Genomic DNA, 72,089 nt, shown 5'->3' with positions numbered 1-72,089 from the left:
AATACTAGGTCTGATAAAGCCCTTATCTAGAAGGTGTTTGCACTACTCTTTCGATTCCTTAAGCTCAACTGGAGCCATTCTTTAAGGAGGTATATAAATAGGCTTGGTATCTGGTAGGAGATCAATTCCAAAGTCGATTTCCCTTTCGGGAGGAACTCCAGGAAGATCTTTTGGAAACACTTTTGGGAACTCATTAACTACTAGAACTAACTCAAGAGTTGGGGTCTCGGAGCTTGAATGCTTATCCCGAACTAGATGATAGAGATACCCCTTACATGAACTTGTTTATTTGAGCCCTGAAATCAGCAACCATGTGAGGAGCATACCTATAGAGTTGGGTGAACTTGAGTCCATACTCTTGGACTATCATAAAACCCTACCTCAAATTCATAAACTCTTGAGCTTTTTCCTCCCTCAACTCTCTTGGGAAGAACCTTTGCAAAAAGGTCTCACTAAAGCATTCCCAAGTGATTGGAGCTGCATCTGCACCCATATTCTCTTTCCACTGAGTATACCAGATATGAGCTACATCCTTAGCTGGTAAGATGCCAACTCAACCCGATCATTCCCAGTTACCTGCATCACCCCAAATATCTTCTTGACCTCATCAATGAAGTTTTGGGGATCCTCACTAATTTACGATCCTAGGAACTCAGGAGGATTTATCCTAAAAAAATCCCGAACTCTAGCTGCAGCTGACCCAATATTAGCATTTGCTAGAATTGGAACCTGTTGATTGTTCTGGTTGGTCACACTCTGAGCCAATAACTGGATAGCGTTCCAAAGTTCAACATTCGAAACTTCCTGATCTAGGACTTGAGGAGCTTCGTTTGCATTCCTGGCATTCACATTCCTTATATAAGCTCTACGAGGAGGCATGATCTGAAAGAGCATAACGAAGGATTAGCACGAGGAATTAGATCATACCTTACAACGATAAGAGTAACAAAGAAATTGAAATTTCCTAAAACACTTTGCAGCCCCCTTCTCATTAGATGTGGTGCACTGCACACCCATGAAAAAGACTCTAATTAGTGCAGGTTTTCAGACAGCCTAGGACTCTTAAACCTAATGCTCTGATACCAAGTTTGTCACACCCGAGGCTACCCCCCAGACGCGGACACGGTACCTAGGATCACAAGTGACCCCAAGTTAACCCTGCTGGCATATCATAACCATGCTAAAAAAAACTGAATCAATAAATACTGTGTGGAAGCTAAATCAAATAAATAATCTGAAATGATGGGGAATACCCATTTACTAAATCTGAATATATGAAAACTTAGAGTTTGAATACAAATGAAAAGTCAAACTCTAACACTATAGTTGAATCTAACTATGTCTGAAGTAAGCCTCTAAACTGACTAGAAGTGCTGGGACATTCCCCAACTAAATCTAGCAAAAGTGAAACTAAGACTAAAATGGAAAGATAACATGTCAGCTTTCCTCGAAGAATGAGGACTTACCACTGTTGATGCTGAACTGAAGATCAAAACCAATAAATGCGTGATCTGATTGCTGAGGATCTGAACCTACATCACGAGAAGAGGTAGCACAGAGTATGCGTCAGTAGTTGAAAGGTACTGAGCATGCAGGATTGAATAAAAGCTGAACAATAACATAACTGAACAAGCAATAAAGCAATGATATAATCTAAACATGATAAGGATACTGAAAATACTAAACATGACTAAACTTAATGCAATGACCAAGTTTATAACATGTTGAGACTTAATACTGGACTGTACTGATAAAATGGTCAATGCAATAGGATATGACTTAACTGTGGGAGCTACTAATAACTGACATAAAACCACATGAGCTAAATGTGGAGTCGGATGTATACTCCCCATCGAGATGACCCAATATACCCTGCCAGAGGTATAGAGACATGCTGGCGTGATCACTAAAATGATGCCTAAGGAGGGGACTTAGAACCTACGGGGCACGTAGTTCTGGGACTTAAGGGTAACTGACCCTAGTCCACTCGGTATTAAGCTTCTCCTAGTTGATTAAGTAATTAACAAGTTATGACTGAACTTCTATAATACTTGATAGCTCAAAATACTGACATGCTAACTGAAAATTCAACATTTATATACTGATAATGAAACATTTAATTCTGAAGCATGTATAACTGAAATATCTGAGCTAGTATGTGTAATTCATGAACTAGAAGAACTACATAACTACGGTTCTGAATAGAAAAAATGATCAAAATGGTCCTTGATATATTGGGGTTGCTTTATTTTGGTCCTTAATATCTTCTGGGTGATTGAAATAGTCCTTCATGTATGACAAAATATGTTCAATTTAGTCTTTTATTCTAAACTTAGCAATATACCCCCAAAAACTGTTAAATATAACGGTGGGGCCCACATAACTTACAAAATCCACCATTTTTACCATCTTTATTAGCTCAAAGAATGAGTTTCATGAATTCGAAAACACTATTTTCCCTAACATCTAACCACACAATTACAAAATAATTATTGTAAAAAGGTTGAATAATTATAGTACTTGGGAGATATGATGAATGAATTGGTTCGTGTTTCTGATAACACCTTTCTGTTTTACTATACTGATCTCCCATTATTATTATTTTATATTTTTATGTTTTATTGCCAGATTTGTGGAAAATAGCTGAATGATTACATGCATTTTGGTAATATACGCTGTACCGATCTAAAGCATGGATAGATGATTTTTTTCAAGTATGAGAGCTATCTGTATTTTCTGCTAAGGCTTTATGATCAATTTGAAACTGTTCTATTGTGAAATTTTTAAAAATTATTTGTGTCTTTTGCTGTGATGAATTCATGAAATTTCATATGTCAAACTTCAGAGAGAATTATTTTGTAATTGTGTGGTTAGATGTTACAGAAAATGGTAGAATTCATGAAACTCTTTCTTTGAGCTAATAAAGATGGTAAAAATGATGGATTTTGTAAGTTATGTGGACCCCACCATTATATTTAACAGTTTTTTGGGGGTAAATTGTCAAGTTTAGGGTAAAAGACTAAATTGAACACATTTTGTCATACATGAAGGACTATTTCAATCACTTAGAAAATATTAAGGACCAAAGTAAAGCAACCCCAATACATCAAGGACCATTTTGACCTTTTTCTCATTTTGAATATACGAAGGTATCTACAAGAAACCATACTAAAATGATGACAATCAGATTAGGAACATTAAACCAACTAATTCATAATGATCTACTGAAATTCTAGAAACCCTAAGTCTAGAAAATATTAAGGGAATCAAGAATTTGACTAAATTCTAGGGACCTAATGGGCGAAAGGAACCCATAGGTGAAATCCCACATACCTGGTGATGAAATTCACGGAGAAATTTTTCAATTTCGGGACTGGAACCGAAGGAAACTTGCTGCGTTCTTGGGAAGGGTTTGGTCGACTCTTTCTCCTTTTTGCGTTCTAAAAGTCTTAACGTTTTGGTGAATGATCTGACTTGGGTAAGTTCTAATTATGTTTCTAGGCTAAAACTGACCAAACCTACATAGTTTAGGGGGTTAAACGACGTAGTTTAGTGGTCCAACGCATAAGAAAAATACCAAAAGACCCTTGACTTAACTGCTCTCGGGGTCATGATGGACCATCGATCGAATGACGGTCCGTACTGGTCAATCTTCAGAGAGCTAAGTTTTGGGGTCCGACCTACGACCCTGGACCATGGAACGTGGTTTGACCTATGATCCATAGGTCCTGGCGTCGGGCAGGACTTAGAAAGATTTCCGGGGGGTTTCTGGGGATGGGCTGTAGTCGCGAACCACGAACCAGCAGAATGGACCGTGGGTCGCACCTGCAACTTCTGAAAAATCTGCATCTAGGTCTGTTTCGAATACGGGATGTTACAATAGGTACGATCGTAATGGGACGAGACTGATGGATTATGGGTAGCTAAAAGTCAAAGAAATGCAGTAAACTGAATAAAAATATTTGATATGGGCTCTTTCGAGGAAGCATTCAGTGTTATTTCACCTCGGTTCCATACATTCTTATGTGACCACCTATTTCGTTATGTACATGGTTTGGATATGATTCACTAGCTATGCTCACACGTGTTTTCACTTTTGTGGGTGGATCCCTAGTGGTGGATAGAGTGATCTGATCCTGCGATGTCCTCTTAGTTGAGTAGGATGCTTGTGATGACTTGGTTATCTCAAATGACATATTTGGTGTCGTCTTGGAGTTGTTGAAGTATTGTAGTGTTCTACATGTACCACATTACTTTAGATAATTTATAGAAGAGCTACCATAGGTATTTACAGTTATTCAACAATCTTAATATTAATCAAGTCCTCGTGGTCATATTTCGATTATGTATGGTTGAATGTGGGGACCATTGGGTCTACTTCTACCGTTCTTAAGAGTATTCTACAATCACAACTACTAATCTAGCATTTTGAAAGTGTTGTTAGAGGTTTTGTATGCTTAGGTGTAACTCTCGATGGTGATTACTTGATCATTTCCTTCTTTATGTTAGATAAGTTTGATTCTCCCTTGATGAGTACCTAATGTCTAAAGATCAATTTTTTATAACTTAAGTTCGTGAAAAGTTTATGTGATGAGAAGAAAATTTTAATAAGATTTATAATGGGTTGCGCATTATGAGTGTGTGGTGGTTGGTTCAAGTTCACTCCTGGTTGTAGCAAATATTGATTCTGGATTTTATCATGGTTTTGTTAGAAAATATTTGTCCTAATGGTTGTGTCAAGGTCTAGTGGAAGAATCGGTCAGTTGAAGAGTCCACTCGGGAATAGTTTTGTTATTAGTTGAGTTTACATAAAACAATAGTTATCATGAGAATATTGAAAGGGCCCCATTTGAAGCATTGTATAGGAGGATGTGTAGATCTCCAATTCGTTGGTTTGATACTTTTGAGATGATACCTTGGGTACTAAATTTTTAAGAAATCGTTGAGCCAACTACCCTTTCTTATCCTCACCCTTTTTCGACCATTTGGGACGAACAGTGGGTAAATTTGTATCTAATGTAACGACCCGTTAGGTCATTTTGAGTACTAGAACAATTTTGACTCTTTTCATAAATTTTAAAGGGTGATTTTGAACTATTTATTTAATTACGGTGATTTAGTGGAAGAGTATTTATTAAATAATTAATTTTTTTAATTGATTGTAAATGGATCAAGTCATAATTATATTTAATTTTCTATGTCACTTGGCCCATAAGTAGAAATATAATTAATAAAATTCAGTAATTTTGGTTCATAATTAATATAGGGAAAATAAATTAGGATGAGTCTATCACTCAAGATCCTACCTTACATTTAAACTTAATCTCACACTGCAAAGGACTAATTTTACGAATCTATAAGTACTCCCAATCTTGTATTTTATTCTCCTATTTCACTTTCCTTCCTTCCTTTTTTTTTGTAAAACAAAAAGAGAGCATTCTTTTGTGAACTTGTCCACTTCACACTAACACTATCTTTTTTTGAACTTGTCCATATACCAAAACTATTCATTTCTAAACAGTAATTTTTTTTTATTAATATGTACATAATAAATAACTTGAAAAAGATGTAGCTTTTTATAAATTCATGTCTCAAAATATGTGTTCCCTTAATAAATAAAGCGTTCGAATATTATTAAAACACCACTTTAAGTGAGAAATATCATGTGAAAACGATATCACATTTAAAAGACTTCTGAATGTGAAAACATCCGAGTATGGCAAATGTAGTCGCAAATGCTCTCAGCGAGCTATCTATGGGTAGTGTAGGACATGTTGAGGAAGAAAGGAAAGAGCTAGCCAAAGATGCATACCGGCTTGCTCGCTTATGAGTTCTCCTTATAAACACATCAGGTGGGGTGATAGTTCAGAATGGATTAGAATCTTCATTGGTAACGGAGGTTAAGGAAAATCAAGATAGTGATCCCATATTACTTGAGCTGAAAGATGCAGTTCATCAACATAAAGTTGAGGTTTTCTCCCAAGGGGGAGATGGTGCGCTTCGTTACTAGGGTCGCTTATGTGTTCCTAATGTGGGTGAGTTGAGGAAGTAGATCCTTACAAAACTCATAACTCCAGGTATTCCATTTATCCAGGTGTCACCAAGATGTACCGTGATCTACGGGATGCCTTTTGGTGGAACGCCATGAAGAGGGACATAACTATCAACATGTTAAGGTAGAACATCAAAAGCAATGAGGTATGAATCAAGAGATTAACATTCCTACATGGAAGTGGGAACCGATAAACATGGACTTCATTACGGGTTTACCTCGTACTCGCAGACAACATGACTTTATTTGGGTGATAGTGGACAGAGTTACTAAGTCCGCTCACTTCATGGTTGTCAAGACTACAGATTCAGTGGAGGACTACACAAAACTCTACATTAATGAGATAGTCAGGTTGCAAGGGATTCCCTTGTCTATCATCTCAGATAGAGGTCCTCAGTTTACATCTCATTTCTAGAAATTGTTCCATAAAGGTCTTGGTACTCAAATAAATCTTAGTACAACATTTCATCCACAAAAGGATGGTCAAGCAGAGCGTACCATTCAGACCTTAGAGGACATGTTGAGAGCTTGCGTGATCGATTTCAAGGGTACTTGGGATGATCACCTAACTTTCATAGAGTTCGCCTATAATAATAGCTTTCATTACAGCATTCACATGGCCCCGTATGAGTCACTATATGTGCGTAGATGTAGGTCCCAATTGGTCGGTTTAAAGTAGATGAAGTAGCCTTGATTGGGCTAGATTCAGTTCGTGAGGCTATGGAGAAATTTCAATTCATCAGAGATAGACTAAAGACAGCCCAGAGTCGTCAGAAGTCCTATGCAGATGTGAGGAAAAGGGACTTAGATTTTGAAATCGATGATTGGGTTTTTCCTGAAGGTGTCACCTATGAAGTGGGTGATGAGATTTGGCATGAAAGGGAAGCTCAGTCCTAGATATGTAGGTCCGTACATAATCTTGGAAAGGGTTGGTAATGTGTCTTATGAGTTAGAGTTGTCAACAGAACTAGCAGCGGTTCATCCAGTCTTTCACATTTCCTTGTTGAAGAAGTGTGTGGGAGATCTGACATCAATAGTACCTTTAGAGAGTGTGGCTGTGAAGGATAGTCTTACTTATGAAGAGTTTCCAGTTGAAATTCTTGATCGTCAAGTTCGTAGGTTGAGAAATAAGGAAGTCACTTCAGTGAAGGTTTTGTTGAGGAGTCAGTCCGTAAAGGGAGCTACTTGGGAAGCAGAAGCAGCCATGATGGCCAAGTATCCTCAGTTCCTTCCTTCCGATTTCGTTTCAGCTTGAGGTAATAGTTCCTCTCTAGTCTCTACGTTTACTCTTGTGTAATTCAGTCTCAGTATCGTGTTCCCTCAGTTATTCTTGCATTTCCACATATTTACATGTTCTTGGAACTCAGTTCATTTAGATATCAATTTCTAGTACTTAGTGGTAGGGATTGCAGCTTCTTCCCTCTATACTCAACTTTTTTAGACTTCATTCAAGGACGAATGTTCCCAAGAGGGAGATAATGTAACACCTCGAATCTCAAAATGAAGAAAATTTGAGTTTTCAGAAAACTAGTGCTGGTACCAACGGAACCACCTACACACCGTAGGTAGAACCACAAACCGTAGGTGGGGTTCTTTCGTAAAGGTCCAAATTTGATGGTCTCTGATCCCACCTACGGTCGACCAGTACAGTTCGTATTTGGACATACAGACCGTAGGTGAGGGTCATCAGATATTTAGAGGAAAATTATTGTTGGGTAAACTTCAAATGGTCATATCTTTTACCACAAAATGAATAAGGTGGCGCATGACCTCAAATTAAAGATAATTTAATCATCTTTCCAACGCCACCGAGTTTTCTAAAATCCAAGCTCGGAGTAAAATGTTATGCTAATTTTAGTAAAGCCATGTCGGGAAAAACATGAACGATGACCCCAAATGACGGCAAGTTAGTCCTGTAGTAGATGGCAGTCATCAGTATTAAGTCAGGGTCGTTTTGGTCCTTTTCCCTATGCATTAGGCACTTCAACTATGTCTTTTGAGGCCTAAACTATGTTGTTTTACTTAGTCTAAGCCTAATAACCTAGTCAGACATACCTAGAACACTCATTCTCCAAAAATCATCCAAACTTGGAGAAAAAAGAAGAGGAAAAGTTGACCAAACCTCCCAAGAACAAGCAGAAGTGTTCTTCAAAGTTCAACCCCTAAATCCAAGGGTTTTCTCCATAGATTTTGTCACTAGGTATGTGTGATTTCATTAATAGGTTCCTTTCATCAACTAGGCCCCTAGAATTAAGTTAGTTCCTTGATTCTACATATCTTGTTTAGACCTAGGGTTTGTAAAATCTTGGGAATTTATTGTGATTTCAGCTGCTATAGAATCCGTAGTCTAAATAACATGTTTTCTTGAAAATGTTGCATAATTCCTTGTATAAAACTCGGAACCCTAGTTTGTGCAAATTCTCTTAGTTCATGAATTATACTTGCTAGTTCAGTTAAATAGAAAATCATGCTCCAGATTTCGAATGTCATATTATCAGTATATAAATGTTGTATTCTCATTTAGCATGTCACTATTTTGAACTATTAAGTATTTAGTGCATTTTAGCTTCATATGTATTAAGTTGGGAGTATCCTTAGCATCGATTTGCAATAGAGTTCAGTGTACCCTCATAGTCCCAGAACTACGTGCCCACATAGGAATATAAGTCCCCTCTGTTGGGCATCAGATTTAGTGATCACGCCAGTCATGCCTTTATACCCCTGGCAAGGTAGATTGGGTCCTCTCGATGGGGCGTATACATTAGACTCCACGTTTAGCTCACGTGGTTTATGTCGATTAATAGTAGCTCCCACAATCAGACTCTTAGTGCATCTGACGAGTTTTTCAGCATTTCTATTAGTATACAGTTCAGCTCAGCATGTTATCTCCCAGATTAGTACTTGGTCATTGCATCCAGTTTAGTTTTTCAGTCATATTTCAGTATTTATATCTCCGCTCAGATTATGTCATTGCTCAGTTATACTTTGTTCAGCTCATATATATTTGTTCAGCTTGGTATCTATACCTTGCATGCTCAATACATTCCAAGTATTGACGCATATCCTTTCATGATGTAGGTTCAGGTACTCTGCATTCAGATCACTCTTAGATCGATTCTCGTTCCGCATTCAACAACTTCAATGGTGAGTCCTCATATTTCGAGGACAATAGACATGCTTTCATTTTAGTCATTATTTTTAGTTTTCAGTTTTGTTAGAGTTAGTTAGGGGTATGTTCCAGCAACTCTACTCAATTAGAGGCTTTTAAGACATAGTAATAGATTCATCTTGAGATGTTCAGTGGTCGTTAGTTATCACTAAACTCATAGTATGTTTTATATTTTCAGACTATTTGGGTTTTGTCCCCACACCAGATATTTTTGATTTAGCTTCTACATAGTTCATGCTTTACTTAGTTATGTTCATTATGCTTATGATATACCAGACTCAGGGTAAGCTTGGGGTCACTCGTGATCCTAGGTCTTGTGTTACGTCAAGGGGGTAGCCTTGGTGCGTGACAAAACTCTTTTGAATCAAGAATACTGAACCTTAAAAGGGCTGCCTACATATCTCATTGAGATGAGAATTAGGTTTGTGTAGTTTGTTCAGATATGGTATAAAACATATGTTTTAAACAACAAATGAGAAATATTAGGACGATTATCCAAAAAATTGCACTAAAATTGTAAAACATGCATTTTGAACTATATAGAGAATAAAATACTTAAAAGTATTAACTTTAAAATATCATACCAAAATTTGATGTCAACAACTTGCCTTTTTGTTTGATTAGGATCGATGAAAGAGATCCTGGTCAAACAAACTTGTTGAACCCATATTTAGTTTAATAAAATTTGAACAAAATAATATGAGACATTAGTAAAGATTTTAAATAATACTCTATGCCCGCCAATGGGGCTAAAAATAATAAACAAAAGGCAAGGATTGATCAAAAACTGAAAAACATTCACATACCTTCGATGTTACTTTCAAAATTGCACAACGAAGGTAGTGTACCTCTTTGAAAGGAGGACAACGCGAATAACATGTCACTTTGAACGAGTGGAAAGCTTAACTTATCTTTTGAAAGGATGACGACCGAATATGAACTTAACATGCCACTTTGAATGAGGTTACAACCCAACATGTCTCTTAAAAGACATGTGGCTCAATTTGAATATAATATGTCACTTAAAGGGAGTTGAGAACTCAACGTGTCTGTTGAAAGGCAAACAACCCAATTTGACTGTACCATTTTACTTGAAGGGATGTGACAACCCATAATGTCTCTTTGAAAGGCAGACAACCTAATTTGAACTTGATATGTCACTTGAAGGGAGGTGACAACAAAACGTGTCCCTTTGAAGGGCAGATGATCCAATATGAATGTATCATGTCACTTGAAAAGAGGTAACAACACAATATGTCTCTTGAAAGACAAATGGCCAATTTTGAACTTGTCGTGTCATTTGAAGGGAGATGACAACCCAATCTTGAACTTCATATGTCACTTGAAGGGATGTGACCACCCAACGTATCTATTGAAAGGCAGACGGCAAATTTGAACTTAACATGTAATTTGAAGGGAGATGAAAACCCAATATTGAACTTAATATGTCACTTGAAGAGATGTGACAACCCAGCGTGTCTCTTTGGAAGGCGGACGGCCCAACTTGAACAATAATATCTGCAACACAATGAGTAGTAGCACTTGTAACATAAATGCAACATAAATTATGCAAACATGACCTCATATGAACAATGAACAAGGTGATGAACCATTGCAACACTTTGAACATAGTAACATACTGAATTTTAGAAACAAATGTACATCTTAAAAGGAATAACAGATAAAAGTATAATTTTGAACGACATGACAAGCAAATTTTGAAAAGCATCATTATATTGAGATAACAAGTTAATTTATGAAAGATGTCATTTTGAAAGTTATGACAACCTAAATTTAAAATGATGTCATTTTGGATGGTATGACGATCCAAAAATACTATTTTAACTATGGAAAGGTCCACAAAGTTAATTTGGACAAGTATCAAAAATGAAATGGTCAAAAATGTTGGTTTGGACAAGTATCAACAATGAAACGGTCCACAAAGTAGGTTTGGACAAGTATCAACATGAAACGGTCCACAAAGTTGGTTTGGATAAGTATCAACAATGAGACGGTCCACAAAGTTGGTTTGGACAACTACTAAAAGGTTGGTATCAACCCATCTTTATTTTCTGGAAAGTGAAACATATTTTAACTTTGTTACTAAAAATAATTAATATTTTTCAAAAGTGTCTCACAATTCTATCCTTCAAATTTGATTGACTTCGAGGTAATTCCTATGGATTCAAGTGGTACCTCAAATGTACTTAAGTAACGACAAGATTTGCTCATCTTGCTACAAACAAATATTTTGAAATAGACCTAACATCATGTTTCAAGTGCCCTCACAACAAAGAAAGTCTCAATTTTCACACATTTAAAGTGTTTTGATTTGAGGACATTTTGTGAAATACACTCACACTCCGCAACATATTCAACGTGTGCAATTGTGATACCATAGGCTTGGGCATCATGTAAATCTCCATTGATGTGAGAACATTTCAAATGAAATCGTATAGGGCTTGTTATTGGCTTGTAATGTAGGTTTAGGGATGGGTAGGATAGTCATTTGGGATAAAAATGACTTAATCCCTTCAATAGCATTGCACTAAAATAAGTGCTTTCAATGTTTGCTACGGTTTTAGTGTTTGATCCTCTTTGTTGTCCCTTCGTTTTGTACCTATTGACATCTTTTGAAGCCTTGCTTGTCTGGGATTTTCCCCTTCTCGTCATCATTTGAAGTTTCTCTTGATTTTTTGGAGAGTTCTTCTTTTCCTAAAATTTTGCTTTCTTGAACTTGTGGGGAATTTTAAACTTTTTCTTCTTCTTTTGCAGGCATTTTTGTATTCTTGACTTTCAGGGACTTTGCAACATTTGTCTTTGACAAATTTGAACTTTGACTTTTTTTCTTTAACTTGCACATTTTCAGTCTGCTCAAGAAAGTTAAGCCAAGAGAGGGATAACTCGTATATGCACTTTGAAAGGGTATATGCTAAAATGTGATTGTCCAAAGAAAAGGCTTAAGGCTCAAAGTGGGAACATACTAAGGATTGATCTCATTTGGTGTTCTTTGAGAGGCACAAACGGGATGCGTGCAGTCATTTCTCAAAAAAAATAAAAATTACCTAGTATTTCTCCTCAACAAATATTCAGGTCAAGTTCTAGATCAACAACGCAATACAATTGAATTTAATTCAACACTCACCACACAATGCACATGAAACAATGATTTTGGTTTTTCTCTAATCTTGAATGCATGCAAAAGAATATTTTCGAACTTTACAAACGTATGAACAAGAGGTACCAAAAGAACCCACGATTTGACAAGAAGACAATCTTTCTCCATTGTATTGATTATTTTTCATATGTAGACTCTAACTTTGTTGGCACCATTCAAGTGAAAAATGATTTTAAAAAAAAAAATATAAACATTTTAAAAAGAATTAAAAATAAAAATTCTTTTTAATAAAGAATACTGAACCCTAAAAAGGCTACCTACATATCTCATTGAGATGAGAGTTAGGTTTGACTAGTTCGTTCAAATATGGTATATAACATATGCTTTGGAAAAACAAATGAATTTTTGAAAGAAAAAAAAATAAAATGAGTTACATTGAAGGGTGGACAATCCAAATTTTAAAAATGTCAAATAATTTTATTATGATTTTTGAAGAAAAATGAACTAAAATGATAAATTAATATGTCACATTGAAGGGCGGACCACCCAACCTTGATAAATTGTCAAACCGTATTTTTTTTCATGGAATGTAAGAAAAATAAAATCAAAGATATGTATATACAATGCACATGTGTTTTTGACTATAGGCAACTGAATAAGGTGACGAGGAAGAACTGTTACCCTATGTCTAAGATTGATGCTATATTCAACTACCTTCAGGGTGCCGTAATGGTTTCAAATATTGATCTGAGGTGCGGTTACCACCAACTGAGGATTAGGGAAATGGACATCCTTAAGTACATATTTAGGACTCTATATGGACACTACATATTTGTGGAGATATCTTTTGGGTTGAATAAAGCACCTACAACCTTCATTTACTAGATGACATTCTGGTATACTCGGGGAGTATCAATGATCATGAGAAACATTTGAGGATTGTGCTACAGACACTGAGAGATCAATGACGTTATGTCAAGTTCTCAAAATGTGAGGATTTTCTTGACTCTATACTATTCTTGGAGAATGTTGTGTCCAAGGATAATGCCTTTGTAGATCTAGAAAAGATGGAGGTTACTTGTGATTGGGCTAGGCTCACTTCGGTTACAGAGGTTCGAAGTTTTGTCTAATGATCGGGCTACTACAGATGGTTTTAGAGGTCTTCTTTACTATTGCAACACCTCTGATCGGTTGACTCACCTTGATATTCCCTTTTAGTAGTCCGAGGAGGAAACTCATGGAGTTGGTGAATACTGCCCCTATATTGACTCATCTAGTTGAGGCAGAGGGCTTACCGGTTTATTCTGACATATACAATAATCATTTGGGTAGCGATTCTCTATAATCCGAGCAAGGAGGATGTGGTAGTGAATGGCTTGAGCCGGATTGCAGTGAGTATAGGTAGTCTAGCCTTTGTGTCTACTGTGGAGCGGCCTTCAGCCTTGGACATTCAGTCCTTAGCTAATAAGATGATTCATTTGGATATTTCATATTTATACGTGTCTTTGCCATGTGTGGTTTTAGTCCTCCTTGCTTGATCAGATCTATAGCCATCGGTTTGAGGATGAGGCCTTGGTAGAACATCGAGTTTGGGTGTTAGTGGGTAATGTGGGTCAGGCTACCTTAGATTCATATAGGGTTTTGAGGTTTGCAGACCGTATTTATTTTCCGTGAGCTTGGGGTTTGATCAAGTTTATACTCCGTGGAGCTCATGATTCTAGATACTCTATTGATAAAGCCACTATGAAGATGCATCGTGATTTCAGATAGCACTACTAGTCGAGAGGTATGAGGAGAGATATAGTATACTATATGTATTGTTTCCTAAGTTACCAGTAGGTTAAGGTCAAGCACTTGAGACCTGATTGTGAGTTTCAGAGATTGGCCATTCCGAAATGGAAGTGAATCACATTACTATTGACTTTAAGGCAGGTTTACCTCGGAGTTCTGGAGGTTTTGACAGCACTTGGGTCATCGTTAATCGATTGACCAAGTCAACAAACTTCCTCCATGTTCAATCTCCATTCAACACCGAGAGATTAGCCCGTATTTACATTCTAGAGATTGTCCGTCTTCATGGTGTGCCTTTCTCCATTATATCAGATCGAGGTTTTCAGTTCACTTCCAGATTTTGGAGGACCTTTTAGGAAAAGTTGGGCACTAGCATTGACCTAACCACAACTTTTCACCCGCAGTTTGATGGTAAGTCGGAGCGTACTATTCAGCTTCTGGAGGATATCTTTTCGGCTAGTGTTTTGGATTATGGGGGTCATTAGGACAATTTCTTGCCGTGGTGGAGTTTACGTACAACAACTATTATTGTAGCATTCAGATGGCCCTATTTGAGGCGCTATATGGTAGGTGTTGTCGCTCTCTAGTGGTTGATTTAAGTCAACATAGCCTAGGCCGCGTGGTATAGACTTGATTTAGTTGGCTTTGGACCAGGTAAGGGTGATCCAGGATAGGCTTCAGACAACTTTGAGTAAGTTCAGGAGTTATGTTGATCGTTGGTGGCGGACTTTGAGATTTCCGATTGGTGATAGATTATTCCTCTGAGTGTCGCCTATGAAGGGCTTGATGAGATTTAGGAGGCGGGTCAAGTGATAATGCTCAAATTATCCTCAAAAACAATTAAGAGAATATATAGTCATTGTCAATAAAACTACCCAACTAAGACTCAAAGTCGAATACCACAAGGAATTGTATAATGATAAGAATTGAACTAGCAAATCAAGAATGTAGACCTATTCACTGTAGCACGCTATGACAAATGGGTGGATGATTCAGCCAAATTTACTAAAATAGTTCGAAGTATCAAGTGTCACAATTTATAATTCACAGAATCAACCAATTAAGAAGTAATCTAGGGGTGTGGGGATTGGAATCGATGTCACATAAGGGCAATTGTGTTGCTCAATAGTGCTAAACAATCATGGATACGCTGGATCATCTTCAATTACACTAATGTTCTTTGGATATCGTCGTACTAATTCATAGAATCTCCTTTAGTCTTATCTATGTGAATAACAAATCAACCTATTACCTTACATAATCTCTTTTTCGAACATATTTGGGAAAATAGATCTAAACCATAATCTCTCTTTCGAAAAAACCATAAAAATCAAACCTAAATTTCATGCATTAAGCTAGTTACCTGCTCCAATTGATCTCTTTCGAGCATCAATCAAAGATCGAAAATAGGATTAAGTTTGCAACCGTAACCCATGAATTAAACCCATGTTAATTATCCTAAATCCATGATTAAAAGAAATAAAATAGAGAAAAACACAATACCCACTACATTAAATCAACACCCAACCCCATAATTGCACCCTAGAATTGGGGTTTTACCCACACATCCCAAAATGTAAGGAAATTAAACCTATCGTGAAAGCAGTCGTTGATGTGATGAAATTAAGCAATTATAATCACTAGCCAATTTGATTTCAACTTCTAATTGTCGATTTGAAGAGTGAAAATAAAAAACTAAAACTGAAGATGTTTTTCACGAGGTAAGAAGTCTCATACAAAATTCTCAAAAACTCTAATTCCAAAAGCTCTTAAAATCCCTCTGAAAAAGAACTCCTATTTTCTCTTTACGATGGACTATTTATAGTTCCCAAAAAATTGCCCCAAAATTCAGTGGTGACCAACTTGGCGACATTAGTCGGGCCCACTGACTATACTCGGTGGATCGCCATCTGTTCTTTAGCTTGCCTTTTTTTCTTTAGGCTTCAAGTATTTAAACCCCAGTTGGCGAACTCATTTGAGTCTGCCTTTCACATTCGGTAGATCGATGATTACCCATTTGTTTGCCTTTTATGTTGTCATTTTTCATCAAAGTCTTTTCACCTTCAGCGATGGTCATCTTGTTAGCCCTTCATTTTCGGTGAGTCAACATTTCACATTTTCATTCACCGACCTGCCTTGAACATCTTCATTTGTGAGAACTGTCACATTGGGTGAGGTTAGGCAATTTGGATGATCCACCCTTTTGGTTAGGCAACGGCCATTGTGGAGTTTATACTTCTTACACTGTGTTTGGTATTTCTTTCAAATATTCATCCTTGTCTTGCCCTTTAGCCTTCACGGCTGCAAATCATAAAAATATCATCAAAATTGGACATAATTAGGCATTGAGGAAATTAATTTTTTTTTTAACTAAAAATTCCTCCAAATGAGTGTAAGTATACCACTTATCAACACCCTCAACTTCAACTTTTGCTTGTCCTTAAGTATATCACGAACACACTTAGTTCAAAAAGGATGTCTACAACAGTTCTCAATGAGAACTAACATGCAAGTGTCACTACAAGACTACTCTCTAGTAAATGCAACACTCAATCATGATAAAAAAAAAGCTTCAAATGATGACTAGCCGGTATCAATCCAAGCTCAAGCTCACTATTGCTTCTTTTATAGTGCAAAGACGTGTTTCCACAAGTGTATTCAAGTGCCCTCAAATCAAGATCGATTGCATGCTCTCACAAACAAAGTCAATAAAGAAGTTAGGAATCAATACAACTCACACTCTCCGAAAGAGAAATACATGCAAGCTTTATCCAAAGGTTTGCCCATATTTTCCAGTCATCACACAACCTATTTCATGCAACATCTCAAGGGTATTTGGTTAATTTGACTCATTAACTTCACCTTTTCAAAGCATAGTTGGACTCCTACACCTACTCTTATGTTCTTTCCATTATTTTCACCTAGAGACTCAAACTTCAATTGTTCATTCAATTTATTGGACACCTATTTTATGTCATCACACTTTATTTTTCATTTCAATTTTAAAACTTTTGCTCATAATATATATATATATATATATATTTATAAGGAGGGGTTCCTTCTATTTGCAACAAATATTAAAGTTGAGTCTTACTTTTACTTTCTTTTCCTTCCACTTGGCTTTCTTTCCTACCTCCTTTCCACCCCCTAAATTAGGCTTTTGAACTAGTTTGGCTCTTCAAAAAAATCAATGCTAAGAAAAGGATATATGTGTGAGAAGTTAGGGATAACAGAGGCTACAAGGTTTCAAAAAGTTGTCAACAAATGATTTAGGCTCAAATGGTGCCAAGATGGTTGCACACCCTCACAAGGTAGTCACGAAATGTATGAACATTTAGGTTTTCTCTCAAAAGTTTTTTCCCATGAATATTTTTTGCATTGACCAAAGCTAGACAATCAGACTAACAAGGAAAATTCTAGGATTCAACAATCATGATTTCAAGTAAGACCTCACCACACAAGGCACTTCAACCACAATGATTTATCATATCCCTACAAGATCAGAACCTTACATGAGATGTTCATTGCAAGGTTCACGTCAAAACGCATCTAGTCAACACAAGAATAAAAAAGATAATTCAAAAGTGGAGCAAAAAAGACTTCTTCTTCCAATCATTAGCACAAAACACATTTGCCATCATAAGTACTATCCAACACATCGATATTGAACACAATCGATCCTCAAACATCAATAATGAAAACTCAAGCATTTCAAAAACTTTCAAACTTATGGGAAAAGTATAGAGGGAGAGAGAGAGAAAAAATGAGAAAAAAACCATCAGCTATACAAAAACCAAGTTACAAAAATACTAAAAACATTTCTAACTAAAAATGAAAAAATAACAAAATACAATGAAAAAGAGAAATATTGGCACAAGTGCCCTCACCCCACAAAAATGAAATCGGCAGTCTCCTTAATGTGATGAAAAGTAAAAATTTGAGGAGGGTAATACAAAAGTCCCCTTGACGGGCTATGCTATAAAGTTTTTCAATCTGAAGTGTCGCAAAGGACAATATCATCTAAGGCATCAGTACCCGACAGAGTAGAAGCAAGAGTCGGCAATGTAGCATCAACCAGGGTGTCAATGGACGACACATATGAAGAAGGAATAGTAGGGTCTAAAGACAACATACTAGTGCCGAATGTGGAGGTCTACACATGTGATCTCTACATCATAGCTAGAATCTTAATCTCCTAAATATCCTTTACCTTTTTTAAAGTCTCAGCAATCCGCTGCTCTTCTTCTCTCCGAAACTCATCCTTATCAATATTTTGGGTTGTATAAGTATTAGCCTCATCCTCAACTCTCTCACCATTACCAACATCGTCATAGCACCAGACTGCTCAGCCACACCATTGGGTGTCTCAAATCTCAACTCGGAAGTAGGCATGGACTAGGGCACATCATGCAAGGAAATCTCACCGAAAAGCATCGAAATGTCAGTCGAGCTCAACTGGCCCATAGTTTAAAATGTCTCAAGTACACCTCATCTGATTCTAGGTGTAAACGATTATTAATTATTATAAAACCCAACGAAGAGTTGGGGTCGAACACACAGGGAGCGGTACGTGTCTAAATTCAGTTATGAAATTATAAAGTGGTCTATTCGGTTTTAGGAATATAATTTATCGAAAATATACAAATAAATCTAAGGGTGTGACAACGAATGTCAGATGGGGGAGTTTGGATTGGCTTGTCGAGTTTTACAGAACACCCAGCAATTTGATGGTTCAAACGGTGGACAAAGTCGGGATCGTCAATCTGTTCGGTGAGTCGCCGACTAAGTTTTTAGCTCGCTGAGTTTTATAGAATTCCCCATCAAGCTGTGTGGTTCCAATGGCGGTCCAAGTCGGGGATCGCCGACCTCTTCGGCAATTCACTGATTGGATTATTGGCTCACCTAATTGCCCAATTCCCAATACTTCTCACTTTTCAACCTACAAAAGCAACACCGTTATTCAAAAACAAATTTAAAACATCAAAGACTTGGGTCACCTCCCAAGAAGCACCTTATTTAACGTCGTGGCAAGAAAAAAAATACCCATTCAAGCATCATTTTTGGGGTTCACCATTATGTCAGTAGGAATCCCTATTTTTGGCATTGGATTTAGATGAGTCGAGATTTGACCCATTTGTGTTTCCAACTACTTGATAGAGACTGAGTGAGAAGTCACCGTCTGATTGAGAGTTGAGACATCCTCCTTCATCTCTTTTAACACTTTGTCTGACTTTTCAACTTTATTAAGAATGTGTGAGAGCATATCTTCTGTACGAAGATTTTCCAATTCCTTGGGCTTTTGATGATCATGGTGTGGGCGTACCTGTCCTTGTCACCCTCTCTTTCCTTCCAAGTAGCGTTACGATCATACCAATCTCTGTCATGGTCTCTCCATCCCACATCTCTATTCCAACCTGGATTTCAACCCGGCCTTGGATAGTTTTGACGAACACCTCCTCCTTGGTTCGCAAGGAAGTTCACTTCTTCATTGTGCAACGCTTCAAAATGTGCTTCATCGGGGTTTACTCCACCAACACCCACAACATCAACACTCTTCAAGCCACTACCCATCATATTTTTTGCCAAGATATCCAGCTGGCTCATCATTATGGCCATGTTTGGTCTCTCTCTTTATCCTTCTCGATCAGCTCTTTTGTCATCCTAAATGTGAGAAGAGACACTTGGTCCTCATGAGTGTACCATGCTCTATTGATCTTGGTCATGCAATCAAGGAGTTGATACACTACTTCATAGGATTGTTGCATTATACCAATGGAAACAAGTTAATCAACAACTCCTTTGTTCCCCTAGTCAAGATTCCTATAAAAGTATTGTAACTTCATGTCGTTAGGAAGTCCGTGAGTTGGGCATTGAAGCACCAACTTCTTAAATCTTAGCCACGTCTCATGGATTTGTTCGTCTTCCAAGCATTTGAAACCTTGGATCCTTTCCCTTAGTGTAATCATTTTCGATGGGGGAAAGAATCTCACTTGGAACACTGGGGTAAGTTCATCCCAAGAGGTGATGTAGTCCCTCAGTAAATCAGCTAACCATTTGGTAGCTTCTCTCATAAAAGAGAATGGAAACAACTTGGAACAGACTGATTCTTGTGATATGTTCTTGAATAAGAGCAGATCACAACATCCACGAAGTTCCAAATATGTTCATGGGGTCTTCATGAGCCAGCCCTCCGTATAATCCTTTCATTTGGAGGAGCTGTAGCATCGTGCTAGTAACATGGAAGACAACATTCTTCTCAACAGGTGGTAGACGTATTGCACTAACACCACCCAATTGTATTGGGTTATTTACATCATTCAGATTTCCAATATTTTCTTGGTGGCCCACTTGCCTACCATTACTTCCGTTCACACTCATCACTTCCTCTACTCAAAACAAACAACACAAACACAAACCAAAGTAAGTCGATTCAACTATAACACAAAAAGATCACAATTCAACATCAATAATAGAATTTCAAAAAACAACACTCCCGGCAGCGGCGCCATTTTGAATTAAAATGTATCAAGTACACCCCTTCTGATTCTAGGTGTAAACCATCGTTAATTAGTATAAAACCCAACGTAGAGCTGGGGTCGAACCCACAGGGAGTTGTACCTGTCTAAATTCAGTTATGAAGTTATAAAGTGGTCTATTCGGTTATAGGAATAAAATTTATCGAAAACATATAAATAAATATAAGGGTGTGACAATGAATGTGAGATGGGGGAGTTTTGATTGTTAACTATCAGCCACATTAGAAGCAAAACAGAGGAAATAACAATATAAAGAGGGATTCTCGGGATGTGATCGGTTATAGGCAAATTTAATTGTATGGGTAATTGAAATTACTAATAAATAGCTAAATATCAGTGGGTAGGGTAAACTATAAGTAAGATAGTTTTCTCTCGAACAACTATCATGAATCAAGCGATTTCTTTCGAATATCAACAAGTTTAGCAAATAAGAACAGCCCACACCTTAGTTCATCCACTCTCTCGAGCTAGATAGGTATAATTGAGATTAGGATTTACCCTTTCGAGCTAAACCCATATCAACCCAATAACTACAATCATCAATTAAAACCTTCGATTCTAAAACCATGTTTTTAAGCATGCCCAGAATTTTATGTTCGAATTGCATTTGCAACTACAATTCATAGATTAAAACACATCTATCAATTAAACCCACTTCAGTTAAGCATTAAAATCAGTAAATAACTATACACATAAGCTAATTCAGCTCATAATAACATGATCACACCTCAAGAATTGGGGTTTTAGCTAAACATCCTAAAAATGTAAAAACAACTACAAACTCGATAGGCCATTATCTAGGTAAGAGTCTCCAAACCTTTACAATGTTTTCCAAGGGTTAAATTCAAAGACCCATTTTCAAATCCTCAAAATTCTATAATAAGAACTCAAAAACTAAGAGTAAACTCTAATTCTAAAACTTGGGGATCAGGACTCTGGGAACTTCCTTTTAAATTTCAATTTATAGTTGCCTGCATTAAGGCCTGAAAGTCCACTCGGCGGAATAAGTCACACCTCACCGAGTGGATTGACGATCCGCCGATTTCCCTCTTCCACCGCCATTTTGCATTGGCCTTCAACATCTCAGGTCTTGTAACTTTGGGCGATCCAATTTGTTGTCGCGGAACTAATCGGTGATTTGCTGACTTCCAATTTCTTTCACCAACCTGGTTCTTTCCCATGGCTGGCATGCTGGAACTTTGGGTGAGCTAAAGAGACACTCGGTGGTGCACCGATGTGGTCTTGGCAATCATTAGGATTGCTTTTTCTTCACTTCTTCATATATTTAGTTCCTTTTTGTCTGGTTGTCCTTGCCTTGCTCCTTAGCATTCATAGTTGCAAATCAACACTTCAACATCAGTTTAGAGAATCAAATAGGCATTTGAGGACACTAATACTACCAAAACAAATCCCTAAATGCGCCAAAATCTCGTACTCATCAACTCCCCCAACTTAAACTTTTTCTTGTCCTCAAGTAAAATTCAAGATCAGCAGTTCAATAAGGATGTCTACAAATAGTGCTGTATAAGACTTAACATAAATGCACACTACAAGGTCCAAATTACTTATACAATGATCAATTGTGCACTCAATTAAACTTTTGCTTGTCCTCAAGTAAAGCTCAAGATCAGCAGTTCAATAAGGATGTCTACAAATAGTGCTGTATAAGACTTAACATAAATGCACACTACAAGGTCCAAATTACTTATACAATGATCAATTGTGCACTCAATGTTTCTAATTGTGACTCACCCTCATCAAGTGTACTCAAGCTCACAATGCTTTCTTCAAATGCAAGTTCAAGATCAACTAAGGTATTCAAATGCCCTCACAACAAAAATGATTCCATATTCACACAAAATTTCCCAACAATTTGAAGTCCCGGAATCACATACAACTCTCACACTTACAAAGATGAACACATGCATGACTTCACCCATAAGCTTGCCCTTATTTTCCTATCAACATTCATTTAAGCTCATTCAAGATCACAAAGGTCTTTTCAAGGCTTGTAATGGGGTTGAGTGTAAAGGTATGATCATTTTGGTTTAGTGGCTTCTACCTTCATGAAGTATGGCCTAAAAATCACTTTCTCTCCTTCTCTTTCATATTATAAACATGATCAAAATCCACCCCATTATTCAACTAGACATAAATCACCGGATACCCCATTTCTTTTGCTATTTTCACAACTTTATTTCACAACTTTTTCAGTCTTTTTCTTTTATTTCTTCTTTTTCAATCCTTTTTCTCTTTTCTTTTTTCTTTTTACATGGAGGGGTTCTTTCTTTTTTCAAAACAATCCATAAACAAGGGGGAATTTTTTCAAACTTCTTGACTTTCCTTCTTTTTCACCACACCCCCAACTTAGGCTTTTGGCTTAAGTTGGCTATTCAAACAAACCATATTTCATGAAAAGTTATGGATGAAGGGATAAAGAGAGGTAACAATTGTTCAAGTTTCTTCCAAGAAAAGGTTAGGAGTAAAATGGGCCAAGCAAGGTTCACACTTCTCACAAGGTTGGCCACAAAGAGGTATGTAGTCAAATAGTCTCACTCTTCAAACTTTTTACCTAAGATTATGTCTATTGCTTGCATCACACAATAAACCGAACCAACGGGGCAAATTCTAGGTGTCATCATGCACAATGTTCAAGTTAATATCACCACACAAGGCATTCATACAATATCAAACAAGACTCAAAACTTTCTAGCTAGCGTACATTGTTCATCACAAGAGACTCATTCGACAACCAGCTAGTCACAACGAGATGCCAAAAGTTCACATATTTCCTATGTAACTTCGTTTGCCTCATCGTAGCCGCACATTCATTTTGTTCGATTAAGAGCACTATCCAAGTCATCGGTATTAAGCACGACCGACACACAAATTTGCACAAGAACAACCACAATCACACACAAAACTGGTGGCAAAATTTTAAAATTTGGTTCAAAACCATTTTCTATCAAAACAATGGGCCACAAGCTAGGACCAACCGCAATACTACAACCGAGATGTATATATATAAACCAATTAGCTCAAAAACACAAAAAACACAATATTCACAAATCAACCCACAAAAGAAGTAGGTACGGACATACCCCACCACACAAAAAAAATACAGTTGTCCTCAAATGCAACTAACAACAGAAAAAGTCTAAAAAGTAACAGAGAGGGAGGGGAAAGGTCATCCTCCCAAGATAAGCCTGGGCGAAGTCTGCATGTCCGTCGCTCTATCCATCTGGGCATCAATGCTCGGTGTCTCAGCATCCTTGGCTCTACTGGAGCCCACCATAGTAGTATCTCGAAGCGATGTCTGTCTTGTAGTCTCATACATGGCACCGTCCAAGTCAACCAAGTCCTCATAAACAACCTCCTCTCTATTACCAAGCTGCTCCTCTTCTGTCTCAACCTTGGACTCAACAGTAACATCATCAACTCTAACCTTATCTCCGGTCGTAGAAGTCGGAGGCACATCCAAACAAGCTGGACTATCTGCACTCGGGTCATCTAGGATCTCCATCATCCCAAATAACGAGGTGCAATCAGTGGACTTTAGCTGGTCCACATCTTTTCTCAGCCCAGTAATGTCGGCCTTCAAGGCCCTCACCTCATCAACAACTCTCTATCGTCTGTCACACTCTACTTTCCTTGTATGGGTATCAATTAAAGATCAGACAGGTGTGAAGGCAGCAGCAATGGCTCTCTCAATCATCCCAGGAATAGCAGCCTCTACCCTGAAGGTACGCACATCGAGAGATTAGACCAAATGCCCCATCCTGAACAACATCGCCTGGGTGATCGGAGGCCTAGGAGTAGAAGTAGTAGCAGATCTAGTGGGAGGAGGTGTAACAGAAGTGCCAGGAGTATCAGAAAGAGTGGAGCTGGAAGTACCTGGCGGACTAGTGGCCAGAGTAGGCATGGCTGCCTCTGCAAGTAGCGTATCAATATCAACCACCAGGGATATATCCATCGGGGCTGCCCTCCTCCTGTCAGCCTGATCTTGCTGATACTCGGCCTCTATACACCAGATGTCAGTAGAAGATGTTGGTGTAACCTCGATATCTCTCTTATCATCTCATGGAATTCTGGCCCGTCTGCACAGCTCGATCATCAACACCGGGAATGGAAGCGACACATGTCTATGCTTGGCCTTCATGGCTATCTCCTCCTCGATAATCAGTCCCAAATTTAGCCACTTCTTGGCAATGATAGACCTAAGATAGGCCGCCTTTGGATGGGGGAGAATGGACTCATTCTGTGACGGCATGATATTGTTGCTGATGAACCCAAACAAATATCTAGCATCTACATTAAGGTCCTTCTTCTCTATTAGTGCTCCGGCCTCAATCCACCTTGGGGTGCTGTCCGAAAGCACGGGGGCAACTAACCTTTTAAATCCTCCAGAGTCTTTGTCGTTATCGTACTATGGTAGTCATGTATAAAGTCAGAGGCACGATCAAATACTACATTTATATCATCGCTGCTGCATTTAACCTTCTTCCCTCGGACCACCACGAAGTCCACTAGTTTGAAGGCACTTGCCTTCTTCTTCCCCTGAGGCACCAAATCACTATAGGTTGCGTAGAACACCCGAACCCAGGTGGGAATTTATGGGCCACAGGGCCTGGTGAAGATGTCAAATCTATGAACCTAAGAGTGTCCACACTGGTGGATACCTGTCCACCACACCATTTGTAGAGAATCTCTTCTCCGCTAAGATGGTCTTTAATCTCTCGACCTTTAACCGGTTGACCGGGGAGGAGGAGCCTGAACTGGTGGAACTAGAGCCACCGTCTGTGCTAGAGGGGTCGGCTCCAGAATCTTAGACGGATCATGATGAGATTTGGAGCATATCTCCTTTTGCTGGGTCTATAACAACTAATCATCCTCATGCTTAAGGATAGAAGCCTGAGAATCATGTTAGTCCTCCTCAATGTCTAAGCATGCCTCCTCTGGAGGCACAACTACAAGCTCTTTTCCCTTACCCTTGCCTCCCTTTGGAGGGAGCTTCTTGAGCTTGGAGGCAGCTACCTCCTCATTGATTACTACTCCGCGTGCCCGCTTTCGGGGCGACATGTCTCTACCAGTCAAATTGGTTCTAGCCATTCCTTTTATGCCAAAATGAGATTTGTAAAGCTAGGCGGTAAAGTAAAATCCAAATTCCATCCCCGAGCAAAGATTCCAAACGATACAAGAGTAAAAATGCAAAAAGTACAAAAGATCGAATATAGGGTGTGAGAGTACGCGAGTTTAAAATGGAAAAAGATGAAGGATTTTTAAATTTTAAACTGTTTGGCCTTTAAAACCTTTCAAATTGCACTCCATTCGGCGATATAAGTCGAGCTCACCAAACCACTCAGCGAGGCGCTGAGTGGTATTTTGGCTCGCCGAGTTTTACAAAATCCCTAGCAATTTGGGGTTTCAAACAGTGGACAAAGTCGGGCTCGCCGACTTTTTCGGCGAGTCACCGACTGAGCTTTTAGCTTGCTGAGTTTTATAGAATTCCCTAACAAGCTGGGTGGTTCCAACGGTAGTCCAAGTCAGGGCTGGACGACCTCTTAGGCAATTCGCAGATTGGATTATTGGCTCGCCTAATTACCCATTTTCCAACACTTCTCACTTTTCAACTTACAAAATCTAAACCGTTATTCCAAAACAAAATTTAAAAAATCAAATGCTTGGGTTGCCTCCCAAGAAGCACCTTATTTAACGTTGTAGCACGAGGGAAATCCCAATTCAAGCTTCATTTTTGGGGTTTTCCATTGTGTCACTAGGTAACCCTCTTTTTGGCCTTGGATTTAGATGAGTCAAGATTTGACCCATTTCTGTTTCCAGCTGCTTGATAGAGACAGAGTGAGTAGTCACCGTCTGATTGAAGTTGAGACGTTCTCCTTCATCTATTTTAACACATTGTCTTAAGCTTCAACTTTATTGAGAATGCGTGAGAACATATCTTCTATACAAACATTTTTCGATTACTTGTCGTTTGAATCTCATGGGGTGGGACATACCTGTCCTTGTCACCCTCTCTTTCCTTCCAAGTAGCGTTACGATCACACCAATATCTGTCACGGTCTCTCCATCCCTCATCTCTATTTTGACTCGGATTTCCACCCGGCCTTTGATAGTTTTGATGAAAACCTCCTCCTTGGGTCACAAGGAAGTTCACTTTTTCATTGTACAACGCTTCAAAATATGCTTCATCAGGGTTTATTCCACCAACACCCACATCATTAACACTCTTCAAGCCACAACCCATCACATTTTTCGCCAAGATATCCAGGTGGGTCATCATTTTTTCCATTTTTTGGTCTATCTCTTGATCTTTCTAGATCTGCTCTTTTGTCATCCTAAATGTGAGAGGAGACACTTGGTCCTTATGGGTGTACCATGCTCTATTGATCTTGGTCATGCAATCACGGAGTTTAGACACTACTTCATAGGGTTGTTGCATTATACCACTGAGAACAAGTTGATCAGCAACTCCTTTGTTCACCGAGTCAACATTCCTATAAAAGTATTGTAGCAATACGTCATTTGGAAGTCCGTGAGTTGGGCACTGAAGCACCAAATTCTTAAATCTCAGCCACGTCTCATGGATTGGTTCGCCTTCCAAGCATTTGAAACCTTGGATACTATCCCTTAGTGTCATCATTTTCGATGGTGGAAAGAATCTCACTTGGAATGTTATGGTAAGTTCATCCCAAGAGTTGATGGTGTCCCTCGGTAACTTGGCTAACCATTTGGTAGCTTCACCCATAGAAGTGAAAGGAAACAACATGAGACTGACTGATTCTTGCAATATGTTCATGAATCAGAATGGGACCACAAACATCCACAAAGTTCCGAATATGCTCATGGGGTCTTCATGAGCCAGCCCTCCGTATAATCCTTTCATTTGGAGGAGCTGTAGCATCGTGCTAGTAACATGGAAGAAAACATTCCCCTCAATAGGAGGTAGACGTATTGTACCAACACCACCCAATTGCAATGGGTCATTTACATCATTCATATTTCTAATATTGTCTTGGTGGCCCACTTGACTCCAATTACTCACATTCACACTCATCTCTTCTTCTGCTCAAAACATGCAACACAAACACAAATCAAAGTAAGTCGATTCAACTATTACACAAAAAATATCACAATTCAACTTCAATAATAGAATTTCAAACAACACCACTCCCCGGCAGTGGCGCCACTTTGATTTAAAATGTATCAAATATAGCTCATTCGATTCTAGGTGTAAACGATGGTTAATTAGTATAAAACCCAACGAAGACTTAGGTCTGGGTTCTTAGGTCGAACCCACATGGAGATGTACGTGTCTAAATTCAGTTATGAAGTTATAAAGTGGTCTATTCGTTTATAGGAATAGAATTTATCGAAAACATACAAATAAATCTAAGGGTGTGACAATGAATGTCAGATGGGGGAGTTTGTATTATTAACCATCAGCTACATCACAAGGAAAACACAAGAAATAATAATATAAAGAGATATTCTCGGGATGTGATCGATTATAGGCAAATTTTACTCTATGGGTAATTGAAATTACTAATAAATAGCTAAATATCAGTGGGTAGGCTAAACTATAAGTAAGATAGTTTTCTCTTGAACAACTATCATGAATAAAGCGATTTCTTTCAAACATCAACAAGCTTAGAAAATAAGAACAACCCATACCTTAATTCATCCACTCTCTTGAGCTAGATAGCTAGAATTGAGATTAGGATTAACCCTTTCGAGCTAAACCCATATAAACCCAATAACTACAATTATCAATTGAAATCTTTGATTCTAAAAACTATTTTTCAAGCAAGCCCAGAATTCTAAGTTCGATTTTCATTTGCAACAACAATTCTTAGATTAAAAGACATCAATCAATTAAACTCACTTCAATTAAGCATTGAAATTAGTAAATAACAATACCCATAAGCTAATTCAGCCCATAATCACATGATCACACCCCGAGAATTGGGGTTTAAGCTAAACATCATAAAAAGGTAAAAACAACTACTAACTCGATTGACCATCAGCTGGATAAGAGTCTCCAAGCCATTACAATGTTTTCCAAGGGTTAAATTCAAAGACCCACTTTCAAATCCTCAAAATACTACAATAAGAACACTAAAACTAAGAGAAAGCTGTAATTCTAAAACTTGGGGATCAGGACTTTGTGGGAACTTCCTTTTAAATTCCAATTTATAGTTGCCTATATTTTTGGCCTAAAATCCACTCGGCAGAATAAGTCGCGCCTCACCGCGTGGATCAGCGATCTGTCGATTTCCCTCTTCTATCGCCATTTTGCATTGGCCTTCAGCATCTCAGGTCCTGTAACTTTGGGGGATCCAATTTGTTGTCGTGGAACCGATTAGCGATCCGCCAACTTCCCATTTCTGTCGCCAACTCGATTCTTCCCCAGGGTTGGTATGCTGGATCTTTGGGAGAGCTAAAGAGCCACTCGGCGGTGTGTCGAGTGGTCTTGGCGATCACCAGGATTGCGTTTTCTTCACTTCTTCATCTTTTTAGTTCCTTTTTGTCCGGTCATGTCCTTGCCTTGCTCCTTAACCTTCATAGCTGCAAATCAACACTTTAATATCAGTTTAGAGCATAAAATAGGTATTTGAGGACACTTATACTATCAAAACAAAGCCCTAAATCAGCCAAAATCTCGGATTCATTAGTCCATATCAACCCTAAGAGTGGTAATGTCATCCCTTTAACCAATAGACTTAACTGAGTACCCTCGCTCTTCACCTTTGCATCCATTCTAGCTGTGAATTTATCTAACCCCTCACCATATGATGCCAAAGTATTCCGAAACTTCACCATCTAGCCCCTCACAGGAAGTAATGCATTATCTATAGCCCTTTCAACAATCTTAGGCATCTCACTCTCAGCCCTAGACACCCTCACATCCGCATATCGGGAAATGTTGCCTATTTGGTATATCAGGGACATGGTAAAGGGAGGTCGGGACACGGGGCTAGGTGCAGTAGTTGTAGAGGTAGAAGACACAAAATATAGATGAGCAATACCTAATGGCCCTAAAAAATTAGCGGACCAAGCAACGTCAACCTCAAGGTTAGCACGGTATACCACATGGGTTGTATCTAGTGGTGGCCGCTTCCTCCGAGCTTCATCGTCTATCAATTGATCCCCCTTAATCCTCCGAATATCACTGGAGGAGGCAGGGGTAATCCTCACATCTTTCCCCTCCAGAAATACTTCCTCCCAGCCTCAAACAATAGTTTGGTCAAGACTTGAAAGGGAAGAGAAGTTTGCTCCTGTCGTGCTTTTATCAGCATCTCATCTACAAGGATGTAAGCTACATTTACTTTTTCCTGATCAATAATTGTACCAACCAAGATAGCCTTTGGATGCTGGAGGGTTGATTCATTCTAGGATGGCATGATGCTGCTACTGATGAACCCGAATAAGTACCGAGCTCTAATACTTGTATCCTTCTTTTCAATCTTCACTCCGTTACTCATCCACGAAGGAGAGATATCTTAAATAAGAGGTGTCAACCAACTATTCAAGATATCAAGATCATGCCACATACACAACGTCTACATCTCAACACGATTGCCCTTAGTTCCCAAAATATCATTAATAGCACCCGCATGGAATTGCACCATCTTGCTATGGACCTCACTTCTAAAGGCTTCCAGATCGTGCCCTTTCAGTTCTTTGGTGTTGCCTTTGAATAGGCCTCGAATAACTCTTTCGCCCTTATAGGAACGTAAGAAGGTCACGGTATGATGAACCTTTCAAACTCATGAAATATGATGGTTCTCTATATGTCGGGGTTGTGACTCATCACTCAATCTGTGGAGAGTCGTCTGTCCTTTAGTACAGTGGTTTCTCTAGATGCTCTGATCCTATTCAAAACTCTTAGACCTATTACAGGGAGAACTCTAAAGGTAGATGATTGAGACTCAAGAGCATGTGGCAATTTGTAGTGGATGTTTTTTTTCTTTCTGGAAATCACCTTCTTGGGTCGCTCACCCATACACATAGATGAGCGTCGGATGGCTTGATCTTGTGTAGCCTCAGAAGGCTCATTAATGGTTATTCCATAGATTATTTTCATAGGGGAGTGAGGAGGGGATTCCCTTTCGAGATATGATCGGAGGATATAACTCCTTTGCCTTTGGTTTTGGCCATTTCCTATGAGGCACAACTCTTCAGAACACAAATTGGGTGAACATTAGTTGTAATAAGTTCAAATACAAACACAAACACAATTTAAAACAAGTTTTGAGGCTCAAAGATTGGAACAATGATTCTCTTTAAAGGTAAGGTGAGCTCAAATGAGCTTACTAAAGTTGACATACAACAATCTAATTTCACTAAGTCATAAAGGATTGAGTCATCTCAAACTCGATGATCCACCGAGTTGGTTTCGGCAGACTAAGACAAGTCCACTGAAAGCGACAATGCTCAACTAAAATGAAATAGGCAAAATGACTATGTTGACTTCAACTTGGCAATCCGCCAAGTTGGTTTCGGTAAGCTTAGACAAGCTCGCCAAATAAGATAGTACCTAGGTCACACATTCAAACACAAAAGGTGAATTGGGGCTTACTCACTAATTCAATTAATCACGTTGGCAAACTATTAAAACTTGTCGAAAAGGTAATTTATGCCCAATGCCTATCTTTCACAAGTTCAACAACAATATGTTGCAATACCTATTACCCAATACTTGTACAATCTACCCACATGGTATTCTACTTATGGTTACAAAGACATCCCCTGAATTTCACAAAGCATTGACCATTTACCCTTACGAAAGTCGTCTATATCTCTCATTGGGAAAATACAAGCCCTCGGGGCAACACTAGGTTATCAGACTTCACCTACATTCAAATTAAGCAAGAACCAACACATTCAATGACTCAATTTAATATTTTAACATTCACAATAAATTTTAACAATTTCAGGCACTAAATCAACTATCCTAACTCATAGGAATATTTCAATCATTAACATTTAGCAAGACGAAATAAAATCAGACAACCTAGCAACAATAATATACAAGTCCCACAATGTACATATCAAGATTAAGAAAAAATATTAATGAAATATTTGAAAACCAACCTTAGAGGAGACCACTAAGCACAAATTCCAGGGAAAGGGTTTGGGCTTGAGAAGCGAAAACCACAATGCACTCCAAATCTGAAAAACCATGTAAATGAGGTGACACAAACAAAGAAACAATTGTATGGGGAGTTTGGGAAGTGAAACATACCAAAAATATGTAAGGTTACTTTTTAAAACATCAAAAGACTCTTCACCTTTTTATTACAGGCGCACTTGGTGAACTTCGACAAATGTCGTTGAACGTATTCGACAAATTGTCGAAGCAACTTAAGATCGCCGATGATGCCTTAATTAACAGTCAAACCTGATAGCCATATATCGGTGGACCCGATGCAGTTCACCTAGTATGATTGGGTGGATCATTGATTTGGTCCCTAATCACCAAAATTAATAGTACCATTTTTTCAAAATTCTTGGCTCAAGGGATGAACATGAAGAAGTCCACCTATCATTTTAGCACATCACCGACGGGGTACTCGCATCACCTTAAGCATCATATTCAACTTTTTGACTTCATTTCACCCTACACTCACAACACATGTTATTGAAAGTAATAAAATAAACTTAGGTTTCCTCTCAAAAGTGCCTTATTTAACGTCATGGAATGACACAGTTCATACTCATCAACAATAACTTTTGGGCTGTTGGATCTTGTCACTAGGAAATGTTCCCTTTTTCCTTGGATTAAGATAGGTATAGATCTAGCATATTTGAGTTTCTAGCTTGATATTGAATGGGAAGTAACTATTTGAGTCAAAGTGGATAGGTTATTTTTCAAATACTTCAACACCTTCTCAGACCCTTCAACCTTATTGATGATCATTGTAAGAATATCTTCTGTACGGTTTCCCTCTGGTCAAGATAGTTCCTTCGATTATGGGTGATCGTGAGGTGGGATCATACCTATCTTTTTCAGATTCCCTATCTCTCCAATTGCCACCTCTATCTCTCCAACAATTTTCTCAATCCTTGTTTAAACCAAGGTTCCAACCTGATCTTGGGTAGTTAGGATAAGAACCCCCCAATTGATTTCCCATGTAATCCACCTCTTCATTATATAATGTCTCAAACTTTACATCCTCCTGGCATTGTCCAACACTTGTACCAATGACATTCACTACTTTAAGTCCACCTCCCATGACCCGTTTAGACAGAAAGTCAAGTTGAGACATCATTTTAGCCATGTTTTCATCATGCGCATAATCCTTTTCTATTTTTTCCTTGCTCATGCCCCATTGTTCATAATATATTTCATCCTCTCTAGTATGTCATGCTTGGTTAACTTTTGTTATATCATCTTACAACATCGTATAAGACCTCGGAATTTAAAAAAAAAATGAAAGAAAAGAAGATTTTGGGTTGCATGCTCTGTCTAAGGTTCCCATCTATAGACCATAGAATCTTTTATGAGCCATTGATGGCAACTGTAGGAAGGAGGAAATATTTTTTTTTAAACAAGTTCCATTACTTATTTTATGGTTTATCAGGACAGTCCATCATCCTATGTACAATTCATAGATAGGTCTTATATATGAGTCTCACACTTAGTGAAATTTTGACGATTAAATTGGTTTTTATAGTTTGTGTCTACGGTCTGTACGATGACCTACGATCCATAGATAGGTTCCATCAAAGTTGGTCCAACAATAATGTCTTTTGAACTTTTCTCTGGTTGACCAGTATGGTCCACAAAAAGTCCTACAGGCCGTGGGTCCAACCCTTTGGTCGAGTCTGTTAGTTATTAAATATGGGATTTTAGGTGTTTTCCTAGTTATTTTAATCCTATACTACATCGTTTTGCCTTCTACCCTAAGCTCTATATAAATATTTTATGCCGCAAATTACCTACTTTCAATTGATTCTCCTAAATTCCTTAAACTTGACCAAATTCATGCTCCCCAAATTCTCTCAACCTTAGGAAGAAGAAGAAGAGCTAGGGTTCGATTCAAGTATCCTATTCACCATGTTTGTTGGGCTTTGAATAGCAAGGTATGTGGGTATTCAGCCATGTAGTCCTTTCCTCCATAGGGTCCCTAAGGCTTCCAAATTTCTCAATTCAATTGCAATTATTCAACCTTCTAGGTTTTATTCAACTGTGATTGTTGTTAATTAAGTCTTATAATGAATGACTCAGTATTAATATATGATATCTATATGAATGTATCTTGACCCATGTCTAAATTATGATTTTTAGCTATGCATATATGATGGACTCATGAACCTATGAATTATGAATTAATGAAGATATGCATGTTTACATGAAGTTATTATAAATGATTTGAGGATGCTTTGAAAGGAAAGTATTAATGTTATTGTGAAAGGTTTTCTCACATGTTATTATGATCATGATTGTCCAAGGTACTTCTCACAATTGTGAAATGTTTTCTAATCTATGCTGAATTATGTTTATGAAGCTATTCTATGTTTTGATCTTGATAGTTGGGGATTGGTATTGATCATTGCCTTTCCCTATGATAAATTTATGTTTGAATTTTATCTGTTACATTGGGATTTAGACTTATCACTGAGAGGGATTTAAGGTGGAGGCTCAAATAGGATTGTCTCTGGTAGCAACCTCTAGTCCCAAACTAAGTGCCCCCATAAGATCATCTTAGATGTCCTAGATAGTGGATCCACTTTAGAAAAATATGATATGTACAGAGTCTACCTTTGCAAGAACGTTCCCCTTCTTTTGGTATGAGCGATATACTAGATTCCATGATATAGCTTTCGTGGTCTTATTATCGGTTAAAGCTAATATCCCACAAAATGATTATATTTTCTTCAAATCTTTTCTCATGTCCTTTATGTTAATGTCTTTGATCCTATTACATTATTTACATGTTATTTATTCTTAAAGTTTTCAAATGCTTAAATAGTAGTCATGCCTTAAGTGTTTTGAGCTATTCATGCTATCATGCCTATTTTTATTCATATTTCCCCATACATTGTACATTCCATTTACTAATACATAGTTGTGCCTACATTATCTCATGAATGTAGGGTTCCACACTCCTACCTCCCATGCTCATGTCTAGTTGGCCCCATAAACTTGAAGATTGGTGAGCCCTCATGTTTCGAGGACCGATATACCTTTATTGCTTTATGTCATTTTAGTTTCTAGACTTTTTATATGATGTATGTGTTACGTGCCAATTACTTTTCTTATGATGTATTAGATGGCTTATTGAGACTTATGTTTAGACTTCCGGTTTGTAAAACTCTTTTGATATATGAAATGTTTTCTTTTAAATTCTTTAAATTTTATAACCTTGTATGATGTATGCTAAGTGACTTGTGTAGGGCCTCTCGGGGTCCTATATGCCATGTTACGCTTAGGGTATACTTTGGGTCATGAAAAACTTGATATTCAGAGCACAAGGCTTAGAGATTTCCTAGGATGTCTCATAAGCCATGTTGAGTAGAGTCTTGTTTATGAGTTTAAGTGCGCCATATTTATGAATAAGAAGCTCTAAGACATTTAGGAAATTCCACTTCTTTCATCACTCTAAATTCGTGCGATAAATTTCAACTCTATATATGTCTCTCCTAATCCTTCTCTGATATTTTTCATAAAATGGCCTCTCGAAGAGCATACATTAGAAGGAATGTGAATGAGAATATGGAACAAGAGTGTCCACAAGTTCTGATCGACCCTTTGGCTGAGCAAGTGACTAATATGAAGTTTCGAGCTGCTTTTCATGTGTTGTCTCATGCCATGATAGCACATGCAAATCGGTGGATTGTGTTCCCCGTGAACCCAAATGTGGGTACGGCGGAAACTAGAGTGAGGTACTTCATTATAATGAATTCTTTGGAGTTTCATGGTTCTAAGGTTTAGAAAGATCCTCAAGAGTTCATTGATGAGGTGTATAAAGGTTTTGATGATCATGGGAGTGACGCCGGTGGAAAATTCAGAATTTGCCACTTATGAACTTAAGGGTGGTGCTCAAGTTTGGTGTAAGCAATGGAAGGATGCGAGGGGAGTTGATGCGGGTCCTCTTGATTTGGAAAAAAAATTAAAGTTGCTTTCCTTGATAGGTTCTTTCCCCTTGATATGAGGGGGGAAAAGGTACTTGAATTCATTAACCTTCGTCAAGGAAACATCAGTGTGAAGAAGTATGTCTTGAAATTCACACAGTTTTCTAGATATGCTCCTACTCTTGTTGCCTATCCTAAGGCAAATATGAGCAAGTTTGTTTCGTGAGTATCAGAAATGGTTGTTAAGGAATGGTGTACGACCATGCTCATTTAGAAAGTGGATATTTCTCTCCTAATGATTCATGATGAAAAAAAATCAAAGAGAAGACACTGAAGGAAATGTTAAGGGAGGCAAAGAGGGCAGAGACAGATGATGGTAACTTTTTACATTCAAGGTCCGATGGACGTGGTATTTTCAAATTCTGACAAAGTTTTTCAATAAAGTATCCTCCTATGCTCTGACTTCTAAGTTCCACAAGGAAAGGTTGTTTAAACCTAAGCCTCAAGGAGGAAATAGTGGTCGAAATGGTTGTTTGGTTCTCGCATGTCAAAAGTGTGGCAAGAGTAATTTGGGAAAATGGCTACGGATAATTGCTTTGTTTGTGGTAAAATTGGGCATTAGTTGAGATATTGTCCATCTAGAGTTCACAAGGGAAAGGTTGGTAGGCAATATTCGCCTAGTTGTTAGGGTTTAAGTGCTCCAATGAAAAACTGGTACTATGCACTTCAAACTCGACATGATCAAGAGGGTTCTCCCGATGTGATTACCAGTATGTAGAAATATTTTAACCTTGATGTTTATGCTTTGCTTCATCCCGATGTTACATTGTATTTTGTGACGCCATATGTGGCTATGAGGTTTGATGTTCTCCCAGATGAGTTGATAAATCCTTTTTCTGTCTCTACTCCCATCGGTAAATGTATTGTGGCTAAGAGAGTCAATAGAAATTTTTCCATCTCCTTACCCTATTGTGTCACTCATGTTGATCTTATAGAGCTTCATATGTTATATTTCAATGTTATTCTTGATATGGATTGACTCCATTGTTGCATTGCTTTATTGATTGTAAAAGCTGAGTGGTCAACTTTCAATTACCAAATGTGCCCGTCCTTGAGTGTAAAAGGGGAAATTCAATGCCTAAGGGTCAGTTTGTTTCTTATCTTAAAGGTAGAAAGATTATTTTTAAGGGTTTCTTATATCATATCGTTCATGTTAGGGATATGGATTCTAAAACCCCTATATTTGATTCGATCCATATTGTGGACCGAGTTTTCAGAAGTGTTTCCCAATTATCTACCCAATGTTCCTCCCGTAAGGGAAATAGACTTCGGTATTGAACTTCTCATTTGTATGCAATCTATCTCTATTATTTCTTATCGTATGGCTCTAACAAAACTTAATGAGTTAAAAGAACAGTAGGAAGATTTGTTGGATAAGGGTTTCATACGACTGAGTATCTCTCTATAGGGGGCTCCAGTTTGTTTGTTCGAAAGAAGGATGGTTCACATCACATATGTATTGACTACCGTCAATTGAACAAGGTTACCATTAAGAATAAGTATCCTCTCTAAAAAATAGATAATTTGTTTGATCAACTACAACAAGCGAGTTACTTTTCTATGATTGACCCACAGTTCGGTTATCACCAATTGAGGGTAAAGGAAGATAAAATTTTGAAGACAACTATTCGAAGTAGGTATTGTCATTATGAGTTTTTGGTAATGTTATTTTGTATAACTAATGCTCCGGCTATATTTATGGACTTGATGAATATAGTGTTTAGACAATATCTTGATATGTATGTGATTGTGTTTATCGATGACATCTTGATTTACTCAAGAAGTAACGATGAGCAAGGCAATCATATAAGGACTGTGTTTCAAGTTCTCAAGGACCAACAACTCTTTACAAAGTTTAGTAACTGCAAGTTTTGGTTCAGATCCGTCGCTTTTCTTGGTCATATTGTTTCCGGTTAGGGTATTAAGGTTGATCCTAAGAAGATGGATGTGGTTAAGATTTGGCATAGAGCTTTATCCCCTTCGAATATTTGGAGTTTCTTGGGTTTTGTTTGTTATTATAGAAGGTTTGTGGAAGGGATTTTTCTGATTGCCTCTATATTGACTATATCGACCTAAAAGAAGTTAAGTTCCTATGGTCGGAAGCGTGTGAGAAGAGTTTCTAAAAATTAAAAGATAGACTTACCTTTGCCTTAGTGCTTATTGTACCTGAATGATCGATGGGTTTGTGGTTTATTGTGATTCTTAAAGAGATTGATTAGGGTGTTTTCTTATACAAAATTGGAAGGCTATTGCTTCTGTTTTGAGGAAACTTAAGATTCATCAAAAGTACTATCCTACCCGTGATTTAGAATTAGCGGCAGTGGTATTTCGCTAAAACATTTGTAGGCATTACTTATATGGTGTTTGTGTTGTTGTCTTCATCGACCACATAAAGTTTGCAATTGTGTTCAAGCAAAAAAATCTAAATCTTCACCAAAGGAGGTGTCTTGAATTTCTAAAGGATTACGTCATGAGTGTCCTCTATTACCTAGACAAGGCAAATATGGTAGAGGATGCTCTTAGTTGGCTATTAGTAGGTAGTGTTGCCTATTTGGAAGAAGATAAAAAATGAGTTGATTCGTGATGTTCATAGAATGATCCAATCAGGTGTTCAGTTAGTTTATTCTAATGAACGCGGTATTATTGTTCATAATAGCTCAGAATCTTCTTTTTTGTCGGATGTGAAAGACAAGCAAGGTCTTGATCCAATTTTTGTTGAATTGAAGGAAACAATGTTTAAAATTTTTGTTGAGGCTTTCTCCCAAAGGGGAGATGGTGTACTTCTGTATCAAGGTCATTTATGTGCTCCTAATGTTGATGATTTGAGGGAGTAGATTTTATCAGAAGCCCATAATTCTCAATATTCCATTCAGCCGAGATCCACCAAGATGTATTGTGACTTGCAAGAGGTCTATCGGTGGAATGGAATGAAGAAGGATATTGCGGAATTTGTGGCAAAGTGTCCTAGTTGTCAATAAGTAAAAGTTGAACATCAAAATTCAGGAGGCTTATCCAAAGACATTAGTATTCCTACTTGGAGGTGGGAAGACCTGAATATGGATTTCATTGTTGGTTTACCCCACACCCGGTGACAACACAACACAATTTGGGTTATAGTAGACCGTATGATGAAGTCAACTCATTTCATTCTTATCAATGTTTCTTATTCGGTGGAGGACAATGCTAAGTCGTATCCAAAGAAGATTGTTAGGTTACATGGAGTGCCCCTATCCATTATCTTTGATCGCGTCAACAAATTTACTTCTCAATAATTGAAGTCTTTCCAAAAAGGGCTTGGTACTTGTGTCAAACATAGTATGGCCTTTAATCCTCAAACCAATGGGCAAGCGGAGGGTACCATCCAAACTTTGGAGGATATTTTGAGGGCTTGTATAATGAATTCAAGTTTAATTGGGATGATCATTTGCCGTTAATTGAGTTTGCTTATAATAATAGTCATAATTCAAGCATTGGTAGGGCAACATTTGAGGCTCTTTGTGGTAGGAGGTGTAGATCTCCTATAGGTTACTTTAATAGGTCTTGTGTACATGAGGCTACGGAGAAAGTTTGGATTATTAGAGAAAGGTTGAAAATGAATCAAAGTAAACAAAAGTCCTATGCCGATGTTAGAAGAAGAGACCCTGAGTTTGATGTAGATGATTGGGACTACTTGAAAATTTCACTCATGAAGGGTGTGATTAGGTTTGCGAAGAAAGGCATGATTAGTCCATCCTATGTGGGCCCGTATCATATTTTGAGGCGTATTGGTAAAGTTGCTTATAAATTTGATTTGCCTAATGACTTAGCATCGGTACATCTGGCTTTCCATGTCTCTTTGTTGAAGAAATGTGCTAGTGATCCAATATCTATTGTAGTGTTAGAGAGTCTTGGTATACAGGAGAATTTTTCTTATGAAGTGGTTCCGATTGAAATTTTGGACCAGTAAGTTAAGAAATAAGGAAGTGGCATCCGTAAAGGTCTTATGAAGGAATCAAAGGGTTGAGGTGCTATTTAGAGGTCGAGACCGATATGATGTCCCATTATCCCCATCTCTTTCCCTATGACCCTATTCTAGCCAGAGGTATTTAGCTCCTCATGGTCCATCCTTTTGATTTCAAGTGTCTTAGATGTTCTTACATTTCCTCATGCATCCACACTCACGAAAACTTGATTTTTGAGAAAATGTGTTAACTTGATTAATCTCTACATGAATATGTTCATTTGAGTGTGATTTATATGTATGCCTTATGAAATGATGCTATGAATATTTTTTAGCTTTGAGTGGATGTTCCTCCTTAGTGATGTGTTGTTTATGAAGTTGCATTCTTGTTGGACTGTTAGATCTCTTTCCATACCCCCCCTCCCCTTTGTATTTCCTTGAGTTCCATTTGAGGACGAATGTTCCCAAGGGGGAGATATTGAAACCTTTGGGAATTTGGAAAAAATAAAAAAAGATAAGAAGTTATTGAGTTGCAAGATGTGTATACGGTTCCCGAACCGTAAAAACTTCTACCTGCCAAAGATGGCAGCCGTAGGAATTAAGAAGGAAATAATTTTTTTCAAAACAAGTTCCAGTACTTCTCTTACGGTTCACTAGGATGGTATGTCATCCTATGTACGAGTCGTAAATAGGTCTAATAGGTTAGTCCTAGACTTAATGAAATTTTGAAGGTTAAAGTTGGTTTCTACGGTTGGTGTCTACGGTCCGTTGGATGACCTATGAGCTGTAGACAGGTTCCGTCAAAGTTGTTCCAACAATAATAGTTTCTAAACTTTTCCACGATTGACCAATACGTTCAGTAGAAAGTTCTGCGGACAACAGGTCCAACCCATAGGTCGAGTCCGACAGTTATTTTTAAGGGGTTTTGGGTCTTTACCTAATTATTTTAATCCTATACTACACCTTTTTTCCTTCTACCCTAAGCCCTATATAAATCTTTTAAGCCCCAAAAAACACACTTTCAACTCATTCTCGGAAATTCCCTAAGCTTGACAAAATTCATCCTCCCCAAATTCTCTCAACCTAAGGAAGAAGAAGATCTAGGGTTCCATACAAGTCTCTTATTAACCATATTTCTTGGCCTTGGAATATCAAGGTACGTGGGTATTCACCCATGGAGTCCTTTCCTCCATGGGGTCCTTATGACTTCCAAATTTCTCAATTCAATTCCAAAATTTTAAGTTGCGGTTTCAATCCAATCTTATGTGTTTCATGAAATTGTGATTGATTGTTGTTAATAAGATTTTATAATGCATGATTCAATGTTAATATACGATATCTATATGATTTTTTTTTGACCCATGTCTAAATCATGATTTTTAGCTATGCATCTACGATGAACTCATGAACCTATGAATTATGAATTTATGAAGATATACATGTTTTCATGAAGTTATTATAACTAATTTGAGGATGCTTTGAATGGAAAGTATTAATATTATTGTTAATAAGATTTTATAATGCATGATTCAATGTTAATATACGATATCTATATGATTTTTTTTTGACCCATGTCTAAATCATGATTTTTAGCTATGCATCTACGATGAACTCATGAACCTATGAATTATGAATTTATGAAGATATACATGTTTTCATGAAGTTATTATAACTAATTTGAGGATGCTTTGAATGGAAAGTATTAATATTATTGTGAAAGGTTTTCTCACATGCTATTATGATCATATGATTGTGAAATGTATTTCTCACACATGGATTCACATTGGTGAAGGTCTTTCTCATCTATGTTGAATTATGCTTACAAAGCTATTATATGTTTTGATTTTTAAAGTTGTGGAGTGGTATTGATCATTTCCTTTCCCGATGATATACTTATATTTGACTTTTGTCTATTTCGTTGGGATTTAGACTTAGCACCATGAGGGCTTTGAGGTGGAGGCTCAAATAGGGTAGTCTTTTCTAGCAACCTCTATTCCCAAAGTACATTCCTCCATAGAAATGTCTTAAATGACCTAGCTAGTGGATCCACTTTAGTAAAATATTATATGTACGGAGTCTACCTTGGCTAGTAGGTCCCTTTCTTTTAGTATAAGGGATATACCAGATTCCATGATATAGCTCTCATGGTCTTATTTTTTATCAAAGCTAATACCCACAAAAAGATTATCTTTCTTCAAAGCATTTCTCATGTCCTTTGTGTTAATGTCATTGATCATATTTATTGATTTACATGTCATTTCTTCTTAAAGCTATTAAATTTTTGAATAGTAGTCATGCATTATATGTTTTAAGATATTCATGCTATCATGCATGTTTATGCATATTACCCCATACATAGTACATTCCATGTACTAATGCATACTTGTACCTACATTATCTCATGAATGTAGGGTCAAACGCTCCTACTTCCCATACTCATGGATAGTCGGCCCCATAGACTTTAACATTGGTGAGTCCTCATGTTCTGAAGACCAGGAAACCTTTATTGTTTTATGTCATTTTCGTTTTAAGACTTTGTATGTGATGTATGGATTACGCCTCAATCATTTTCCTTATGAAGTATTAAATGGCTTATTGAGACTTATATTTAGACTTGCACTTTGTCAAAATCTTTTTATATATGAAATGCTTTCCTTTAAATTCTTTAAATTCTATTTTCTTTTATGATGTAGTGACTTGTGTAAGGCCTCTCTAGGTCCTCCATGCCATGTTACGCCTAGGGTATACTTTGGATCATGACACATCGTTGCTACATAGATTTTTTTTGTATTAGACCACTTTTAATAAGTTGATCAGCCAAGAAATTGTTGACTAAATGAAGGCTACAATAAAAGTATTACAACATCAAATTGTCTGGAACACCATGTATATAACATTGTTGAAGCAATTTTCGGAACCACAACCATGTCTCGTGAAGAGGTTCACCTCCCACTCTTTTAAAGCTTTGGATGTTCTACCTATAATTGGCAATTTTGAGGGAGGAGAGAATCTCTCTAAGAATGCCTCGGTTAAATACTCTCAATAAGTGATAGAATTATTTTGCAACTCAGCGAACCATCTTGTGGTTTCCCCCAATAACGAGAATGGAAATAATCTCACCTAAATAGATTCTTGTGAGATGTTCTTGAAAACAAACAACCCACAAATATCCACAAAATTTTATAAGTGTTCATTAGGATCCTCATGAGAAAAATCCACGAACATTCCTCTTATTTAGAGCAGATGCAACACTATTCCTGTTACCTAGAAAATTGCGCTCCCTGTTGTGTTGTAGGTAGTAACCAAATTGCTCCAGTGGTTTCAATGACATTCATATGCATGTTATTTATGTAGCCCATTTAATTATTTTTCCCGTATTGACTAGCGTCTTCACTACCATTATCACTCATATTTAGATCTTAAAATAAGCAACACAAGAACACCAAGCAATAATCTAGTACACTTTAATAAATCTAGAAACTAACATCACTAATTGAATTCATTGCCACCAATTCCCGATAACGGCCCCATATATTGATAATTCTCAAATTATCCTCCAAAATAATTAAGAGAATAGGCGATTGTTGTAAATAAAGATACTCAACTAAGAGTCGAGGTCAAATCTCACAAGGAATTTTATAATGATAAGAATTCAACTGGGAAATTAAGAATGCAGACCTATTCATTGTAGCATGCTAATAGAAATGGGTGGATGATTCCACCAAATTTACTAAAATAATTTTAAGTATTGTGTGTTACAATTAAGCTAAAGTTCAGAGAGTCAAGCAATAAAGAAGTACTCTATGGGTACTGGGATTGGAATTGATGTCACATAGGGGTAATTGTGTTGCTCAATAGTGCTAAAAGTCATAGATATGTTGGGTCATCTTCAATGACACTAATCTTCTTTTGATCTCATAGTACCAATTCATAGAATCTTCCTTCGGTCTCATCTATGTGAATAAAAAAATAAACCAATTATCTTACAGAATATAACTTTCGAGCAGATTTGGGAAAATTTATCTGAACCATAATCTCTCTTACAAGTAAATCATTGAAATCAAACCTAAATTGCATGTATTAAACTAATCACCCACTCCAATTGATCTCTTTCTAACATCATTCGAAGATCAAAAATTGGATTAAGTTTGCAACCTTAACCCTTCAATTATCCCCATATTAATTAGCCTAAATACATAGATGAACAACAATAAAATAGTGCAAAATGCAATACCTACTACATTCAATCAACACCCAACCCCATAGTTGCACCCCTAGAATTGGGGTTTTAGCCACACATCACAAAAAATAGAAAAAATATATATATCACAATAGCAACCACGGATGTGATGAAAATAAGGAATTATAATCAACACCCACTTTGATTTCAACTTCCAATTGTCAATTTCAATAATGAAAATAAAATCCAAAAAACTAAAGATGTTTTTCACAAGGTAAGAAGTCTCATACATAACTTTGAAAAACACTCATTCCAAAAGCTTAGAAAAATCTCTCAAAAAAATCTCATATTTTCTTCCCCATTTGGGTTATTTTTAGTTTTCAAAAATTTGTCCCAAAATTCACTTTCAAACAGACTCAGTGAAATTAGTCAGGCCCACTAAATAGACTCGGTGGATCGTCGTCTGTTTCTTTAGCTCGCCTTTCTTTTGATTCAAGCTTCAAATAATTGAACTTCAATTGGGGAATTCATTTGAGTTTGCTTTCCATATTCGGGGGATCACCGATTACCACATTTGTTCGCCTTTTAAGCCTTAATTTTTCATCCAAGTATTGTCACTTTGACAATTGTCATCTTATTTGCCCTTCATATTTGATAATTCGTTGTTTCACTTTTTGGTTTGCCGACCTACCTTGAATATCTTTAATTGTTAGAACTTTCACTTTATGCGAGGTCTGTCCATTTGAGAGATCCGCCCTTTTGGTTAGGCAAATTGCAGTCTGGAGTTTCTACTACTTTCACGATTTTTGGACTTTATTTCAAACACTCACCCTTTCCTTTTCCTTTAGCCTTCATACTTACAAATAATAAAAAAATATTCAAAATAAGACATAATTAGGCAATAAAGACACTAAATTTTGAACTAAAAAGGCCTCAAATGAGTGTAAATCTACCATTCATCATCAATCTTAGCCCTAGGTAAATTGGGTCTTTTAAGATCCTCCAGACAATTGTTGAGTTTGCATATGATTTAGCCTTACTTCTAGTATTCTTAGCTATCTAGCCGATTATTCATGTTTTGATGTTGCGCCGCTATGTTCGTAATGAGTCTAATGTGCTTCAGTAGATGTAGTAGAGCTAGATGACCATATGACTTTTGTAAAAGATCCAATTGCCATTCTAGCCAAAGATGTGTGGTGGTTGAGTTCAAGATTCATTTCTGTGGTTAAGGTCTGTTGGAGGCATTATCCAGTTTAGGAAGCTACCTAGGAGACCAAGCATAATATGAATTAGAAGTTTCTTGGCTTGTTTGAGCCTTCAGGGACTTCATGACTCTTACTTCCATGGAAAAAAAGTCATTTTTAGCAGTAGATGTTGTAGTTACTTCTAGGTCATTCTTCTATTTATTCCTCCTTTTTTATTGTTTATAGTGTTCCTATAGTAATCCCATGTAATTTATGACTTGCTGGAATTGACAGTTCAGACCATCTCGTTTGTTTGGTTTTATACAAATTTTAGTGTTTTTGGAGCTTTTGAACCTTAAATGGTCAGTTTAATCAAAAGTTCAAGAAGATGAGCTGAAAATCAAATTTGGATATACTAGATCCTTCTAGACTGATTAGCAGACTTGAATTTGATAGTATGAGCCTTAGTCTAGGCATTTTCACAATTTGTAGACTTTCTGCCTTCTCTCCCGATAATTGTGGCTCTGATACGTTACCAGAGGTTGTGTGGTTTCTCAGGTTGGGAGTGTTTTAATCTTGGAGCCTTTTGTGATTCTTTAGGAGTGGACATCGATCCACGGTAGATATGTGTACCACCTCGGATTTGAGAAAGGGCAAACAAGCATGTCCGCAAACCCAAAATGGATCTTGGACCCTTCACGCCACCCTAGATTGGTCGTGTGGGGGTCCACGGTCCGTTAAGGGAATCGTGAGACCACCTTGGACTGCCCCTAGGCAGGATTCACCTAGACGGTGCCCTAGATGGCCCGTGGTGACTTGGACAGCCCGTTTAGGGATCTGTACAAGTCACCTAGACAATCAAGTTGCACCCAAGGTCATTGTGGACGACCACACACGCCTAGATCGTCCGTGAAGTGGTCCATGAAAGTGACTTATCAAACTTTTATATTTGGGTCAACTTCGAACGATCATATCTTTCTGCAAAAAATGAATTAGGTGACCCATGACCTATCAAATTAAAGATCTTTGAGTCCTCTTTCTAACGTCACCAAGTTTGCATAATTCCGAGCCCGGAGTAAAAAGTTATGACAGTGTTGGTGAAGCCCTACCGGGCAGGGCATCGTCACGACCCACTAGATTGGCCATGATTCTCTAGAGGACCGTGAAGCCCCTCATGAGAGACACTTCATAAGTTTTAAGTCAGAGTCGATTTGGTCATTTCCCAATTGTTTTAACCCAATACTATGTCATTTAGTCTTCTATCCAAAGCTCTATATAATGATTTGTAACTCCAAAATAACCCAATCCAATTCATTCTCCTAAATTCCCAAAAGTTGATCAAGATCTTCCCGAATATTTCTCTCTCTAGAAGCTTGATGAAGAAGGCTAGAGTTTCATGATCAAGTCTCCAAATTCACCATTAGTTGCAAGATTTTGGAATCAAGGTACGATGGTATTCACCTATGGAGTCCTTTCCTCCACCGGGTTCCTAACTTCACCAATTTTCACAAGTTAGAATCTCCAATAGAAGTTAGGATTTTTACTCAATCTCATGGGTTCTTTTCAGTGATGATTTAATTGAGTGTTCTGTGTCTTTTTACACATAAATTGAGATAATTGCATGTTTTTCAGTTGAATTCACATGAACCCACGCATGATCCATGTTTTCTAGAATTGATCGTACGATAAAGCTTATGAAAAATGAATTTATGAATTATGCATGTACTTTATGAAATTTGTGAAAATGTTTTAAAGATGCTTTGAGAGTTAAGAATCAATATTGTAGTTGTGTTGTGAAGGGATTTCTAACATACTACTCAAACATGGATTTTAAAGGGTTTTCTCACATAGAGGATTCACAAGGTTGAATGGTTTTCTCACCTAATGTGAATCAAAATTAAGGAGATCTTCTAATGATAATATAAGTTAATATTAATGACTATGATATGGGATTTATACTTAGCACTGAGATGATATTGAGATGGAAGCTCTCCCATTAGGAGTGGTCAGGTTTCTAGTAGAAATCTCTCTATCCAATAACTATGTGCCACCATAGGTTGTCTTAGATAGACATTCGCTAGTGGATCCACCTAATCTATAAGTTCATGGTCCTTATCTTGGAAAATAAGGACATCACCTTTCGTTGTGGGATCGACACGGGATTCCATGTTATAGCTCATACTTTCTACATGTCGGTTAAAGGTAAATCTCCCACAATAATGAAGTAAGGTTACTCTTTCAAAAGTATATTGCAAGTGTTTTAATGATTTTTTAACTTTTATTGACCATGATTATGATTTATGTTTTCTAACCCTTTTATCTCATGATTTAGCTTGGTCATTTCATGCCATGTGAAGTCCTTTTTCGAATGATTTCGTATCTTTCATGCATTTCTATCATACTTGGTACATTCTTGTACTAACGCGTATACTGTTTCCTACATTGTTTCACTAATGTAGGGTGTGACGCTCCTATTTCGCAACCCCGTGGCTAGTGATCACTTTAGTAGCTTTTGAAGATTGGTGAGTTCTCATATTCCGAGGACCAAAACCTTTATTACTTATTGTCTTTACTTTTAAATATTGTATGTAATGTATGGGTTACATCCCAATCACTTTTGTTGTACTAGATGGCTTTGAGACTATTTTAGACCTTCACTTCCTTTTCTTGTCAAACATTTATGATATAAACTATCTTTTGAACTCTTTATTCTATTATCTTATAAATGTATGTTAAGTAGTTTGTGTAGGGCCTCTCGGGGTCTTATACGCCATGTGACGTCTAGGGTGTACTTTGGGTCGTGACACTTGGAGCCTACTTGAGATCCTCTTCAGAGTTGACACGCCCCTAGGTCACTCTTGCTAGCTGGGAAAATAACACCCATGGGAGTGGACTAGCTGGTTTGGAGGCCTTTATATATGTGATCCTCTACAAAGTCGACACGCCCCCGGGTCACCCTTCCTAGCTGGGCGGGGAGGGGACTGACTGGCTAGGCGGCCTATATTTATTGTCACTCTTGCTAGCTGGCTGGGAGTTGACTAGGTATGATGGTTACTTGGGCAAAAGAAGTGAGGCAAAAAAATGAATTGTGAAAAAATATATTGATGTTGTATATCGAATATACTTCTAATAAAAAATCATGCACATTTATATATTGTATGAATAAAATTTGCTCAATATTCAAAAAAGGGAATTTTCTAAAATGAGCTTAAAATAAGTAATAAGTGTGCATATTTTGAAATTATGCTAAATTTTTTTGCATGATTATAATAAATGACACTTATGAGAACTCCACAATGCATTGTTAGTCTTTTCTGTAGAATTTTGAGTCTACTAATAAATTAATAAAATGTTTTTTACCTTATATTTTTTAAACAAATATGCGGTCAATTGTTCTCTCACAAAAGTCTAAGACTATATTGGATATTTAATGTTAAAATTATACTTTAAAAACAAGAATTCCCTTTTAATTTATTTATTTCCAAAATTAGCATTTCCCTTTCATGAAAAGTTGTGACATTTATGAAAAGTTTTGACTTCTATGAAAAGTTGAGACTTTAATGAAGAGTTGCGACTTTTTATGAAAAATTGTGACTTTATGAAAAATTGCGACTTTAATGAAGAGTTGCGACTTTTATGAAAATTTGTGACTTTTTATGAAAGGTTGTGACCTTTCCGAAGGGTTGCAAATTTTCCAAATAGTTGTAACCTTTTCGATAAGACACAATAAATATTTGTTCACACTACCATTTGTTGTCTATAAATAGATGGATATCCTCTCATTTTAAAACAACGAAAATGTTGAGTCTCTTCTTCTTCACAATTAAATATTTGTGTACTTTGCTCCTGTTGAGTGATTCACTAACACCATTGCTAATGTTACAGATCCTGGTATGTATTTTTACAGTCATTAATTTATGCTTATGTTATTAAGGATAAATGATAGGATGTAATAATTTTCATTTTCCTTTACATTATTGATGTTTGTTACTATGTAATCTTGTATGTAAGATAATATAATGTTTTAGTTTTAATGTCTAATAGGTTTTAAGTATTATTTTATAAATTTCGTGATATTAAATTTCCGCACGAAGCACGGGTAATTTTACTAGTATATATATAAAAGAGAACCCTAGGCTCGCCTACGTGGCTCACCACAAAGCAGGATTCCCTTTTAATTTATATATTTCCAAAAATATCCTTCTCCTTTCATGAAAAGTTGTGACTTTTATGAAAGTTGTGACTTTTATGAAAAGTTGTGACTTTTACGAAGAGTTGTGACTTTTATGAAATGTTGTGACGTTTATGAAAGATTGTGACCTTTCCGAAGGGTTGTGACTTTTCCAAAGAGTTGTGACATTTCCGATAAGGAACAATAAGCATTTGTCACACTACCATTGTTTTCTATAAATAGAGGGATTTTTTTCTCATATTAAAGCAATGAAAATTCTAAACTTCTTCTTCTTCTACACAATTAAATACTCATGTACCTCTGTTGAGTGGCAACTGACACCATTGTTTTTGTATCAATATATTGGTGAATAAAATCGTTCCATCCTTAGAGGATCTAATTCTTTAAACCTCAGGTATTAGAGGGGAATTATTTTCTTAAAGGGACACGGTGCATTCAGTGGACTTGGTTTTATCCTTTCTATTTCATTCTATTTTTACATATCCTGGTATTTTTTTACAGTCATTAATTCATGCTTATGATAGTAATAATTGTTGTTTTTGGGTACAGGTTTTAAACTCTTTTGCTTATGTTTTTGCAAAGCTATTGTCTCTAGTTTTATTGAACATATACACATATAGTAGGTATATTCATTGTGGAGAAAATAATTATTGTACTCAATTCCAAGAATTCATATTTTGATATTCTATATAAAATTATAACTTAAAAGTACTATATATATATAAGCTTACATATTATCTATTTTAACATAGATATGAAGTTTCTCACTTATCAATTGAAGAAATTCATTATGCAAGTTCAAAAGTTATAATTGCTTTCATGTGCAAGCGTTATTTCTTTTTTGAATCTGTTAACAAATTTTTGAATTTTTCTCTGAGACATATATCACAATTGTATATTCTATGCAACTTAAATGTGTTCTTATTCTTACGAAATGCCTTTGTATAAATATTCTTATTTTCTTCTTTATTTTCCTTTTAGTATTGATTAAAGAACAAATGATTTATTATTTACTCAATAATTCATACATTAGAGGCTCTTGAGTTATGTGATAATGACAAATAATCAAATTCATGTTGGAATATTGCTAATATTTTTTAAGAACAATTTTTTTCTATTATTTTTAATTTATGGATATGAGTAAAGGATTATTTGCAAGTTCAATGCAATTATTATTTATGACCGCGCAAAGTGCGGGTAAATTACCTAGTAACTCTATAATGCTAAATTGGATGACTTTATGAGGGTCATTTAAATGATTTTACAAAATGATATCGAATACTTTGGATAAGGAATAAGTCTATCGTCATTTCAATCTTTTTGAAATGGAAAGAAGGTTATGTGATCATGTTCCTTCTAACTAAATTTTATGTGATCTAAACTCTAACTCTCCTTAGGATTACTAAAGTCGGTTTATTTACCAAATGGGTCGGTTATGCTAAATTTATCTGAACTTAAGTTATGAAATAGTTGAATTACTAACTCAATCAAAATTTATCTCAGTTAAAATTAATTGGGAAAAAATGTGGATCATGCCCCTATATGTCCACTTCTTACTAAGTTTCAATTGCTTTATTTGTTCTTTTATAAATTTTTCGTACCGATTAAAATTATATTTTTTCTTTATTACACCAATAAATAACATATCAAAGAAAAATTATTCCTTAAACAGTTTAATAAGATTACCCATGGGTAAATCTGGCTAAGCTATTAGCGTGACTTTTTACGGCTTGGATTGAAATGAACAGAGCTAATAATTGAATAAATCTATGTACTCAAATTATAGATATTTATCACCTTATTGTACACCTCTTTGGCGTTCTTGAACCCTTTTTTAAACATGGAAAAAATATGTATGAGCTCACTGTAATATTCTAACTATTCCTGCAAGAAGTTATGACACAATAAGTTAGGAATAAATTTCTTAATGAATAAAAAGGTAGACCTTTTATTATAAAAATCATAAGGTACCATAAATGTAATTTAGCTTTTTTCGCAAAACAGAGTGCGGCAAAAAAAATATTGCTATTTTATATGTTATGTACTACTAATATCAAATTATGCACACACACACACACACACATATATATATATATATGTATATACTAATCATGGTAACGTGCGTTGCACGTTTAACCTCTACTACCGTATAAATTTTATATAAGCCTATCTCATGTATAAAGAGTAAAAACATTTGTAACATCAATCCAACTACGATGACCCTGTTGACTCGACGGACCCTTCCTCCTATGATGATTGGTCGTAGGATACTCTCGGGCAAAGTGAAACACTACACCACACTCGTAGCAACCTCTACCAATAGTACCCCTCTGAGACGATTCGACTGAACCTAAAATACCACCATAGCCTAAATACCATAAATGGACAACTGTAGAAGCCTCAACAAGTGCCTGAACCATCTGACCACTAGAACCTGCAGTGCTACCATCTCTAATCTATAGAGTTGCCTAAACCGGCCTAGGGGGATAAAACAGTTATGGGTAGCCTCTGCTCGGGAACCCCCTACCACGGGACTAAGACCCATTGAATCCACCCTAATAGTGGGGCCTTTTGTGGGTGCCTCCATTAGACTCACCACGAATGTCCTCAATTGTGTGTGCATGGTCAACAATCGGAAGAAAAGAGAAACTCGATGCCACCATCTACTATGAAGCCATCCACAATGGGCATTAGAGTCCTCATACAAACCTAGGATCCCTCTCATGCTTTGTCGGCATCAGCATAGATGTATGTCTAGCAAACTCATGGAGCCATGCCTCATTTTTTACATTTATAAAGTTATCCCTTAGTCAAATCTCTAAACTCATCTCGCAACAACTCCCTCAAGCTATAAGGTACATATTTCTCCAAGAAAGCCTCAAAGAGCTGAGTCCACCTCATCAAAGGCGACCCACTGCACTAAAGATAATATATTCACCACAACTTCACTGACCCATCAAACTGAAAGGTGGTATAATCAAACTTGTGAGACTCTACTAGTTTGAGGTTATGCAACCACTCCTAATAATTGAGTAGAAACTCATGAGCATCCTCGCCTTCAACACCAGAGAGCCTGGAGGACCTAATCTGATGAATCATCCCAACATCTTCTGCTCCTCAGAAGACATAGCTGGCCTAAGAGCCATAGGTGGAGAAAAAGTCATAACTGGCTAAATCACTAAATAAGAGGTCACAATAGCATGATATGCTTGTGGGGTCTGCATACCTTATGTACCTGTTAGGGTTGAAGTTTGTGCCTCATCTCTGACCTTGTGTCCAGCTGAAGTACTATGCATAATACCCTTATGCGAAATGCCTTACTTGAATTAGAGGATCCTGGAAAAAGTATCCTGAAGTAATGGGGTGGCCATGAACCTTGGTGTAGGCTGGGCTGGCTCCGCACAATTTGGCTAATGCTGGACATACTTAACTTCTACCTCAAGCTCTAGTGCTATTACTCGCTCGTTGTCTCGAGGTAGTGTTGTAGTCCATGGTCTCTCTTGACCTATATGTCTTCCTCGACATGTACCCCTAGTAGCTTCTCCACTTGGAGGTGTAGGAGTGTATCGCCCACCCGCACTCGACCTAGTCCTAGCCATCTCAGAAAGAATGAAACAAACAAACTTTAGATATTGGTGCAACCATAAACGCACAATAAGAACCAAGAAACGATGAAGTATTCCCAAGAATGACCTAAAACCTCTCAAAGATTGGATACTGACGTCATAGTATCGATCCACAAGATACTAATAGGAATTTGGTCCTTTAATTGTGAAACTGGTGAACCAAGTGCTCTGATACCATATTGTAACGACCAAAAGATTAAGCCATAATGGCGTCCATTAAAACCCTCGAAGTGGACAAGCATACACCCAAATAAAACTTGTGGAAGACAACAATCTAATTATAATAAGACAAACAGCATAAAGAGAAGCAAAATAAACTAATGGACCACATTGTAAATCATTATTGCGACTAAATATACGAAAGAGGCCCAAAAGAAACTGAGAAGTCACAACTAAGACAAGAATTAATCCCCACCTGGTATCACCTATACTAAATATATAAGGTCCTAAACACAAGATTTTACTAATCCAAAGGAAAAAATATAAGTCAGTGTAAAAGAGGAAAAGCAACAAATCTCTAGATGCTCGGAGCTCACCACGATCCGAGTCTGTCACGACCGAGGAAGATCCAATAGGGTGGCTCGAACTAGGAGCTGCATCACAAAATGATATATAAGTGTAGTATAAGTACCAAAACATGGTGTACTCAGAAGACATCATAGGCTGACCGAGCTCAAAAAGATCAAATATAAATAAATAGCACGAAGAATTTAAAAGATAAGGGAAGAATCTAAACAACAAATGTATGATATAGGACAGTCAAAAAATATCAAAGATTAAGTCACAAGTTTTGCATAAGTCATAATACACTCAATACACCTGAAAGCCAACTCACACGATGATGCCATGCAAACACCAAGTAAGCTAACCTGTAATCCCAAAAGAAACATCGATTTGCCTATAATGATCCCTCAAGTTTAACCAAAAGCCATTAACCCGGATAGATGTATCCACGGGCCGCCCGGGATGGCACATCGAGGTTACCATTAATATAAAACCTAATGAAAGATTGTAACCTAGCCTAAGCCAGTGGGCTACCCGAAATGATTAATCGAGCTCATTAGAGTAAAAGAGGTCGAAAATTTACAAATAATCAAGTAAAAGGGCTTTTTATCACTCTTGAATCAAATGGGTGTCACAGACTTTCAACTCATTAAAGTCAAGTTTTCCCTTTTTTAAAACCAAGTCATTTCCATCAAAGATCATCCCAAAAGTATCACCCCTCCCAGGCATCATCACAATTAAGTCATTTCATCGACACAAAACTGGGAAGAATACTCGTCACACCACAATAGGACCAACCAAGAACACCTGCTTCTAGCTCACGACCTCAAGCCCAATAACTCAATAATCGTGAAAGAAACCATCAACAAAAGAATTTATAGAGGCATACAAACCGATCCAAAATTAAAAAGAAAACACAACAATCCTAAGTTTCACGTGACCTATGGGAATTTCTAAGGATACTAGTCAACAAGCATAAGGACAACCTAAACTAAGGCTTTTGACTAATACAACCTAAACAACCCAACAATGGCCCAAAATCAACTAGGCAGCAAAATCTAAGCTAATCCTAAGGTTTAACCAAATGATACAATACTACTAGATTATAATATATCTAAAACGGCAAATTCTAATAAGTAGAGACCATCGCCTACCTCGAGGACGAATACATGGTCACAAAAAGTTAGTCAGGAATTTCGCCCTTCCAAAGAGCCTCGGAGCAATGCCAAGCAATCAAAAAAACCAAGGGAACACAAAAATAATCATTACAAAGCAATAATAAATAAAGGGGCTCAAAAGAACAAAAAACCCCCCAACAAGCAAAAGTAGCACCACGCATGTAGTCATGAAATCGACTATGTTACAAGGCTTTAACCCAGTCAAGGAACTTGGGCCCCAAACATGAGTACAAATCGATTTCTTATCAAGACAAAACAAGACCGCCATTTAATTTAGTTCAAGGGTTCAAAATAGAGAAAAAAAGATGAAATTACAGATATAACCAAGAGTAACGGCAGATTCAACCATCCTGGAACGAGACCATGAACATCCCCAACACACTCCAACAAGAATCACCCAATCCGACAAGGAATGCTCAAAAAATCACCTAAAAATCATGTTGGAAATGTGGTTTTGGTTGATGTCTTATCTTTTAAAAATACATTGGCAAGCATTAAATTGCTTTTCCGATCATGGAGACCTCCTCATGATCGCAAAGGTTAGCAAAGCTGACACTTTGCGAACACACTAGAGCCCCCATATGCGAAGGAGAAGGGAGTAGACTCTCCACGATCGCTACGAAGGAATGAGTGCTGCACCAGCAAAATTGCATTGGTAAAATCACTAAAGAACAAAATCCTCTGCTGGGTCCGGAACTCATTCAGAATCCTGTCGATGCAAACTACGTATGCTACTAGACTAGAAATGATATTTCGGATTCTACGGAATCAACGAAACAACCAACAAAAGTTGTCTCATCAAAATGTTGACCAAAGTCAACACTTTCAATGAAAGAACAAATAAAACGCTGAAAGCCACATATATATCCCAAAAACCTCAAAAACCAAACCAAAGGTCGTTCTAGACCAAATATTTCTCACGGGTCCTCTAAAAAAGATGAAAAGTTGTGGATCAGTATTTTCAACCGTTAATAAACTAGAAAATAAATAACTAGTACATTAGCTTAACTAATTGCTACTAATACAACAACTAGGGGCATATTCATTTCTACTAAACCAAAGAAATAGCACATCAACTCAACTAATTGCTACTAATATAACAACTATGGGCATACATTCATCTCTTCAAGATTCCTTCATAAACAATTTCTATGGGATCCTCTAAAGAAGATAGAAACTTGTGGATCAATATTTTCAACCTGATTGTAAGCTTATGCTGCCAGGTACATTCTGTAAACTACAGCATCAACAAACTTTTTCCTTTAGCTTGTTCCTACGCCAACTTTTCAGCCCACTTGAATGCTTTTCTAGGGACTACTTGTTAGTGTAAAATTATACTACATAGGGCTCTAGAGTACTCAGATATAAATTCTATCAAGAAGATGCCTGTGTATCAATGGTTTCTAAACAAGATAGAAACTTGTGGATCAGTATTTTCAACATGGATCACAATTTTATTCATATTAATTATATTATTTTAAGCTTATGCTGCCACAGACGTTCTGTAAACTACAACAATAGAGCTTTTGCCTTTAGCTTGTTCTTACTCCAACTTTTCAGCCCATTTAAATACTTTTCTAGGTACTCCCTGTTAGTGTAAAAGATTATTCCATATGACTCAAGAGTAATCGCATATGAGCTGCAATTATAATTATTTTTTGAAAGATCGTACAAATGATATCAAGAAGATGATTGTGGATCAGTAGTTTCTAAAAAAGATAGAAACTTGTGGATCAGTATTTTCAGCTTGGATCAAAATTTTATTTATCTGAATCAAAATATTGTAAGCTTATGTTGGCAAGGACATTCTGTAAACTAAAGTAGCAGAGCCTTACCTTTAGGTTGTGCCTACTCCAACTCTTCACCCCATTTAAATGTTTTTCTAGGTTCTCCTTGTTAGTGTAAAATCACATATGAACTGTAAAAAATTTTTATAAACTAAGAGATTGTATAAATGAAAACTAAAAGATGCAGGCTTGATAGTTAATAAAAATTAGTCAGATTGAAGTTAATTACTATGCTAGGAGATGTGATGATTGTTATTTTAATATAAGAGGTATTTTGATCATTTTTTATGTGTATTAAAACTTATTTGTTTTTTTAGGAGTGGTTTGAGATTACTTTGGATGAGCATTACATGAATGATAGTTGTGAGGATATAAAAAGAAGTCGACAGTGGTGTTACAAGTTAAAACAACTATTTGAAAGTGCACACTCCAAGGAAGAAGCTCGTAAAATTGACGTGCCAGATATTTTTTTATGTTATGACAATTGTAATTGTCAGTAATCGTGATACTTTAAAATGACAGTATATATTGTCAGTAAAACTAATACTTTTAGTTACAAAATGATAGATTTACTCACAAAATTATTAAGTTTTTTTTATAATAATAATTTTTTCCTTAATTTATACATTAAAGGATAAAATATATTTTTGTATATAAAAAGTAGTCGTTAGTAACGAAACTACATCTGGTCATACGAAATACATATAACTTTAGAGACAATTAATGTCGTCACTTATTGAACTAAATAATTCGCGACGACATAGTTCTATGGATAGTAATAACATTTTTAGTGAAAACACATACTATTAACTACAAACAAATTATACTTTTTTTGATAAGTAAATCCCTCACAAATGTTTATGCATTTGGAGACGATTTTTCTTTTAGTAGTTAATATAATACTTTTAGTGACGAACCACTAAATCGTCGTTGTATACTTTTAGCGACACACATTAAGTGATGACTGATTGACGAAACTTCATTCAACACACAAGATTTTAAGTGATGAAATATGATTTATAAATGACGAAATTATTTGTCCCTGATAATAGAATTTGTTGTAGTTGAAGTTAAACTTTAAGGAAAACGTTAAGGCTAGAACTCCTACTCGCACCAACTCCCAAAAAAGCCTCAAAACCGTAGCGGATCATCAAACTTGACCAAAATAACTCTTCTATTGCTGATGGAACTGATGAAATTCTGATCTGACATCAAAATCTCCGCAAGTTGACTAAATTCAACTCTTTAAGCAGAAGGCCACAAAAGATTGACAAAGTTAAACTAAACTGAACCAATTACCTCGAGAAGCATGCTACACATTCCGGCACCACACAAACGCAACAACTATCACGACCCAGACCGTTGTGATTGGCACCCACACTAACTCTCCGGTGGGAGAACCACTACTACAACCCAAACCAAGCAACTAGACAAAAAAATAAAGCATTTAAGGTACGGAAGCAAGTTAAATACTAGGAAGGAAATATGGAGTTCCCATAAACTCCAAAAAAAGTCTAATAACGAACTAAATAATGCAGAAGAAATAACCTAGAACCTGTAAGTCAATATACCAATACATGCCAAAAGTCTAAACCAGAAGAGATACAACCCCAAACTAATGAACTAATAACTAACTAGAAAAGACTAAGTTTGAAATGGTGGACATAGAAGAAATAGAACCCATGGCAGCCCAGAAGAATCGGCTCATCCTTGAATTCGAACGATCATTGATATTCTAAGCGAGGTATTTCAATAGCCGCTTGAAGATGCCCTGTACTCAACAAAAAAAGAGCAAGTGCAGTATCAGTACACAACCACAGTGTACTGGTAGGATCACACGGCTATCCCACTAAGTGCAACATATATAAGTCATTACAACAATATAATCACATGCATATATCGAACATATACATTATTATCAACATTTATGAACAACGAACAACTTCACATTTCTCAAGATATACAATTATAACAAGTCATTGGTCCTCTCATTGAACCCAAACCCAAATAGTTAGCATAACGGAGCGTGGTACCTGGTCCAATATTTATGCAGGAACGTGGCAACCGATTCCATAATTATACCGAAACGTGGAAACTGATCCATTCAACACACCACAATCACAATCATAAGTATATTCTCAAGTTCATACAATTTAGTCATGATTCATGACATTTATCATCCATCTATCTCATTTACAACAAGTGTGATCAATCATGCTACATTCACATACATACATGTATCATAATGAAGCAAGAACGAACATATATCACACAATCATAGAATCACAACCATCACCTACCTTGAAACAAGCTTGAAACCCTAAGAAACTTGATCCTTCTCTTTCTGGATTCGTTCCGCTTGTTCTTGGTCTACAAACAATCATAATACACGGGAATCAATAAACAATCACTAATTACCCGAATTACTAACAATTCTAACAACCTTAGATCATACCCATGGTCCCAAGTACTCAATTTAGGGATGTTTCCACCACAGAATCTAGATAAAAAGCCTCCCACATCGATAATTACCCATTATATTATGTTTTACGAATTAAAAAATGGATTCGGGGAGTGAAAAGCTTACCTTTAGCCTCAAGAATGGTGGAAAACTATCAAGAGTCACCTGGGGTTCGTTCCTTAGCCTTAAAATTGAAAAGTGTAGAATAAAGACATTTTTGGGGTTTATTTACGACCTTAAGTCGCGTCGAACCCGCGACAACGACCCTCTCCCCACTGCAGCAGCCCCGCCCTGGTGTCAAAAATCCCACCCTTGCGGCTTGCACGGAACCAGTGACCTATTTTAATAATTCCAAAACCCTCATTTCACAAAACACATTTAACGAACGACGCTAAATAAATAGCGTTCACGCTAAGCTTGATTCCAGGAGTTCTACTCACCCTAATTCAATTTCGTAAAGTCATACGGATTGCTTAACGACTTATCTAACCACTCATGTAATCAAAATCATAAATAATTCACCCGATTGTTACTAGATTTTCCCTAAACCTTAATGACTCCGATTTCGTCCAAATCTGGACTAGGTTGGGAAATATCAAGTTACTACGAAAAAGTTTCCGACACAAAAATCTTCCTTGTTGGCTTTTCTATAACGACAGAACCCGGTCGTTACAATAACAAAGGTAAGAAAGGGGCCAAACAATAAAAGCACCTAAAACGCACAAATGACCTCGAGGGTGATTACAATTTTTTAACCAATTATGTGGTCAATTATTTTCTTATAAAAGTCTAAGGCTATGTTGGATATTTAATGTTTAAAATTATACTTCAGTTTTTGCAAGGAGGAATTAGATTATATTATATTGTATATACTAATTATGAGGTTCATTTAAATGATTTTACCAATTATGGAGGCATATGAGGAGATATTGTCCCCACCCACGAGTGTTAGATTCCACGCAATAGCAGACTAGAGCAGTGGTACCCGCAGGAAATAGTAATAATTGTAGATGACGTCCATAAGGTGGGCTAGGAGGTAATCAGCAAGGTCGTGGAGGTAGAGGTAATGGTAACGTGGGCAGGGGTAACGTGCACCTAGGTAAGGAAGTTGCTCGACATGATGATACGGCTCAGTGTTATACCTTTTCGGGCAAGAATGAGGCAGAGGCATCTGACGCGGTGATCACAAGTACTATTCTTGTCTGTTACCGGATGGCTAATGTGTTATTTGATCCAGGTTCCACTTATTCATATGTATCTGTGCAATCTGGCTCAGAATTTGCTATGATTTGTGATATACTTGATGCCCCCATCCATGTTTCTACCCTAGTTGGAAAGTCTTTCATAGTCACCAATGTCTATCGTGCTTGTCCTATTTTGTTTAAGAGATTTTAGACTTGGGCTGATTTGGTGATTTTGGATATTACTGACTTCGATATAATCTTAGACATGACTTGGTTGTCACCCTATTATACTATGCTTAATTGTAATACTAAGTCTATAACTCTAGAAATTCTGGGAAGGGAAAAGTTAGAGTGGGAATGGGTATACATGCCTAATTAAGCAAAGATCATATCCTCCATTCGGGTTAGTAAACTAGTAGAAATTTGGCTTATTTGGCTCATATTCGGGATGTTGAGGTTGAGATTCCATCTATTGAGTCTATTCCTGTGGTGTCAGAATTTAGAAAAGTGTTTACTATTGACTTGCCTGGTATGACTCCGGATAGAGATATAGACTTCTGCATTGATTTAGAACCTGGTACTCGTCCCATTTCTATCCCTCCATATCGCATGGCTCCAACAGAGTTAAGAGAGCTTAAGGCTCAAATCCAAGAGCTTCTTGATAAGGGATTTATCCTTCCTAGCGCTTCTCCATGGGGTGCTCCAGTTTTGTTTGTTAAGAAAAAGGATGGTAATATGAGGATATGTATACATTACCGGCAATTGAAGACGGTCACTATTCGAAACAAGTATCCTTTGCCTCGAATAGAAGATCGTTTTGACCAATTGCAAGGTGCATCAGTTTTCTTTAAGATTGATCTAAGGTCTGGCTACCATCATTTGAAAATTAGGCCTGAGATTGTGCCCAAGACGACATTTAGAATTCTCTATGGGCACTATGAGTTTTTGGTTATGTCTTTTGGTTTGACCAACGTGCCTGCAACTTTCGTGAGTTTGATGAATGAGGTGTTCAAGCCATTCCTTGATTCGTTTGTTATAGTCTTTATTGATGACAGTTTGATCTATTCGAAAAGTGAGGAAGAGCATGCCGACCATCTTCGTATTGTTCTGGGTAATCTTGGGAAACAAATGTTGTATGCTAAATTTTCTAAGTGTGAATTTTGGTTTACTTCGGTTGCATTTTTAGGACATGTAATCAGGGGTAATGGTAGATCCTCAAAAGATTGTGGCAGTTGAGAATTGGGTTCGGCCTAGCTCTGTGACAGAAGTTAGGAGTTTTTGGGTCTCGCTAGCTACTATTGTCGATTTGTGAAGAACTTTGCCTCTATTGCCACTCACTTGACTAATTTGACCAGAAAGGAGATACCATTTGAATGGACTGAAAAATGTGGGGAGAGCTTTCAAAAGATCAAGACTCTCTTGACCACTGGGCCTATTCTAGCATTACCGGTTGAATGTAAAGATTTTATTGTTATTTCAATGGTTCACATTCTGGTTTGGGTGATGTGCTGATGTAGGATAAAATGTTATTGCTTGTTGATGAGTCCACGATTTGGACTCATTTAGGGCTTAATTGTAATAGATTTAGTGTCCTCGAATGCATATTTTGTCTCAATAACAGATATAAATCCTTGAATTCCAGGTATTTGAACTTAGAGACAAAACATGGACACTATTGAGCAAAAAGGAACAAGGTAGCTGAAAGAACGAAGAAAAGAAGCATGAGGATCGCTTAAACCATTGGGAGAGTCGCCGAATGGCCTTGGTCTCGCCTAATGTTCCAGTGTGCCAAGCACTGAAGGAGAAAATCAAGTCGGCGATAGAAAGAAGCAGTCGGCGAGTCGCCGAACAATTCCGCGATGAAGTGCCTTATCGCCCAAAGTTACAAAACCTCAAGGATGCTGAAGGAAAAAACAAAAGGCGATACAAATGACCAAAGGGCGGATCGCTGAGTGGATCGAAGAGCCCAACTAACTGCGCCAACTAAACCTTTGCAGCACACTTTTTGACAACTATAAATTCTTGTTTATATTTTTATCTTAGTAATCAGATTTTGTATGCAATCATTTTATATTTAGAATTACTCAATTTTAGAACTTAGTTATAGGAGATTTTATAGGGAATCATCTTATTATTCAGTTTTTGAAGCTCAGAATTGAAAACTGAGTTTGAGAGAAATTTTGCCTTAGCTTGGGAGATTTTGAAAATTCCCATTTTGAAGAAATTGGAAGTGGGTATTGAAGATTCTTCATCTTAGACGTGTGTAAAGACCATATCAATCGTACCCGCTTGATGGAAACATTTTTCGGTATAGATTTCTATCTCTTTACTATGTCTAGCTAAAACCCCAATTCTTGGGGTGTGATTATGTGAATATGGGTTGAATTGACTGTTGGGTATTGCTAATTGATTGTTTATTAGCTATTTAAAGGTGATTTCGTTCAGTTGTTGTGTTTGAATTTATTAAGGTTGTAGTTGTAAATACAATTTTAACTTGTTTTCGGCTTGTTCGAGAGAGAGGTTGTAAAACCAAAACTACTGAATCGATGGTCTGTGGTTATTCGGTTATCGTGGGATCAGCTCGAGAGAGTGAATCCTAAACCCTCTCCCACACATTCAGCTCGAGAGAGTGAATGGACAAAGGCGAAGAATGTGCTTCGTTGCTGCTTATTGGTGTTTGAGAGAAACCAATTTTATTCGGGGTAAATTGTTCGAGAGAAAGTTTACCCCCACTATAGTCTAGCTTAGGTACCAGTTTACAGCGATTTACTATCAATAGCAATTACCTGGTTGTTTACCTTAGCCCATAATCCTATCACATCCCAAGAATCCCGTCTCCATATTTATATTTTCATTTTTAGTTATTGGTTTAGTTGATAACTGATTACAACCCCCCCCTCTTGATACCTGACACTTGTGTCATACTTTAATTTATCATGTTTTTCTTCGTAAATGTTTATAGCTATAGTTGACTTGAACACATTTATGCTTTTCTATTGATTCTCAATTACGAACCGCTCCCTTGGGGCTCGACCCCAACTCACTAGTTGGGTTAAATTACTACTCACGATCGCTGGCACTTGAACTGAAAGTAATGTCTTGATACGTGAAATCAAAATGGTGCCGCTGCTGGGGAGTGGTGTCACTTGAGAATGTCTAGTTAAGTTAAAGTTTGTTCTTGCTAGTTATAGTTCTACTTACTTAATTTTTAGTTTTGTTTTGCTTGTTTTGGTTGACAATAGGTAGTATGAGCGTGAACGGCAGCCAAATAGGTCATCAAAACGACATCGGAAACCTCAACGATGTCAACGAGCCTCATGCTAATGACCCCCATCTCATGGGAGGTATTTGTGCCATTCGTTTGTCCCTGGCCGAAGGGAATACCGTGTTCAACTTCACGAGTACTATGTTGCAACTCTTGCAACTAAAAGGGCTTTTCAGTGGTTTGGCTCATGAGGATCCCCATGAGCACATTAGAAACTTGGTGGATGTATGCGGACCATTCTCCTTCAAGAATATCTACCAAGAATCAGTCCGGTTTAGGCTTTTCCCGTTCTCTTTGATGGGAGAAGCGTGTAAGTGGCTAGTTGAATTGCCACGCGAATCAATGACTTCGTGGGATGAGTTGGTTACAGCATTTCAAGTGCAATGTTTCCCTCCCTCGATGATGATGACTCTTTAGGACAACATTCAGAGCTTCAAGCGTATAGAAGGCGAGCCAATTCATGAAACTTGGCTGCGATTCAAAAAGTTGGTGCTTCAATGCACAACCCATGGCTTGCCTGATAACGTGTTGCTGCAGTATTTTTACCAGAGTATTGACTCGATAAATAAGGGTGTTGCTGACCAACTTTCTCCTGGAGGTTTGATGCAGCAACCTTATGTGATGGCGGCTCAGCTCTTGGATGGCATGACTACCACAAACAGGGTGTGGTATACCCATGAAGACCAGGTCTCCCCTCTCACATTCAAGTTGACTAAGGAACATATGGAGACGGACCAAGAGAGGGACCAGAACATGGCCAAGATCATGAAACAACTTGACATTTTATCTAAAAGTTTCATAGGAGCGGGTGCTCGAAGTGTCAATGTCGTGGGTGTCGGGTGTGCTAATCCGGATGAGTCAAAGTTTGAGGCCTTGTATAATGAAAAGGTAAATTTCCTAGCCAACCAAGGCGGTGGTTATCATTCAAACTACCCGACACAGGGTGGGATCGAGATCATGAATGGAGTGACCGTAATCCAAATTGGAAGGATAAGGACAAGGATAGGTATGTGCCTCCCCACGAGCACCAAAAGCCAAAGGATTCGGAAGGTGGTACGTCTGAGGATATGCTCTCTCATATCCTCAACAAAGTTCAAGGGTCATACAAGATTTTAAAAGAAATGAAAAATGATTTGTCTACCCTTAGCCAGACCGTCACCTCCCATTCAGTGTCGATCAAGCAGTTGGAGACCCAAATGGGTCATATATCATGTCATCTTAACCCGAGATATCAGGGGGGTTTGCCTAGTGATACTATGGCTAACCCTAAGAATGAGATTTGAAGGTGGACTTGCGTTGTGCCGCGACGTTAACTAAGGCGCTGCTTGGGAGGCAACCCAAGTTTTCTTTCTCTGTTCGGAATAATGGTGTGTTGGTTGTGCAGGTTAACGTGTGGAAAGTGTTCAGAAAGAGGGAAATTGGTAAGAAAATGGGCCAGTCGGCGCATCGCCAAAGAGGTCGGCGACCACGACCTAGACCACCGTTGGACTCAAGACAAATTTAAATAGGAGTCTGTAAAACTCGGCGATCCCAGGAAATTATTGGCGAATCACCGACCAGGTTTGCGATCTCGATCTATTCTGCCATTTTGACCCCCACCATAACTGGAGGTCCTGTAAAACTCGGTGAGGTAAGTGACCAGTCGGTCTGTCGCCGAGTGGTTCGGCTAACATGACTAATGTCACCGAATGGGTGAAAATTGGACGATTTTTAAGGCCAAAAGGTTATACTTTTCAAATTCCTTCAATTTACCTCTCTTTAAGGATTCACACACTCACACCTGCACATTATTCTCTATATTGTTGCATTCTTCAAGTGTTTTAGTCATTGATCTGTTCTCAGAATTTGGATTACATTGCCGCCTAGCGATTCAATCTTATCGTAATCAACATTAAAGGTTGGTCCCTCGAACCCCGAGTTTGTTTTTGACGTTTGAACTCTTATGCAAATGATCTTATCATGTTGTCATGTGCTGGGCCTCTCTGATAGCATTAAAACTGTTTGAATGCCTATTTCAATTTGAAAATCTTGCCCATATTGTTTTGAATGTTGAAATCTCGTAATTTGGTGCATTGAAATAGATTAAATTTTGTGGGGTTGTGCTTGTATGTTATGGGTCTTGTTTGAATGTGAGTTGTGCATGGTTTGATTTTGTTTTTGGGGGTTGCGGGGTTGAATTCGAGAAGTTGGGTTGAAAATAGGCACATTGGGTTGTTTGGTGAGCTGGGTCGAGCTCGCCGAATGACTTGGCGGTTTGCCTAATGTCCCCATCTCGCCTTTAAGTTCATGCTTTATGTGTTGTTGGGTTCTGTAACTTTCGGCGAGAAGTTTATGGTCGTTGAGGTGTCATCACCCAGGAGTACCTCCCATACGTAACATGGCGTACTTGACCCCGAAGCGGTCGAATACAAACCCTTTGCATCATCAAATAGGTAATAGAATTGAAAATACAGAACAATTTAAAACTTTTACAATCGAAGTCATATTTCATAAAAGCAACAAGCGGAAGTCTTTCTATCCTCTTTGTCTCAAACCATCTAATACAACTTTAGAATAAACTCTTGGGACAAAACCCATACAATACTCTAAGAACATAAAGAAATGACATAAAGGTAAAGCAGATGTTGTCATCGAATCTATGAGGACTTACCAAGGTCTTCAACTCTTCTAGATCCTTGAAACCTAGCCTCCAAAGCAACTCAAACCTCCAACCCTACATTTGGTTAGAATGTAGACAATATGCGTTAGTATAAAATGTACCAAGTATGAAAGCTAGCACAACATCATAAGAGCATCTCAAATGGTTAGTCAACATAAGACATAAGCATAAGAGATAATAACGTAGTCATAACAAAAACATCGTAGTCATAGCATAATCTCCAACATAACCTTCATATAAATATATGTCAACATAAGACATAGTTAATGAGCATAGGAGATAAGTCATAATCATATAAGCATAATTGACCCTTGGTCATCCATACCATAATAGCACCATTCTCAAGTAACTTCAAAAGCATACAAGTGCAAAGCAAGAATAGCATCCCATAATACCACCCAAGCGAAGTATCCCTTTTTAGTCATCTTAATCATAGTCTATGTTCATGGTTAAGTCATAAGTCTTTCTACCATAAAGGCACTATACTTTGAATTAACCTCAAGACACACTTGTGCAATGCATGAAAGGCATGCCATACTACCCTCCACACTAAGCATAGCCTTGAAATCATCTTAGTCATATTCACCGTCCTTTTGATCTTACTAAAAGCTTACGTTATATAGACAAGGGAATTACCACCTAAGTCAATCATATCCTAGAAGGCAATTATGGCAACAACCCAAGCTAAATCATACTACATAAGGGAACCCTTCACACTAGCCTCAAGGCACACTTGTACCATGTATGTGTAGCATCCCATACTACTACCCACACTAATTGCTTCTTTAGACTATCATGAATATTTACTAGTTGGGGACTAATCCCTCTAGTCTATTTGCCTCTATTCATATAAAGTACTTTTTTACTTAGTACTAGGAAATTCATCACAGCAAAAGACATCAATTCAAATCTACCAAGGAATAGCACCCTACTAGGGAAGACCAAGCTAATCATCCAACTAACATGACCATACTATGCTAAGTCAAGCTACCATGGTGACATACTATCATACTAGTCCAAGCTATCCAAGGAATAACCCTCTAATAGGCTAGACCATGCGATCATCCTACTAACATAACTAGGTTAAGCTAAGCTAACTAACTTGGAAGACACACTAACATGCAAGTCCAAGTTACTGTACGAAAGGTACATGTGTCCTATCCTAGCTACCATGAAATAGTCCTAAATCAACAAAGTCATGCTACCCTTACAAGAGTACTAGAATACAAATGCAAGCTATCCATAGGGGAGTGTGATATTCAACCCTAAGCTATCCTTAGGAGAGTATGAGTCCTCAATCCCAAGCTACCATGACTAAACTAACTCAAGCTATCCTTGAAATGCATATTACAATGAAAGTCAAGCTACCTTAGGAGAGTATGGATCCTCAATCCTAAGCTACGCTTAGGAGAGTATAAGTCCTGTATCCCAAATCTATCGTGCAATGGTCTTGGCCAAACCAAGTCAAGCTACTATGAATGCATCCTAACAATTCTAGGTCAAGCTACCCATAAGAGAGTATAAATCCTCAATCCTAGGCTACCATGACTACTACTAACTCATGCTACCATGAAATGCATTCTACAATGCAAGTCAAGCTATCCCTTAGGAGAGTATAGATCCTCCATCCCAAGCTATCAACCTTGGTCTTATCCTACTAAGCCAAGCTGTCATTAGGAGAGTGTAAATCCTCAATTCCATGCTATCCTATCTTGGTTTTGTCTTGCCAAGTCAAGCTACACATGAAGGGATCATATATTACAACTTTAAGCTATTCTAGTCTAACATGCTTTGATTCATTTTAGGTTATTAAGTCAACCTAGAATCCTTCTATGTGAGAGAACTTGAATCTTCTAGCATATTCATGTCTAAGTGTACAAGAGAAAGAGAATACACAACAAGAGCACGTCATATTTACTTTACCCCAAAGGCCTAACAATGATGGCTACAAGCCCTACTTTGAAGCTTAACTTCATTCTATCATGATCCATGTCTAAATTACAAGCTCTTCAATCACATTGTTCATTAGAAGGTGATTCTTGTCATAATTGATCATGAAGGTTCAATTTTAAATTCACAAGTCAAGATCCTTCCTATTTAATCAAGTCCAGAACAATTAATTATTAGATTATCCTAACTATAATCAAATAGTATTCAAAAGATTGAAATAGGAAGATCACTTTAGAACCTTCAATTTTTGCCTCTAATGGCATAAACCCACAAAGATAACATTCATTTGTTTAGATTAAGGTTTATCATAGAAATCACATGAATTCATCATAATATCACTAAAAAAAGCTAAATCAATCATAATGGGATGTTATCCACTAGATTGGAATCACTTCCAAACCCTACCCACAATGCATGCACAACCCTAGCTAGAATGAGGTTTTTGATTTCACAAGTGGGGCAAACTATGGGTGCTACATGGGTGGAATAACCCATGGATGATTAATCTTCATATACCTTCAATCAATTCCCTAAATAAAAATCGCCCTAAGTTGCCTTCTTCTTCTTCTTCTTCTTTTTCTTTTTCTTCTTCCTCTTCCTCTTCCTCTTCCTCTTCTTCTTCTTCTTCTTCTTCTTCTTCTTCTTCTTCTTCTTCTTCTTCTTCTTCTTCTTCTTCTTCTTCTTCTTCTTCTTCTTCTTCTTCTTCTTCTTCTTCTTCTTCTTCTTATTCTTCTAGAGGGATGATTTTTGGAGATAAGTTTGGGGTATTTAGTTGAACGCGTTGAAGTGATTAGTTTAGGGTCTATCAACTATTTATAGGAGGTTATTTAACTACTTAACCTACCCACATTAACCCCTAATTAAATAACTAATCAATTCACAAAACCCTAACTAAAACTAAAACTTAAAAACTGGCAGCATTTATGAGACCCCCATCCACGGACCGTGGATGGGTCTACTGGACGGGGTTTGGGTCCGCCATTTGGACCTGAGGCTCCTATGTTGCAGGCCAACTCAGGCCTGACCTACGCCCATGACCTACGGGGAGTAGGTTGATCTACTGGCCGTGAATGGCCAATCGTGGTTCACCATTTTTGACAGCTTTTGGGGACGGTTTTGGGGTCCTCCAGAGGACCCCTCGGGTGGTCCTTGGGGAGTCGTATCCGGACGTTTAACCCCTAAACATGTCATTCTAAGTACGGGAGTCATTCCTATGAGTTTTAACCCTCATACAACACTCCAAGACTCCACTACAAGACTCTACAACACACTAGTTCAACTCACTAGATTACGAGGTGTTACAATATCCCCCACTTGGGAACATTTGTCCTCGAATGACACTTTAAACACCTCTAGATCCTTGAAACCTAACCTCCAACCCTTCATTTGGTTAGAATGTAGGCAATATGCGTTAGTACAAAATGTACCAAGTATGAAACCTAGAACAACATCATAAGAGCATCTCAAATGATTAGTCAACATAAGACATAAGCATAAGAGATAATAACATAGTCATAACATAAACATCGTAGTCATAGCATAATTTCCAACATAAGCTTCATATAAACATAAGTCAACATAAGACATAGTTAATGAGCATAGGATATAATTCATAATCATATAAGCATAATTGTACCCTTGGTCTATCCATACCATAATAGCACCATTCTCAAGTAACTTCAATAGCATACAAGTGCGAAGCATGAATAGCATCCCATAATACCACCCAAGCTATCACTTTTTAGTCATCTTAATCATAGTCTATGTGCATGGTTAATTCATAAGTATTTCTGCCATAAGGGAACCATACCTCCAAGTAATCTCAAGACACACTTGTGCAATGCATGAAAGGCATCCCATACTACCCTTCACACTAAGCATAGTCTTGAAATCATCTTAGTCATATTCACCCTCCTTTTGATCTTACTAAGCTTACTTCATATAGACAAGGGAATTACCACCTTAGTCAATCATATCATGGAAGGCAATTATGGCAACAACCCAAGCTAAGTCATACTACATAAGGGAACCTTTCACACTAGCCTCAAGTCACACTTGTGCCATGTATGGGTAACATTCCATACTACTACCCACACTAAGTGCTTCTTTAGAGTATCATGAATGTTCACTAGTTGGGGACTAATCTCTCTAGTCTATTTGCCTCTATTCATATAAGTTACTTTTCTACTTAGTACTAGGAAATTCATCACACATGAATGAGCACAACACATCAATTCAAGGCTACCAAGGAATATAAGCCTACAAGGCAAGACCAAGCTGATCATCCAACTAACATGACCTTACTATACTAAGTCAAGCTACCATGGTGACATACTATTATACTGGTCCAAGCTATCCAAGGAATAACCCTTTAATAGGCTAGATCATGCTATCATCCTACTAACATAACTAGGTTAAGCTAAGCTAACTAACTTGCAAGACACACTAACATGCAAGTCCAAGCTACTTTAGGAAAGGTACAACTATCCTATCCTAACTACCATGAAATAGTCCTACACCAACTAAGTCATGCTACCCTTACAAGTGTAATAAAATAAAAATGCAAGCTATCCATAGGGGAGTGTGATTCTCAACCCTAAGCTATCCTTAAGAGAGTATGAGTCCTCAATCCTAAGATACCATGACTAACCTAACTAAAGCTATCCTTGAAATGCACCTTACAATGCAAGTCAAGCTACCCTTAGGAGAGTATGGATCCTCAATCCTAAGCTACTCTTAGGAGAGTATAAGTCCTCTATCCCAAAGCTACCTTGAAATGGTCTTGGCCAAACCAACTGAAGCTACCATGAATGCATCCTAACAATGCTAGTGCAAGCTACCAATCGGAGAGTATAAATCCTCAATCCTAGGGTACCATGAATACTACTAACTCATGCTCCCATGACATGCATTATATAATGTAGGTCAAGCTAGCTCTTAGGAGAGTATTGATCCTCCATCCCAAGCTATCAAACTTGGTCTTATCCTACTAAATCAAGCTATCCTTAGAAGAGTGTAAATCCTCAATCCCAAGCTATCCTATCTTGGTTTTGTCTTGCCAAGACAAACTACACATGAATGGATCACATATTACAACTTCAAGATATTCTAGTCTACAATGCTTTGATTCATTTTAGGTTATTAAGTCAACCTAGAATCCTTCTATGTGAGAGACCTTGAATCTCCTACAATATTTATGTCTAAGTGTATAAGAGAATGAGAAGACACAACAACATCACATCATACTGACTTTACCCCCAAAGCCCTAACAATGATGGCTACGAGCCCTACTTTCAAGCTTAACTTCATTCTATCATAATCCATGACTAAATTACAAGCTATTCAACCACATTGTTCATTAGAAGGTGATTCTAGTCATACTTGATCATAAAGGTTAAATTCTAACTTCACAAGTCATGATCCTTCCTATTCAATCAAGTCTAGATCAATTCATTATTAGATGATCCTAACTATGATCAATTTGTATTCAAGAGATTGAAATAGGAAGATGACTTTAGAACCTTCAATTTTTGCCTATAATGGCATAAACCCACAAAGATTACATTCATTAATTTAGATTAGGGTTTATCATAGAAATCACATGAACTCATCATCATATCACTAAACAAAGCTAAATCAATCATAATTGGATGTTATCCACTAGATTGGAATCACATCCAAACCATACCCACAATGCAAGCACGGGTGGAAGAACACATGAATGATTAAGCTTCATATATCTTCAATCAATGCCCTAAAAAAAGTTTGACTCAATGGGGAGAATCTCCCTAAGTTGCTGTCTTCTTCTTCTGCTTCTACTTCTCCTTCTCCTTCTCCTTCTCCTTCTCCTTCTCCTTCTCCTCCTTCTTCTCCTCCTACTCCTCCTCCTACTACTACTACTCCTCCTCCTCATCCTTCTCCTACTACTTCTCCTCCTCCTTCTCATCCTTATCCTCCCTCTTCTCCTCATCCTTCTCCTCCTCCTCCTTCTCCTTCTCCTCCTGCTCCTCCTTCTGCTTCTGCTTCTTCTCCTTCTTCTTCTCCTTCTCCTTCTCCTCCTTCTCCTCCTTCTGCTTCTGCTTCTTATCCTTCTCCTTCTCCTTGTCCTTTTCCTTCTCCTTCTCCTTCTGCTCCTCCTCCTTTTTCTTCTTCTTCTT

The sequence above is a fragment of the Solanum tuberosum genome, unplaced genomic scaffold, assembly GCF_000226075.1.
Source record: "Solanum tuberosum cultivar DM 1-3 516 R44 unplaced genomic scaffold, SolTub_3.0 scf00259, whole genome shotgun sequence".
Classification (NCBI taxonomy): Eukaryota; Viridiplantae; Streptophyta; class Magnoliopsida; order Solanales; family Solanaceae; genus Solanum; species Solanum tuberosum.
The sequence above is the reverse complement of the archived record's forward strand: the minus strand, read 5'-3'. Positions refer to the sequence as shown.